At 50.9% G+C, this 60948-nt stretch overlaps 4 protein-coding genes across 4 annotated transcripts; 1 reads left to right on the top strand and 3 right to left on the bottom strand.

The window, feature by feature from the left end:
• Positions 1-221: 221 nt before the first annotated feature.
• b4galt7 (xylosylprotein beta 1,4-galactosyltransferase, polypeptide 7 (galactosyltransferase I)) lies at positions 222-4247 on the bottom strand. The gene is made up of 6 exons (XM_068740471.1): positions 4195-4247; positions 2688-3008; positions 2382-2607; positions 1505-1588; positions 1317-1421; positions 222-1053 (listed from the first exon to the last, which is right to left on the bottom strand). Exons 1-6 carry the CDS (start codon positions 4245-4247, stop codon positions 901-903), a joined length of 942 nt encoding a protein of 313 aa, XP_068596572.1. The 3' UTR covers positions 222-900.
• Positions 4248-5166: 919 nt separating this feature from the next.
• On the bottom strand, positions 5167-8275 carry LOC137894706 (transmembrane emp24 domain-containing protein 9-like). Its single transcript, XM_068740158.1, has 5 exons — positions 8099-8275; positions 7238-7338; positions 7032-7157; positions 6782-6928; positions 5167-6698 (listed from the first exon to the last, which is right to left on the bottom strand). Exons 1-5 carry the CDS (start codon positions 8259-8261, stop codon positions 6549-6551), a joined length of 687 nt encoding a protein of 228 aa, XP_068596259.1. The 5' UTR covers positions 8262-8275; the 3' UTR covers positions 5167-6548.
• Positions 8276-9340: 1065 nt separating this feature from the next.
• Positions 9341-10848, top strand: tmem216 (transmembrane protein 216). Its single transcript, XM_068740335.1, has 4 exons — positions 9341-9461; positions 10036-10128; positions 10407-10608; positions 10693-10848. The coding sequence occupies exons 1-4, from the start codon at positions 9341-9343 to the stop codon at positions 10706-10708; spliced, it is 432 nt and encodes a 143-aa protein (XP_068596436.1). The 3' UTR covers positions 10709-10848.
• Positions 10616-13604, bottom strand: LOC137894859 (transmembrane emp24 domain-containing protein 9-like). The gene is made up of 6 exons (XM_068740334.1): positions 13450-13604; positions 12797-12897; positions 12372-12497; positions 12155-12298; positions 11448-11563; positions 10616-10729 (listed from the first exon to the last, which is right to left on the bottom strand). The coding sequence occupies exons 1-6, from the start codon at positions 13589-13591 to the stop codon at positions 10726-10728; spliced, it is 633 nt and encodes a 210-aa protein (XP_068596435.1). The 5' UTR covers positions 13592-13604; the 3' UTR covers positions 10616-10725.
• Positions 13605-60948: the final 47344 nt, after the last annotated feature.

Raw genomic sequence — 60948 nt, 5'->3', positions numbered from 1 at the left:
TATTCATTCATGATGCAAAGCGTTTCCGGTTTGTTCTGTTCTGAGCGACACGAACTACAAATAACGGAACGCAGCGTTAGAAATGAGTGATTAAAAGCCGACGACGTTTCGGGTCAATAATCGGGTATTGATCCGCAGTAATCGGTGCTGACTAACCCGACGACGTTGAGGACGCTCTCCCTCCGGACGTGACGGCACCGCCGTGGTTTTGAGATCTTTCTTTTATTGATACGTTTTAAAATGTCGGACAGAAACAAGCCAGAAACTAATTCCACCAACATTTCTGCTGAATAAATCCTTTTCCAGAACCGCCGTCGCCCTTCATCACCCAGGATGCAAAGCTCAGAGCCGGCCGGCGGCGTCCTGTCATCAAAGGGTTAAGAGATGAGAGCAGATCGAGAGAATCAATCAGGGATCAATTCTGGAGGTTCTGTTCGTTTCCTGCTGAATTCCCTGGAGAGGAATTCCAAACAGAACCGGAATAAGATGATCCGAGATCCGAGTTCACTGTTAAACGCGCTCTCAGCAGCCGGTCCGTTTGCCGGTCCTTCTGCCGGCACCGGCCCGTTGAAGTCCGAACCTTCTGCCGGTCCTTCTGCCGGCACCGGCCCGTTAAAGTCCGAACCTTCTGCCGGTCCTTCTGCCGGCCCCGGCCCGTTAAAGTCAGACCCTTTTGCCGGTCCCCTTTGCCCCGCCCTCTCCCCGGGTCGGGCGGCGCTGACGGAGAGGAACCGGAACCAGGAGGCTCTGATCTTCCTGATTAAAACAGTCTAAAACGTCGTGAGGAACCAGAATCCTCCATTTGTCCCGGCCCGGCCGTTTCCATGGAAACCTTCCAGCGAGAGGACAGGAAAGGGAGGGGAGGGGGGCGGGGCCAGAGAAAGACGCAGAGATGGCCCCCTACAGGACGCACCAGGGCGTCTGCTCCTGGTCACACTCCAGCTTGGTGTTGATGACGGTGCAGGGGGCGCCGCTGATCAGAACCTCCTGTCTGGACTCCACCTGGTACAGGAGGTTGGAGAGCCCCCCCTCCACATCCACCTTGAACTGCTCCTACAGGGGGGGGGGGGGGGGGGGAGTCGTTAGCGGGCTGGGATTATCACCTGAAATCATTCCAGCATGAATAGAGGGGGGTCCGGGCCTCCAGAACCACAACGTCCCAGAAACGGACCTCAGGCTTTAACATCTTCACCGTAGCCTGGAAGCTAACCGTGCTAGCAGAGCTAGCATAACATAGTTACTACAACAGAACCTCTCTTTCCTCAGAACCGACTGGACTGTAAAGGTTCTGCCGGCGAGCCGGACCCGACTGGTACCTGCTTCTGAGCGGCGACTCTCTTGGTGTCCCTCTTCCTCCAGCTCGGGTCGTGGATGTGGAGGAACGTTTCATGGCCCGTCGTGATTCCGTGAGGTCTGAAGAGCTGCGGGGGGAACAGAACCGGGTCAGAGCGGACGGGTCCAATCGGCTCTCCCGAGGAAGCGCGGCTGGTTCCGAGCGGTTCACCTGCAGCTGGGCTTTATTCAGCCGTCGGTAGAACTCGTCGTCCTCGCGGCCCCAACCCCAGAACCGGTTGGACATCCCGTTGCACTGCGGGAGACGGGAAGCGGAACGTTAACGGAACCGGAAGGAGAACGGAAGCGGAACGGTAACGGAACCGGAACGTTAACGGAACCGGAAGGAGAACGGAACCGGAACGTTAACGGAACCGGAAGGAGAACGGAAGCGGAACGTTAACGGAAGCGGAACGTTAACGGAAGCGGAACGTTAACGGAAGCGGAACGTTAACGGAACCGGAAGGAGAACGGAACCGGAACGTTAACGGAAGCGGAACGTTAACGGAAGCGGAACGTTAACGGAACGTTAACGGAACCGGAACGTGAACGGAACCGGAACGTTAACGGAACCGGAACGTTAACGGAAGCGGAACGTTAACGGAACCGGAACGTTAACGGAACCGGAACGTGAACGGAACCGGAACGTTAACGGAACCGGAACGTGAACGGAACCGGAACGTTAACGGAAGCGGAACGTTAACGGAACCGGAACGTTAACGGAACCGGAACGTGAACGGAACCGGGCCCGAGACGTTTCAGGCAGAATCGCGTTTAAAGTGAGTCGTAGATTCAAATGATCAATAAAAACTTTGTTTCGGGTCCGTTTGTCTGAATGTGGGCGTCGTCCACACCTTCACCGTCACTCAAAGCGACCAATAGGACGCAGAGAAGCGGGCTCCGCCCACCTGCGTGGACTTTTTAAATAACTGAAATGCTTCTCTGGAGAATTGAACAAATCTAATTTGTCTTTTCGGGCCGTTTTGAGCAGCAGATTCAGAAAACGACGACCTCTGACCCAGCGCCCCCAGTCGGGCCGGGCCCGGTACCGTGCTGTAGTGCTGCTTGGTGAGCAGCAGGATCCCGCCCACGTAGGTCTTGTAGTGGTACAGCGGGTGCAGCTCCGGCGAGGCCACGTGGAAAGGCCCCGCCTCCGGGAAGCCGTAGTCCAGGTCCTGGTTCTGGGGCAGCAGGTCCACGTCGTGCATGGCCAGGTAGTCCGTGTCGTTCCCGCTCTCCAGGTGACCCACGTTGATCAGAGATGCCCGGTTGAACCTGAGACGCGAGCAGAGACAGACCCTCAAGCCGCCGCCCACCGGGACGGCTTCTGCGTGATCTGGGTCGGGACCGCTCACCTGTACCGGTCCACCTGGTTCACGATGAGGATCTTGTGGCGGATCTTCTTCTTGTTGAGGAAGGCGTGCAGAAACGGGACGAACACCAGCAGCTCCTCGAAGCGCTCCCTGAACGGGACGATGACGGCCATCTTGTGAGGGCCCCAGGACGGCTCGTCCGCCGCGGCGCAGGCCGGCTGCTGCTGGGGGGGGCGCCTGTCCTCGTGGGGGGGGGCGGACAGGTCGTCGGAGCAGTTGAGCTGCAGCCAGAGCAGCGAGACGAGCAGCAGCGCCATGCAGAGGCCGAACAGCTTGTAGACGGTGCAGCGGCCGGACAGGAACCTGGAAGACAGCGGGACACGCCCCCAGGGGTCACTCAGGGGGGGCTGAGCCAGCGGGACACGCCCCCCAGGGGTCACTCAGGGGGGGCTGAGCCAGCGGGACACGCCCCTCCCCCAGGGATCACTCAGGGGGGGCTGAGACAGCGGGACACGCCCCCAGGGGTCACTCAGGGGGGGCTGAGCCAGCGGGACACGCCCCCAGGGGTCACTCGGGGGGGGCTGAGACAGCGGGACACGCCCCCAGGGGTCACTCAGGGGGGGCTGAGACAGCGGGACACGCCCCTCCCCCAGGGATCACTCAGGGGGGGCTGAGCCAGCGGGACACGCCCCTCCCCCAGGGGTCACTCGGGGGGGGCTGAGACAGCGGGACACGCCCCCAGGGGTCACTCAGGGGGGGCTGAGCCAGCGGGACACGCCCCCAGGGGTCACTCGGGGGGGGCTGAGACAGCGGGACACGCCCCCCAGGGGTCACTCGGGGGGGGCTGAGACAGCGGGACACGCCCCCAGGGGTCACTCAGGGGGGGCTGAGCCAGCGGGACACGCCCCCCAGGGGGTCACTCGGGGGGGGCTGAGACAGCGGGACACGCCCCCCAGGGGTCACTCGGGGGGGGCTGAGACAGCGGGACACGCCCCCCAGGGGTCACTCAGGGGGGGCTGAGCCAGCGGGACACGCCCCCCAGGGGTCACTCAGGGGGGGCTGAGAAAGTGGGAGGAGCTACAGCTTGTCTTTAGCTGACCGACATTCATTTATCTGAGAAGCACGGAACGAGCTGAACGTTCTCGGGTCGGACGGTCGACCTGAGAGACGCCGGGGATTGTGGGTAAACGTGCAGCAACGAGGACGAGACGAGGGTCCAGGTCGAAGAGAACAAAAAGTTAAGACACTTCCTGAAGTCGTTTTGTTTCTCTGACACACGCGCACACACACGCACACGCACACACCCACCCACCCACACACACGCACGCCCGCGCGCGCACACACACGCTCTACCGGTCTGTCCACTGAGACAGGAATGCAGCCGTCCCGATGAAGACGAACCGGAATGAGCCGGCGTGAGCGTGGCGGAGCTCTGACGTCCCGGTCCCGGCTGGACACGCCTCCCTTCCCGATGCTTATTGATCACCATCCACCTTAGTCTTTGATGTCTCACCGTGTCTCTCACCGTGTCTCTCTCTCAGTGTCTTACCTCCTTTCCTCCCGGAAGTAGAGGACAGGCTTTCTCCTCGATGAATGCATCATCTTCACGGCACCGGGTCTCTGTCCGGTGTCACCGGCAGCGGCTTCGATCGCTCGAGCACGAAACGACAGAACGTTTAGCGCCGCTTCCGTTTTAGAAACGTTCATCCCGAGCCGGAGCCTCGCCGGCTGTTCCAGCGGCCATGCCCCCCCCCCCCCCCCCCCGGCAACTCAATCTAGCGGCGTCTTAAATAACTGTCCGAAGTTAAAAACCCTGTTCCGTGGACGGGTTGTCCCGGAGCGTGTCTGTGCGTGTGCGTGTGCGTGTGCGTGAGCCCCCGGTTCCTCCGGTGCCTCCGGTAGCGCAGGTGTCAGTGTCCACGTAGCATTCGGCGACTCCTCCTCAACGCTCGAAGATCGGTTCCTACCGGATTCTATCCGCGTCACGGGCCGCCAGAGTGTTTGAACTCACTAACGGGGAGAAAACCGACACGTTTACCGACCGGCGGGACGATCCGGGAGAATTTATCGGTGGAAAAGACCAAACAGAAGAACCCTTTGTAAAGCGGTCCGACCTGTAATTCCGTCCGAACGGCAACAGCGGGCGTTAGCGAAACGTTCCTACCGCTTTTCACTTTAACCGAACTTAAACGCAGAAAAGAGCATTTCTATCGCACATAAAAAAAAATTAACTTATAAAGAATAAAAATACACTGAAAACCATCATTGACAATATCCTAACCGTGTTTTTATGGTATAAAACAATACCGTGCTCCCGTTTCTGTTACCGTTCTACAGTATCGTCGTTTCATAGACGCTGAGCTTGGGTTGCTATGGCGACCCCTCACGGGACAGTAGCAGCAATATTCGTTCAGGACGCCCCACACGCAGCATTATTAAACAGTAATAAATAAATTACTGGTTCGTCATTTCAGAGAATTGATCTGAAAACCAGAGCAACTCAAGGAATAAGATTCATTCTCAGCTTATTTTTTTATTCTCATTACAATATTTTACAGGCTTTTGTTTGAAGTCTTTCTCGTGAAAATGCAGATTAAAGTATTTATGAAATCCATTCTCAGCTCCTGATATCAGGGAAACAGTAAGAGACGCTTCCAGTCATTCGTTTAAACTTTATTTCGAGTGCAACTCGGTCAAATTTCAAATGGACAGAATCTCTGAGAATAAATCCAAGCCGTCTTCAATCCGTCGCTTTAAATACCAACTACCGTCAACGCTAAACACGAAGCACCAGAGGAAAAAAGGGGCCGGCCCAGAGCGCTGATGTCATCAGAACGCCTGGCGGTCCAGGTGTCTGCGGTTCCGTTCGGTCCGAGCACTGAGGCGTGATAAATAGAAACCGCTCGGCCTCCGCCGGCAGCGAGAGGAAGGACGTTCGGCTTTCTGACTGACGAAGGAGAATAAATGTCTTCAGGAGGAAGCTAAACGCTCCGTCCTCCGCCCAGACGCAGGGAGGAGCCTGCAGCAACGCAAACATTCCCGGGCGAAGCTAATCCGGAGAAGCAACCGGCAGGAAGCAACTCAAAATATTCCTTTGATGACTCCACACCCACAGAATTCACTTTGGACGCAGACCGGCACACAAACGGCCCCCCCGAGAGCGACGACGCATTAATGGACCACAGTCCCTCAAAATGGCGTTTATTATGTTTGTGAAGGCGAGTAACATCTGGGCCAGGACCAGAACCAGGACCAGAACCAGGACCAGGACTGGTTCTGAGCTCTGCAGGTAGAGCCGGATGTTCTGAGTCGTTCAGAATCCACTGTCAGCAGATCCCGTACTCCAAGATAGAATATCTGCAGTTCATCTCCTGACCAGTGGGGGGCAGTGCTTCAGGATCAGCCTTCAACCAAACCTTCACAGTGACGGTTTACAGACGTAGACGTGGTGAAAGTAACGGCTCGGCTAAAACGCAGAACTCGGTCGTCGTTTACTCGCCGGTAGAAACCGACCTCAGCCGACGACCTTCGACCTCAAAGTCCGAACCGCCTCCACCGATACCTGACGGAAACCAAACTGCTGCTTTTTCACATTGGAGTGAGAGCGACACCTAGTGGTCAGTAACGTAACACACGGCGGGAAATCGAAGAGAAAAAGGTGGAAATAAAAATAAACACAAAGCGCATCCTGGGGGGGGGGGGGGGGGGGGGCAACAGGACCGTTAAAATAATCTGAAGGCCAAATTGAACAGACGGATTTCTTTGCGTCCCGTCTCCTTGGCAACGACAACCGCCGCCTAGTACTGCATCAATCAGTAGAGGGCACACACGCACGCGCACGCACGCGCACACACACACACACGCACGCACACGCGCACACACACACACACACACACACACTCGTTACACCAGTTTCTTGGCTTCAAAGAAGCTCTTCAGGTGTCTCATCTGCCAGATGCCGATGGCCACCAGGATGAGCGTCTGGACGATGGACCACCAGAGGACCCGCTGGTTGGTGCTCTCGCTGGTCTGACGGAAACGCTCCTCACGGTACTGGGGAGGGACAGACAGCAGGGGGCGCTCATTAACTCTGGGTACCCGGCACACGCCGTTCTTTCTGACCCCCCCGGACTGACCCTCTGGTAGTCCTGCTCCTTCTGGATCTGGTCCACCTGCTCCACCAGCTGCCGGACTCGGAGCTGCAGCTCGGTCAGCTTGTCTTTGGCGGCGATCTCGGCGTAGTTGTTGGCGTGTTCGCCCACCTGGATGTCCAGGTGAACCCTCTGCGGCACAAGAGGGTCAAATGAATACCGCTTTGAGCTACGTCGCTAGCAAACAGAGACACAAGCTCCTTGGCGGCCGGGTTACGGCGGGCCGCCTCCTCACCAGCATGCCTCCGGCGAACAAGGAGAACTTGGAGGAGTTGGAGTGCAGACAGATCTGATGCTCTCCGGGAGTGTGTGACGTGAAGGTGAACCGCCCCTCTGAGCCGTACTGCCGGGACAGGATGACCTGCGGGAAGCACAGAACGGGCTCCGTCAGCAGGGAGCCGCCGGCGTGGACCGAGGACGAGGAGCGGGGCTCCGCTTCACCTTGTCATCGGGATCTTTGACCTCCACGAACATCCCCAGACCCTGGGTGGCCGGCAGGTACTCCTCTTTCTGCCTGTCGTACAGCTGGGTCCGATAGTTCCCTGCAGGGACACACCTTTACGTCAACCGGCTTTACGGAGCGCGAAGACGGCGGCGGGTTCCAGTTCTAGCCGGGGGCTAAGCATGACTCGGCATCTTCTAAAGACACGCGTCGGTAAACAGTCGGCACAGCCCAACCCTAACCCACAGCGTAAAGGACAGAGGACGCCCCGGTCTGTCCACATCAAAGGCAGGACAGAGGACGCCCCGGTCTGTCCACATGAAAGGCAGGACAGAGGACGCCCCGGTCTGTCCACATGAAAGGCAGGACAGAGGACGTCCCGGTCTGTCCACATGAAAGGCAGGACAGAGGACGCCCCGGTCTGTCCACATGAAAGGCAGGACAGAGGACGTCCCGGTCTGTCCACATCAAAGGCAGGACAGAGGACGCCCCGGTCTGTCTCTACAGGTGTTTGATCAAAGGCAGGCTTTTCCACTTAATAATAATCTCAATTAAATTAAACATGACTCGGATATTCATATGTTTGTTGAACATGGCGAATTCTTTTGAGCAGGGAAAATGCCGCATCGTTAATGTGAGCAAATTATTGTATAAAATAAAACTGACCTCTGAGTGAAAATGAACAATATAAATACAGTATTTTGATGTGAAAAGCTTCACCGTCTGTTTCCCTACCGAACTCTGATTCGGCGCATCGGCGGGACAGAACTCGAAGACGAAAGACAACTTCAGACCAGTTAGCCGATTAGCCGACTAGCTAAAGTTAGTGCGCTAGCGCTTAGCCGCAGACTTCCGCTCACCGATGATCATCGTCTCGTCGGGGATCTCCTCTATGAAGCATTTCTTCTCGGTCTCGCCGATGTGAAAATACAGAGAGGAGACGACGTCGTAGAAACCGTGGAGGAGCAGCACGGACAGCACGCACGACCTCATCCCGAGCACGGACATCTTATCAGCCGCCATGTTCCTTCCTCCCGGAGAAAACCTGACTGAGTCTGCGCAGACAGCGCGATGCCACGTAACCCAACCAGCGAATCCGACCAATCAGCGCGTCGCGTGTCGGAAGGGGTAGGTTGTGGGTGTTGTAGTTTCTTTTAAGACTGTAAAGGTTCATTAGATTAGACATCTTACATTACTATACATTTGTTTAAAGGTGTTTCTGACTAGTTTTGCACAATATATATAGCATAACATGTATAAAATAACTGTAATTAAAAAAAAATAGTTTTTAACTTGACACCGACACCAGCAGTAACTGAGGAAGCGGCGGCGGCGGTCGCTCTTTATCGCAAGACGAAGAAGAAATACTTCCTCGCAGGCTGTTTCCATGGTAATCAGACATGGCGCCCAGTAAGTGTCTCTGTCTGTGTCTAATAAACACTTCAACATATAACGGACACGGTTTTTGTGGTCTACGCGTCGTAGCAGTTTGTAATTAATCGTTTTGCACATCGCGTTGAGATTAAAGTTAGTTTTGGACCCGCGGTATTTAGTAAAGTTAGCTCGATGCTAGCTCAGAATCCAAACGCCTTCTTCTGAATGTGTAGCTGAAAACGCTACTGCAAACGAAATGCAGTAGTTGTACACTTTAAGTAGACATACTTGTCCTTTACTTTATATTGTACTTTTTTACTGCACTAGTCTTCTTTTCGCACAATAACTGAGCGCTTCTAGCTAATAACACAATGTCGTCACTTCCGGCTGCTGTAACAAGAAATGTATTGACGAACAGCGCTTATTGTAGCCTTCTGTACAGCCACACAATTAATCAATAACTAATAGAAATCAGTCAGTTTGACTTTTGTAATGTTAGGTAGACTGAACGAGGTCTTGGTTTCATTTAATGTTTTTAAAATAGATCAAACAAACGAGGCGGTGTTTTACGACGCCGAGCTAAATGATGCGTTTGAGGAGAAGTCCTCTGACCGACATTGAAATGACGTATCCTCACCTCTCATTCTGGTATCTCTTACTCGCAGGGGGCCAGCCGATCGTATCCTTCCGGTGACACCGATGCAGCCCCTCGCCGCTCTGCCTCCGTGATGTTTTCCTTGACTCATCTTCTTCAGCTTTCATCTACGCCTCTGCAGGTCCTCCTCTACCTCAACAGCTGGTACTTTGCGGCCTTCTACCTGGCAGAGATCCTGATGTTCATCTATAAAGGTGTGTAATCTCAGCAGCACACAATCAGCCACGAAGATAATGAAGATTTGTCTTGAGGAAAATAAAATCATTTTGATCCAGTCTGGAGGTCACACTCATCTTTTTAAGGACCTCGTGACCTTGTATTCACCTCTAGAATCCATAGCAGTTAATTATTTATTAATTCACTATGATGATGGGCTCAGGGAAGTCAATAAAACATTTAGGTTCTTGTGTGTTTGTTACATGAACACGCGGTTTTGTAGATGTGGAAAAATACATTTATTCATTTCTTTCAGCAAACAGGCATCTACTGGAACACAAAGTGCATATCATGTACTCGTACACAAAGTGCATATCATGTACTCGTACACAAAGTGCATATCATGTACTCGGTACATTTAAAATGTAAGGCACATTAAAGTGTTTTAAGCGTATCAGTGCACAGAACCATCAAAACGCATAATAGACATTTCAGCAAACACATCAAGGACCTGATAAACAAACATGTTTTAAAATCAAACTTTTCATCTTTGGTGAGTAGAGATCATAGGGAAGGTCAAAGGTCATGCATCGTTCTGCTGCTTTTGCGCAGGCATCTTGCTGCCCTACCCACCGAGCAACCTGCTTTTGGACGTGGCGCTGCTGCTCCTCTTCCTCGGCCTGGAGCCGCTCAGGATCTTTTATGGTGAGCCAGTAAATCGACGTTTGCACAGGTAGAGCTCACCTGTTCAGATCTACGGAGCGGAACCGAGAGAGAGAAAAAGAATCGGACAATTTCAGAATCTAAATCTAAATGAAAGTGACGCTGCGTTTAACCATTTCAGAACCTGAGAGGTTCATCCGTGACTGGGGATAACAAAACAATACAGTCACCATGACAACAGTGTCCCGGTCCGTCCTCCTCCATCGGGTGTTCGTGTTGCTTGCGGCTGCGTTATTTTTCTAGGCCCCGCCTCCTTTCAGGCTGGAAGGGGAACCTGTGCGAGCGCACGCTGGCCTCCTGCGTGTCGCTCTCCACCCTGCTCCCCTGCGCCGCGCTGGCCGTTTACTTCCTGCTGCTGCAGACCTTCGTCCTGCGGCTGGAGGTCATCCTCGGCGCCGTCCTGCTCTGCTTCCACGGCCTGGAGCTGCTGCTCGGGATCGTCTCCGTCGCTGCCCTCTCCAGGTGACCGGAGGAACGACGGGTGGGGTTCAGATCAGTGGTTGCTCTTCGTCTGTTATCAGGTCGGTGTCCGTGTGTCTCCTGCAGGTCCAAAGCGTACTGAAGAAGAAACGTCCGGCTTCACCTGAAACAGAGCAGCAGCCGGGCGGAGCCACGTCAGCGGGACCCGTGCGCCGTAAACAAAGCCCGCCGGTATATTTTCATAATAAAAAGTAAACGTGTTTGACTGATCGTTTCCTTGTGTTTCTGCCTTATCACAGAAAAGCGGGTCCTTTGATCCGGTCAGCGTATTCTGAGACAGAAACGCGTATCCTGAGACAGAAACGCGTATCCTGAGACAGAAACGCGTATCCTGAGACAGAAACGAGTATCCTGAGATAGAAACAAGTATTCTGAGACAGAAACGCGTATCCTGAGACAGAAACGAGTATCCTGAGACAGAAACGCGTATCCTGAGACAGAAACGAGTATCCTGAGACAGAAACGCGTATCCCGAGACAGAAACGAGTATCCCGAGACAGAAACGCGTATCCTGAGACAGAAACGAGTATCCTGAGACAGAAACGAGTATCCTGAGACAGAAACGCGTATCCTCAGATATAAACGAGTATCCTGAGACAGAAACGCGTATCCCGAGACAGAAACGCGTATCCTGAGACAGAAACGAGTATCCTGAGACAGAAACGAGTATCCTGAGACAGAAACGCGTATCCCGAGACAGAAACGCGTATCCTGAGACGGAACTTGGACTTCGGTTTCTCCGATCTCCAGGAGGAGCTGAATGCAGCGATAAACTGATTGCATTTAACCCTTAAAGCTCGACCCTTCACGGGACGCCTCACCAGGAGCCGCTGAGCAGCATGACGACGGCCGCCACGTAGAGCGAGCGCAGCACGGGCCACCAGAACATCCAGCCGTTGGTGCTGCGGTCGATCTCACGGAAACGCTGCTCCCGGACCTGCGAGCCAAACAGAAGCAGAACCTCAACCCTGCAACTTTGACTGGACCTGTTGCCGTAGCAACCGGCTTGCCGTTGTGTTTATCAGCTTAAACTGTACATGAATTTGCGTTAATAAAGGCAGAAGTATCCAGCAGTAATAACGGGGGGGGGACGGCGGACTGGAAGCGTCATAACAACCGCCGCCTGTGTTTATAACACGTGTTATTACACTCCACCTGATCCTAACCGTGGACTGCCTGCATTTCCTTTCTTCTACTCGTATCCGGTCACGCCGTGTGTTCTGTTTGTGTACCGACCCACGTAATCCAGAACAAAGTCCAACACGCACACACACACACACACGCACACGTACACACACACACGTACACACGCACACACACACACACACACACACACACACACACACGCACGCACACACGCACGCACGCACACGCACGCACGCACACGCACGCACACACACACACGCGCGCACACACACACACACACACACACACACACGCACACACGCACACACGCGCACACACACACACACACACACACGCACACACGCACACACGCACACACACACGTACACACACACACACACACCCTGTGGTACGCCAGCTCCTGGAGGATTTGCTGCAGCTTGTCGCTCAGCTCTCGGACTCTCTGCACCCCCCTCAGTTCATCCCGGGCAGCGACCTCAGCGCCGTTCTTTCCGCCTTCGCCCACTTGGAAGTCCAAATCAACCCTCTGCAGCGACAAGACGAAGTTCACTAAAATAAAATGGAACAAGACAACCAGGAGAATAGAAACGCCATCGCACCAACATGCTCCCAGCAGACAGGGGGCGCCGCGAGGAGCTGGGCTGCAGGCAGAGTTCATAAGTTCCTGGTGCACGTGACGTGAAGGAGAAGCTTCCCTTTGAGCTGCGCCGCTGAGACAGAATCACCTGGAGGGAAGAGGAAATAAACCGGAGCCGATGGTCGCTGCATTTCTGGACTCGTTCGTGGAACAGGAAACAGAACTCGGTCCGGTTTAAGATCGCCAACGAAAGAGCCACGACTCGTAGCCAGTACCGGGCCCGGCACCGGCCCTTTGATCAGCAACCAGCTCTGGATTACAGCCGACGGGAAAGCCGAGTGCTCCGGGGTCTAGAAGGATCCGGATCCTTTGTTCTTTATTCACGTGGAAACCTTTACGGCGTTGCATTCCAGCGACAATGAAAGCGTTCTATTGGACGTGGCAAACCTGGCCATAAGGACTTCTGGCTTCCAGAAACATCCTGAGGTCCTGATTGGCTGGCGGGGACCCGGCTCTCTCGTGGCCAATCAGCTGAGCCTGAAAGTTTCCTGCAAAAGTAGAACGAGGTGGAAAAAAACCAGAATAAGGTTGTCGTTACATTTGTGATGTTCGGGAGGAGTCGGCGGCGAGTCTCAGTTTATCTGAACGTTAAAGCGCGTTCGACGAAAGGTTAACTAATCGCTCATCGGCGTTCGTATTAACTGCAAAATTATAATCAAATGTGTTAAAGTTGTGTACAAATACGATCCAAAATATGCCGGATCCAGATCAGTCTCTGATGCCTTTGATCCCATCGTGATGTCATCGTGGAGCTTCTGTCCAATCATATCTCAACATTTATTTTACTCCAATCCAACAAAAAAAAATATTTAATCAAAAAAATTCTGGTTCCGGATTATGATCCGGGTCAGCATCGAAATCATCGTTTCGATCGATCCGGTCAACATCCCGCCATACGCCCCTCCCCCCCCCCCCAGGAGGAAGTAAAACCAACAACAGGAAGTGACGACTATTAATCATTAACGCTTGAACGCGTACTTGTTTACGCTAACAGCGTTAGCTCAAGCGGCTATCAGGAAGTATAATTCCGTTGGACTCACCGGTAACGTTCGTGTCTTCCGGGACCTGCGCGGTGAAACATTTCCTCTCGGTGTCCCCGACGTGAAAGTAAACGGAAGACGCCACGTTAAAAACGTTTAGAAGCAAACCCGCAAGCACGAAGCGCCGCTTCCCGGAAGACATCGTCCTGCTTCCAGCTCTTCTTCTGCGGTTTCTATTTCTTCTTCTTCTGCGGTCGCCTTACTGGCGGCTTGTTAACGACTTCAGTCACTTACCGCCACCTGCCGTACAGGAGGATTCAACGCATCTAACTTCACCCTGTTTTCACACCCGGAAAGACTCGCGTGAAGTTTATTAGGATGCAAAACGTTTCAGGAGCTCCACAGGAAAGACAAAGTTGTTTCATATTCAATGAATACAAAATAGTATTTATAAATATCAGGAGTTGAGGATCAATATTTGATGATATATGTATCAAATATAGGCTGCTCCCACCGTCCCTTTAGGCAGCTCTACTGCAGACGACGCCCCAAATGTAGTGTCATTATCGATCACATGCACGGAACACTGGGCTGCCAGGGCACGCTGGAAAGGTAGAAATATTTATTACTAGTTTGAGATCTTGGTATTTTTACACCAACATGAAAAGTCAAAGTGAATCAGAGTTTATTTTTAACTGATTCTTGAATCCAGAAATGGGTTTAATGTTAAAATGTAATATTTGTTCCTGACCTCATTCTGGATCAGAACCAGAAGACACGTTTCATGATGGTTCATATTGGACCCCTTTATGACTGGGATGTTTGGAGAGCGAATTGAAGGCTTAATTTTGAAGATTTTTTTTTAAAGCCTCCATTATGTGAAAATCCAGATGTTTTTGTATCCAGACAGGAATTCAGATCGCTCTCAGAATTTAATGGATCTAAATTAGACCAAGACCCACCTTCAGATTTTATTATCAAGATCAATCCAGCAGTTTTTCCGTAATCCTGCTAACAAAAACAAACAGACAAACAAACACCATCAAAAACAGAACCTGCTGCTGGAGGCAAACCTATATTTATTCATGTCTCCTGTGCTAAGCTAACAGCAGCCTGAGAAATATGTTCTATTGGATTTATTCCACAATCCTAAATAATAAACTTTGCACCTGAACCTGAACAAACGGACACCGAGCCGCCCACAAACTAACTTCTCCACATTTTGTTTTTGCATAAACTTGTCGAGCTTTATCGACTCTGGAGGGAAACTTTTCTCCCTTAAGCCGCCCCTAATCTCAGATGACTAATTTAACAGTAAGCGAACAGGCAGAATGTGACTGCTGGCGTTGAAAAGAGGATAAAGAAAGTTGAATTCCGCCTCGACCATCAGCCCCCCCCCTGACCTGCGCGCGCAGGGCATTTGTTCTGCTTGTCAAAGTCAGCGTCCAATTGGGCGAAGGCCGTATTAGGAAGATCAGTGCATTTGCATGTCTCCACAATGGCTGCCTCGCTCGTTCCCCCTCCGTGAATATGAAGCAGACAGAAGTTTCATTACTGCGTCGGTCGCAGCCGCGTAAATTAAACGGTGCCACTTTGTTGAGCAGCGAGCTCGTTCCTAACTGCAGCCTCATCTCCAGCGCAGGACATTTACATTTCTGTTCAGACTTCAGAAAAGTTCGGAGATTAAACTTCAGAGTTTCAGGCCACGGAAGCCGAGCAGCGAACAGGAAGCTGTCTGAGAAGAAACGTCCATTTCTAGACTGGACCTTCTGGTTGGAAGTAAAGTCGCGTTGCTATAGAAACAGATCCGTCGCTACACCTTCATGCAGCGAGGCAAATATCTTTGATCGGTTTCATCCTTCTGTGTTTTACATCTTATTCTACTTGAATGAAAGCAACATGTGTCTGAAATGTTCGCTCAGGCAGCAGGAGAGGAGACTCGAACCCGCGTCTCGGGGACCCGAACCCGCGTCTCACAGAGGCCCGCATCAAGGAAAAGCTGCTTAAAATCCGTCGAGGATGTTGGAACGGAGCAGCAGGAAGCGTTTCCGTTCAACGATTCCCGTTAAGGATCAAATATATTCAACAAATAGCTAAAACATGATGACGTTTCCCATCAAACATGAGATCTTTTTAAATTAGAACCATTTCATTTGCCATTTAGCAGTGAAGTGAACAGATATCATGCTTGTGTCGGAGGAATAATGGTTCACATCTCGCCGGATGGTGTTATGATCATTAAATAAGACATTTAAAATCCTATTCCACGAGTCATAACTCGTGTCAATAATAATCCGATTGATCTGAAATCACTCGATTTCCATGTTGGAATGTTTTACATCAAACGCATCCGTCCTCAAAACACTTTATTATTTCTACATTCTATCTTACGAGGAATTTTGTTTTTAAGGGTTTCCATGATAAACAAAAACAACTGAACAAATTAGAATAAAACCTATTTTAATAACACACATGTGTGTTCCTCTGTTTGAATAATGTGGAAACAAAAACAAAATAAATGCATCTCGCTTCATGAGATCTGATCCAGGTCATTTAACGAGAAGATAATTCTGTTGCAGTTCTGGGTTTGACCGGCAGAGGTCAGTGACGCTCCATCAGCAGCTGCGGTTAACCCTTCAGACAGCAGGAGAGCGCAGAGAAGAAGACTGCAGAAAGGGATGCGTGTGAGAGGAGAGGGGGAAGAAGAAGGGAGACGTGAGGAGGAGGGAGCTGAAAGGGAGGGAGGGAGGGAGGAGTGAAAAGAAAAAGAGTTCAGGGAAAGGAGGAGGAAAGAGAGCAAAATAAGAAGAGGAAGAGGAGGATAGAGCTGAAAGAGAGGGAGGGAGGGATGGACGAGTGAAAAGAAGAAGAGTTCAGGGAAAGGAGGAGAAAAGAGAGCAAAATAAGAAGAGGAAGAGGAGGATAGAGCTGAAAGAGAGGGAGGGAGGGATGGGCGAGTGAAAAGAAGAAGAGTTCAGGGAAAGGAGGAGGAAAGAGAGCAAAATAAGAAGAGGAAGAGGAGGAGGAGCATTTAATAACGTTTGAAGTCCTATCATTTAAGCCAAAGCAGGGATGACATCACAATGAATGACAACCAGGGGGCGGGGCTTAGGCAGAGAGACCTTGATTTCCTGAGCTTTGATTCCCTCCAAGATCAAATTCGAGCTTTATGAGCTCGGCGGTCCGTCCCGACATTCATACGAGCTCTGGGCTCGGCTCGCCGTGACGAACGCGCTCCGTCAGCGACAGCACAGGTGCAGCGAGGGTCAGAGGTCAGAGGTCACGTCCAAACCAAACGTTTACTCCTCTTTAATCTGCAGCCCAAACTCAGCACGAAGGGTTAAAGGCGCTTCCTCATTGAATTCAAAATGTCACCAACACAAAGACAACATTTCACTTCTTCCTATCTGCATTTCAAAGGAAGCGACATTTCGGCGGGAGCGGCGAGGAATCGTCTCCGCTCGACGGCAGTGAAGCGTCGGGAGAAATGAGAAAAGAAAAGGAAATGAGAGAAAGGAGGAGGCGGAGTCCCAAAGAGGAAATGTGTGTGATCAGTCAGGAAGAAGGAAGAGGAAGGCGCGTAGCTACGCGGCCGCGATCCGAATGATGACGCGGAACTTCCTGTCCGTCATCCGGGAGGAAGAAACGCAGGAAGTCACCGGTTCCGGCAGAAACGAGATTCATTCACCCTCTTCTGTCGGAAAGGTGCGTCCGACGGGCATGCGACCTTCAAAACGACCGTACTAATTACTAAGTGGCGTAACGAGCTTTTAATTTAGTCGCCCGTGTTGGAAGACACGCCCCTTTTAACAGCTAATGCATTCTAAAATACTTCTGAGAGATTATTATAAAATCTATTTTCAAGGTTGGAATTCTAGAAATGATGGGACGCGATAAAGTCAAGTGATTTCTGATCCCTTTAAATTATATTTATTGGCAGGCAGACAGGAAAGGGGTCGGATGCCACCACTAACGGCATCGTCATGACAACCGCTCAAAAAAACTGAGCGAAAAGTTCACCGGAGACTTGAAAAAAATGTCTTCACGTAAAGTCAAACATCTCCAAGCCTTCATAGGCGACAGCGATGACATCACACATCCAGGTGTGAAGCGTCAGCTCAAGCCGCCTCCTACTTTTACATCTACAGCTGCGTTCAATTAGCCGCTAACTGCTAGCTGTTGTGTCAGAGTTTCATCTCAAGTGTTAAAAAAAATGAAATCTAATACGTGAGTATAAGTTGATTATGTACGTTTTTTAATTTATTAAATGTATTCTTTAAATAAAAGCGAATTTAAAGAAAATAAGCCTACATGGTGTGTGTGAGGAAATAAAATGACATCTTAAAGCATGTAATGGGCAAAATTAAAGAATTTAATAAACAAAAAGCAGAGTCTGAAAAATGGCATGAGAAAATAATCTTTAGGTGTGATGTCATAAAAAAAGGGCGAGGCTTAATCGCGCTCCGATTTTAAGGCAAAACAGATGATAAACGGTGAGATTTAAGGCGTGGCTGCCGCGTCTTCGCCCAATCAGCATTCTTCTGGCTCAAACATGTAAATTGACGATGGCGGCGCTGAATTCCCGCCGGGTCTCCAGAACCTTCTGGCGACTTTGATCCAATAAATGTGGACTAGAGCGTTTTCCTCTCACGCTTCATCGGTGAACATTCGATTCATCGTCTCCTCCCTGAGAGGACGTTTCTCTCGGGCGCGAGCGGGAGACGGACGCCCCCGTGTCAGCGGCGTGGAGATACGGCGGCGCTGACGCTCAGCCTCATTGGACCGGACCCGGCTCATAACTCCACGCCTCTCACGGACGTTTAATTCATCCGCCTCCACGTCCGACACGTCCGGCTTCATGTCAGCTCCGACAAGGAGCAGCGGCTAATGGAGGATTAAAATAAAACACGCCGCCGGCCGGGACGAGGGGGTAGGAGCCGGACGCCGTCGCAGGAGTATTAACTCTTTCATTGTGTTAAAGGCCTCCAGCCAGGACTCTCAAGACTGGGAGGGATTAGCGTGTTAGCATCGATCTCTGTTTGTTTTTAACCATCGAGCCAAAACACAATTTAAGCTCGCACCGTCACGCCGAACGTGAAACCGACAAGCAGAACGCGGCGCTCACAAGCGTGTCCTCCGACAGGAAAACAAACCCGAACAAGCGTCGGGCGGTTTTAGGAAAATTCTGCGTCTTAAAATCGACGTGACAGAGTAAGATTCTCTCGCTAACCCGTTTTTACGTTAGCCTTTTTAGCCTAAACACCAAAAGCAACAGACATTTACAGTCATGACATTTTTTTTTGTGTCATTAAAAAGAAAATGTTGTTAATTTTGTGCATCAAACTGAGTAAAGATCCACTTTATTTGGGTGAATTGTGCATCCGAGCCTTTTTTCAGTCGGCTGACGGACTCCTCCGAGGTTAAACGGGAAGAAGACAAGAGGGATGAAGAAGTGGAGAGGAAAACGGAGGAAGAGACACTCTGAGCAGAGAAGGTTTCAAAACTCATTTTTCCACCTGGTTTGCTCCCCCCCCCCCCCCCCCCCGGAGGATGTCGACCAACTCCTCCGTCACTCACACGGACGACGACGGCTCACAAACCTGCCAAAGTCTCCCAATCTCCCCGAAAGTTGATTATATTCTCTCCACACGGCAGCCGCCGGTTCGGTTCTCGGGCTGATGGACAGATCTCCCCGGGGATCTGAGAGGAGAGGAAGGAGAGGCGTTCCACGAATCCAACAAAAACCCAAAATGAGAAGAAGCTCAACTCGGGCGTGATTTACAGACGGATCCGACACCCAGTGTTGATTGTGGGAGGAGCAATTAGGGAATAATAAACACGCTGAAGCTGGATCCATCACATCGACCAACCCAGAGAAGCTCGTTGGAGGTAACGGTGCGCTTGGTTTCCTCACCTGCCGCTGCCTCTTCCAGGTGAGGAGTGAGGGAGGAGTCCTGAATAAAACACGGCCTCCCCTTCTGAAGCCGTCCTGCAGGCGTCGTGTCAGGCGGGTGTTGGATCAACTCCCACGATCCGGCACCGGAGCGTCTTACGGTCGGACCTCGGTTCTTCTCCAGCCCCGGATAAAAGCCATTCGTCAACACAAGCTGTTAAAAACACGAGAGAAACGACCCGCGTCCGTTTAGCGACTGCCGGAAGAGGCGGCGCCGGCGCCGTCCAGCACCCCGTCTCTCGTCTCCTCTCTGTCTCCGTCAATGAGGGACGTTTTCCATCACGGCGTTCCTCTTCCGACATTAAGTCATAAAACTCAAACGGCGCCGGATGAATGGGCGCCTCGAAGCGGCGGCTCCTCTCACATGAATTTTGCTGACATCTCGCCGAGGCGCTTCGGTTTTAAAGTTTAAACAGAGACGTGCGGCTTCGCTTTCTGAATATTTTAAAGAGCGACTTCACAGGAGACAGATGAAGGTGAGAGGCCGCCGCCGCCGCCAGATTAAACAGAACGCATTAAAACCGAGCTAACAAAGACGCCGCCGGATGCTTTTAATCCGACGGCCGGATTCCCAGGTAGCGCCGCCTTCGTCAGATCCGAGCACCTGTAGTCAGGAAGTGCACCCGAGGAAAGTTTTAATTAGGCCAGAACTTCCTTCATCAGGACGGAAACAGGAAGAGCAGCGTTTCCTCATGGCGGCGCGGCCACACGGCCGTCCGGGATTATTCCCTGCAGCTCCACGGACGCTGTGTTCGCCCGTCTGCGCGTTAGCTCGGATGCTATTGTTCCCGCGGCCGCGTTAGCCCACAGAACGGCGGCGGCGGCGGCGCCAGATGTCGTCGCCCTCCTAATGAGTGCGTTCATCCTCCGCCTCTTCAAAGGGGCCGCGAGCCAATGAGATGAGACGTCAACCACCTTTCTTTGGAAAACACGAAGACTCAAAACTTTCTTTACCTTTTCTGAAAAACCAAAGCGCTCCGTTTGGACGGATTCGGAGGCTCCGTCTCTGCGGCCGCACGTTCAGGGAACAGAAGCCGCTCCCCGTCTTTAAAGCGGTTTTTATTCGCCGCGGAGACGGAGCTGATCCGGAAAGCCCCGGAGCGGCTGGACATCTGTTCAGGATCCAATTCTACAGGCTGGCGTGGGATCAGTTCAGCCTCCACCTGGATGAAGGACGGGCTTCGGCGGCGCTGATCCGGAACACAAAGCTCCCGGGTTACCAGCGGATCTGAGATTTGAGCTCCCTCTGCTGGAGGAGGTCTTCCCGGCGCTCCCACCAGGGCGACGACTCCGGGTTCCCGTCCCGCCCTGCCTGCGTGGACGCCTGAATCCGGATCGGGGTCTCGTAGAAACGGGGGGGGGGGTCTCCTCCTTTAAAGTGGCGCCGGTGAATCGGGATCCAGGCCTGCAGCTCGCTCGCTCGCCCCGCTCTCCTCTCACTCTCCCCGTCATGAATAATAAAAATCGGAGCTGAATTATTCACGCAGATTTTTGCACACAATCTGCCGGGGCCATTATCCCGATCTGTGATGGATCTCATTGGATTCTGGCAGATTAGACGGCTCCGCCTCCATGAAGGGGCCGGACCTGCCGATCATCCCGAGTCGTCCTGATTAGCCGCGAGCTCAAAGGTTAGCGTCCATTTTCCCCGTTTGAAGGAGATTTGTTTTTCACGGGACGGTGGAAATGTCAGCTCCCCCGTCGGATGTATCTGGGAGGGGCTCCCCCGGAGCATCCCGCCCACCTCCATCTGGGAAAGGTCGGGGTTCAGACGGAGCAGCCGAACGAGCTCTCAGACATCCACTTATACTCTGAAAGCCCAGCGGCGAGCCAATCGGCGGCTCTGACACCTCGACCAGACGCTCATTACTCGCTCGGAAACTCGTGTCAAGACGAGTTTCTTCCTGTTTCATTTATACAAAATATGAAACGGAGCCGAGGAAAAACCTCAAAAAGACTCAGCAGCAACACAAAACAGCAAGAAAAAAACCCGGGCGGGGCTGAAAGTTAATCTGTCATCAGATTAGAGGAGGATTGGGACCGCCTCTAGAGCCGACGCCCTGCTTTATTATTATTATTATTATTTGTAACCACATCTTTGTGGGGCTGTAGTGAGTGGGCGGAGCTTGCGGCGCCGCTCTCTCAGATCCACCCAGGATGAAACGCCTCTTCTAAATGTTAAATGAAAGTACCACCCGGAGCCGGAGAGCAACCCCCGTCGAAACGTCGCCTGATCCCGTCAGTCCGGAACGCAAACCCGGAGCGTGTCCCGCTTTATCAGAGGGAATCATCAGCCTTTAATAGTTTTTTAATGAGTTTGTAGAATGCACTCTGGCGACAGTCTAATAAAGGACGAGGACTCGGGCTGAATAATGTATAAGGGCAGAGGTAGCACTAATGAAAAGATGATGAGAGGCATTCCTGCGAGAGGGAGAAAGCGGGAGAGAGGAAAGGTGCCAGGAAAAGTTGAAAGAGAGGCCCGATTAATCTTCATATGCTTGCAGAAGAAATTAAACAAAGGTGTGGGCAAAGAACGGCGGAAGAAGGAAAGGAAGCGAGGACCACAGAGCTGGAAGAGAGCATCAAGGAGAACAAAGAGACGCCGAGAACGCGCCGGGAGTTTGGATGAGAGGGAAGAATCCAAAAGGAATGTTGGGATGAAGCAAAGCAGGAAGCTTCCGGGCTGCGTCTGGTAGGAAAGGAAGTTTGTTCCGCGTGGCGGATGGAAGAACATGGAAAAAAGGAAGAGTGAGAACGTCAAGGTAAGGAGGGGAAGAAGAAGGGGTATGGTACAAGAGGACTGGGAAAAGAGGAAAGGAAATGAAATAACAAAGCAGAGATAAGGAAAAACAGAACAGGGGGGAAGTGGAAGGAGAAGCAAAGCAGGAAGGGAAAAGTTAGGTAGAGGCACAAGGGAAGGAAATGAAGGGATGAGAAAGAAAGGAAGAGAAGGAAAGGAAATAAGGGAGCAAATGATGGGTGAAAGGAGGAGGCGTGAAATCATAAAGGAAGCAAGAAGTTAGGGATAGAGGAAGTGCAGAAGGACGAGGAAAGGAAGGAAGAAAGATGAATAGGATGAATAAAGGAAGAGAGCATCAGGTGGAAATAAAGAGTCAGGAGAGAAATGAAGGAGAGAGAAAGAAGCAATAAAGGGAGGAAGGGAAATGATAGGGAAGTAAAGTAAGGGAGCAGTAAGGAGGAAATAAGGAATGAAATGATACAGCAGGGAAATTAGAAAGGAAAGGACTTTAGACTTTAAAAAAAGTTAAACTGGTCTCGGAATTCTAAAACAATCGTTATATTTTAAATTGTTAGAGTTTTAACAACAAGGAAGGAAAAGAAACGGGAAAAGAAAGAGAGCCGGAGGAAATGAGACAAATGAAAGTTGGTCCGGACGGGAGGAGGAAGTTAGACGTAGGAAAGACTCCAGGAAGTCGACAGGAAGTGTGTTTGCTGATGTTGCAGCTGACTTCCTGTCGTCTTGACATCAGCGTTTAGTTCAGCTCTCCTGGTTTTATCCATCAAGGCTTCCAACAATTAATCGCTCCTCATTAACTCCTCCTCCGCTGTCCGCTTGTTATCCGTCCGTTCCCACTGTCGAAGCCCGAGGAGGGGAGGTGCAAGAGGAGGAGGCGGAAGGGAAGGAGCAGCGAGGCAGAGGAGGAGTGAAGGAAGCAATAAATATAAGGAAAAGGTGTGGAAGTGAAGGAAACACCGGCAGGGAGGGAGGAGGTGGAAATGGATTCTGGAAAAGAAGCAGCCGGGAAAAAGCAAAAGGAAGTATGTTAGGAGAGAAGGAAAGGAGCGAAGGAAAGGGAAGAGAAGGGAAGGAAGCACAAACAAGAAAGGAGAAAAGCAATAAAAATAGGGAAGCAAAGAAACATTAGGAAAAAGATGGAAAAATAAAGGAAAAACTGGAGGAGCAAAGGAGAATAATGAACGGAGGAGCAGAGGAGGAGAGAAGGAATGGGAAGCAGTATGAGAAAACGAGGAAGCGAAAGGAGGAAAGGAAAATGTAAAATCGACATTTTCAGTGATCTGATATTTCTTGTGCCTGAGGGGAAATTCTTTTTCTGCATTTGACCAATCCCAGAAGAGCATGAGGCGTCCCTCAGGGAGTACGGAAGCCACAGCGAGGAGGTTTTCAGCATTCTGTGGTTAAACTCTAATGAGAGTTGAGCAGGAGGGCGGATTAAGGAAGAGGTTATCACACCAGGTGGAAAGACCAGCGCTCATTTCCATAAACCGCCGCCGCCGGCTGATGGGCCCGCTAACACCGGCTCATTTATTCAGCCACCAGGGGTCAGAGGTCACGCTCCGATAAGTCACCGCAACCTCGTTCTGGGTTCAACAGCCGCTGACCCCGAATTACTGGCGAGATGAAAACGCAGTTTCGTCCGACGTTCAAGGACTTCATTAGCACGTTTAACCGAAGAGCGGCGCCGCTGAGAAGTTCAGAAGCTTCACAGGATGTCTGCAAATTAATATCGACTGTTTCCTGTATTGATCATGATCAACAGCCCATAGAAGAAGAAATCCACCGATCCATGTAGGAGGAGCCAGGCGATGGTTGAAATGTTCAAGCCACACATCAGAACCTGCGTCCAACACGCCTAAAGGTTAACGCTGCTTTGACCTCGGGCTCTGGTCCCCGCCCCTCGGACACCCCAGCGCAGGTATTCCCTCCCAGGTGTGTGACGGTGAAGAGGCAGATCTCACTGCGTTCTCACATTTCACAGCTGACTTCTCTCGCCGCGTCTTAACATCACGCATTAGTTCAGCTCCCGTGGATTTAATCTATCCCGACAGTCAATCTCCGCTCATTAATTCCTCCCTCGACGCTCGGCGTCCGTCGGACCGGACCGTTCGCCGGGCCTCCATGTTTGTGATGAAACATCCATGTAACCTCATTATGCAAAAATGTAGAAGAAACCCAAGCGTGCGTGAAGAATCCGCCGTACGCCGCACCTGAGCCGGCCTGCGATGAACCGCAGTCAGGCAGCGCATCACGGGGCGCCGGATAGCGGCGTTGGTGAAGCCGAGCATGAATCGTATGTAAATGAGACGGAGGAGGCGGGGTTTAAGAGGTAGAGATGGTAGTCGAGGAAAGTTCGTTCACAAGGAGAGAAAACGATTTCAATTTCAACTCCGTGGCTTCAGCTGAAGCCACGGCGCGGCTAGCGCAAGGCAGGAAGTAAGCAGACACAGCTAGCCTAAGCGTAAAAAGGCAGGAAGTAAGCAGACCAGGGTTATAATAGTTTTGGATTTTTAATTATAGTTTAGTTTTAGTTAGTTTTGAATTTGTTTTCTCTAATTCAGTTAGTTTTAGTTAGTTTTTAGAGTGGATTTGTTAGTTTTTATTAGTTTTAGTTTTGTTTTTATTCGTTTAATTTAGTTTTTATTAGTTTTAGTTTTTCCTACTTTGTGTTATTTGTCAGACGCAGGATTAAAAAATAATAAAATAATACAACTCAACAAAAGATAACATAAAATAATTTATTCAGTAATTTTAAACAACCAACCGTAACAGTCCGCAGCATAGCTGCTATCGTGCTACAATCTCGCAGTTAGCTTTCTTGTTTCTCTCCGTCGTAATAAACACATGGGGCTGGAGCGCTCGGCGTTTCCTGCCGGCTTCCGTCACTAGTGACGTCACCAACCCGAGTCTCAACGAGCAGTGACGGGAACAGCCGGATGGAGCCGCTGGCTCACGTAAAACTCCTCGAACAAAATAAATCAATTTCAAAATCGATAAAGACGAAAACGAAGGGATTAGTGTCTTTAATTTTTATTAGTTTTAGTTAGTTTTGTGAAAGGACAATGCCGTTTTAGTTAGTTTTAGTTTTCTCTTTTAATTTTAGTTTTTATTTAGTTCAGTTAACGAAAATGTTTTTTCAATTCTAGTTTTCGTTTTTTTGTTAGTTTTCGTTAACTATAATAACCCTGAAGCAGACACAGCTAGCCTAAATGTAAAAAGGCAGGAAGTAAGCAGACACAGCTAGCCTAAACGTAAAAAGGCAGGAAGTAAGCAGACACAGCTAGCCTAAATGTAAAAAGGCAGGAAGTAAGCAGACACAGCTAGCCTAAACGTAAAAAGGCAGGAAGTAAGCAGACACAGCTAGCCTAAGCGTAAAAAGGCAGGAAGTAAGCAGACACAGCGAGCCTAAACGTAAAAAGGCAGGAAGTAAGCAGACACAGCTAGCCTAAACGTAAAAAGGCAGGAAGTAAGCAGACACAGCTAGCCTAAGCGTAATGGCCGGTTCGCCCCTGTTTCCAGTCTTTATGCTAAGCGAGGCTAACAGCATCTTGAATCAGTTACATTTTCTTTGAGTGCAATCAATCTATGGGTCTGGTCAGACTGTAGGATATTCACGCTGCGTTAGCCGCTGTCAGCTTATTAGCAACACATGCAAACCCCTGATTGGCGCTCCATTTGTTGAGCCGTGTTGTGAAGTAGAACCCGGCTTATTATTACCCATCTTTTGTTTATCAATTTCAGTGGTGTAGGCTAATATTTAGCTGCTAGCTCGTGCAGCAGTATTATTCAGTGTATTATCGGCGTCTGTTGAGGTGCGAATACCTCCGGCGTGCCGCAGAAGGCACCTGTGACAGAAGCGTTAGCAATCCTTTTCTCAGGTAGCAGGTTAGCGGCTTAAACCCACACAGCATTAGAGGGATTAGCCTCATGCTAATTTCATGTGCAGTCCCGAGCAGCAGGCGGAATATAAACCAGATGCGGTTTTAAAGACGTGGAGCCGCCGCCTCCTCGGGTGGACGGTAAGCAAAGCCAGCTGGCTCTGTGCTAATATTGTTCTCTCTGACTTATCCTCCATCATTTCTCATTTCTCTTTTCTGTGGTAGAAGCAGTGGCCCCGACGCCCAGGGCCCTCGCTGCCATCTTCTATTATTTATGAATCTGATTAATAATCTGCTGCCCGGCTGCAGAGGAGCCGAGATCCATAAAGACACCCAGACGAAAAGCAGCATCGGGGCGTAATTCCACTCCAGAGCGCTGCAGAAGAGAAGAAATCGTCATCTCCCGCACGCTTAATGAGAATAAAAGCTGAGACAATGCTGCTCGGAATCCCACATTCACCTTGTTAAACTCAACTTTTATTGAGGTTCAATCAGAGCGGCGGGGAGGTTAAACGCCGCGGGGGTTGGAGGCTCAGGAGGAGGCGAGGAGACAATGAAACAAAAGAGCCGGAGGCCCAGAGGCGGCTCCACCGCTGCTTCCTCACAGGAAGTCCCGGCATGCCGGCCCGGTTCCAGAGCGCCAATCCGTCAGACATGAGCACGCTAGCATGTTAGCATGTGATTTACATGCACGCTAGCAGAAACACAACATTGGTGACATCAAAGAGACGAGGACACGGCGGGATGTGGGCGGGTCTGACCTGCAGGGAGCTTCCCTACCCTCGGTACGGTCTTACAGGTGTCTCCTACGAGCCTGCTGGAGGGTTCTGCCTGTTAAAGTCCGGCTTATCGTGAGAATAGAGTCGGCTCGTCTCGGAACCGGCCCCCGTCGATGCACAAGAGCGTGGGAGGAGCCCAGAACCCGATGGAGCGATAGATTCCTATTCCCGACTCTTCCAGTTAAAGATGTTTTACTTCACCACGACTCACTTTTGATTCATCAGAAGTTCAACTCGTGATGTTCAAATGAGGCGGAGGAGGATTAGCTGCTTTTAGGCCGCATGCAGCTCAGCTTTTATTTCATTGAATGTAATCGTGGTGTCGGGCACAACATCTTTATTTACCGCGCTAACGATAAGCTTTAAGCGTATTTAAAAACTAACTGCAGGGACGATCGCTTGGACCGAACCGAACGATGTCATTTTAATTACTAGAGTAATAATGGTTCAATTCAAAAGCTAATAGGAACGTGAACTTCGCATTGCTATTCCGCTCCGGAGCTGGAGCTTGCAGACGCTGTTTGCACTTTGCATTTTAATTTCACAGCTTCAATCACCGACAGAAAAAAACGTGCAACGATCTGCGTTTCATTTCAACGCAGGCTTGCTGCCGACTGGTGACTTCATCAATGGGGCCAGAATCAGCAGGAGGGCGGGGCAGACGGCGTCAATCAATCGAACCTTTATTGATACAAGTGTTCACGCTGCATTCAAGGTGCTTCAGGAGTGATCGCTGGAGCGACAGGAATCCGATTGGACCCGCAGACCGATGCAGAACATTTAGGTTCCTCAACGGCGACAATAAAAGAAGTAAAGGGGCGAGTCGGGAACCCGACAAGCTCTTCTCTTCTGGATTTACTTTAGCTACGACGCCAGATCAGACGTCAGAGACGGGCAGGAAACTCCTCCTCCTCCTCCCCCTCCTCCTCCATCACGCAGCGTATGTGCACGGACCTAAACACACTCATATCTAGCCACGCTAAATAGTCTCATTTGCAATTAAAGTAACCAGCAGAAAGCGTAATCAGCGCAGTGACTGCCCCTGCTCGTCGTGTTTATTCTCCACCCAAGCGAACGCTGATGCCGTTTTAATTCGAGCGCAGAATGTTCAGCGGGTCTCCGAGGAGGACGCCGTCGGAAGTTTGAACGATGGATTTAACTGTTGAAATATGCATTTATTGATTCCTTTCACGGGTTCCTTTCTCTGGCCTGAGGTTTCTGCCTGTTAAAGGTAGTTTTCCATGCTGAGACCACTTTGGCTGCGGGAAGGAGAACAGAAGCGACGCCTCTCCTCTCCTCCTCTCCTTGACCCTCCTTCCCTCCTTCCCCCTGAACGACGGCTCGTCAGACTTTTTTCAGTTAAACTTTTCTTTTTTTTTTAAAAATGTTTGCTTAACATTTCGCTGAATGTTCTGGGCGCTAAAGCGTGGACGCTCGCTAATGGCCTTTTAACAGCCGGCGGAAACGCTCGGCGTGTCGCTGGGAAACAGATTCGCGGATGGGAGTAATTACTTAAGTTAATGGGGGGTGAAGTGGCGCCGAACCCGGACCGGCCGCGCTGACCTTTACATTAAGACTAATAAGCTAATTCTTTATTAAAATGAGGTCCAGGAGTGTTCAGGCTGGCGTGAACATTAGATCTGAATATTTCCTGCGAGCGGAGGAAGGTTCGCTCCGACGTAAAGGTCAGGAGAGAATGAAGGTCTCGGAACGTTCCATCAGGTTGAAGCAGGAAACAGGAACAAGACAAACAGCAGAAGAGCTGAAGCAGATTAAAAGATGTTCCTCTTAACTCACGCCCTCCCTTCCTCCCATTCCATCACTCTTCTTCTTCGCTCACTACCCTTTTCCTCCACATTCTGTTCTTCATCCTTTTAGTTAACTTCTTCCTCGGGTCTGGCTGCATGCTTGCTCTCTCTGGAAGCCTGCAGCAGCCGTTTCTTTTCTGAACTATTTGGATTTGTCCCATGTGAGCCACCGTAACATCGATAAAACACCGAACATTTACACGTCACCCTCCTGCGTTCTTTACTCGCTTGTATCTGCCGGCGCCGCTGGTTTTGGGCGCTCTCCTCTTCACGTTCGCCCTCTGTCTCATGAATTTTAAATGCCGGTCGTGATTCTCGGAGCTCCAGCATCATAACGGCTCTTCAACAAATAGGCCTTTAATTTACCTTTTGATAGCGCAGCAATGAAAAGTGATCTTTACGGCCCATTATCTGTAATCCTCGCCGCCAATCGCCGTCTCTACGGTATCGACTGGAAGAGGTCGCTTTGTGAATTCTTTTGTCCCGCCGGCGGCAGCAAAAGGTAAACACGCCGCCGTGACAAATGGAGGCTCCGAGGAGGCCGCGAGGCTCGGCGTGATTCTCAGCGCTGAGGGTTAGCAGCGCCGCTACGAACGCCGGGCCGCTCAGATTGAGGTCAGAGGGAGACAACTGGATTCAGAATCCTTTTATCGGCGGGAATCGGTTTGTTTTTCTTCTATTAGAGCACAAGGTAGAAATATCTCTGACAAATGGATGGTTTGTCCGCGGCGACTTTAGCCTAGCTTAGCGGCTGCTCGTGCTTCACCCGGGTGGAGACTGCAAGAAGGTCCTCGGTTCTAATCCTCCTGGGACTCTTCTGAGAGTAGTCTGGATGGTCTCCCCGTGGGTTCTGTCCGGGTTCTCCGGCCCCCTCCAGCCACCAAAACGTAGATTGTGATCGGCTCCTGTCCCTGTGCCGATTTAAACTCCGCCTCCCCTCAGCGTCACGTCAGAAGGCAGCAGAAACAACGCCTCTCTTTTTAACGGCGTCTTGTGTTTTGGGTCACGGGACAGGAAGCGGCGGCGCCACGTCTGTCGTGGCATCAGCGCTACGGGCCGCCGACGTGATCAGAAGTTGCTCCGCTTCATATCCAACAATTTAGAAGTTGATTTAACTGCACAGAAATGAAACGTTTGTCTCAGTGGCGGGGAGGAACAGAAGCAGCGTCCTCCGAGGCTTCGTATCAGCAGCCATCTGGATGGGAAGCGGCGATTCCCTGTAAAACTTTAATTAATGGGGAGGCGGTGGCCTCAGTGGCTGAACAATAACAACCTTCCTGCTGGGGGAGACGTTCCGCTGGCGGCGGGCTAGCAGAGGAAATATAAGAGAAACTCATTAAATCTGGGTCTCGGTTCAACCCGCCCCCCCCCCAGCAGCAACCGGGAGGATGGCAAGGGGAGACGGAGAATTAAACACCGCCGCTGTCAGGCCGGTCCGGAGCGCCTTCAGGATGGGGAGGGGAGGGGAGGGGGGGGGGGGGGGGCTCCGACGGTCCGTGCAAAAGACAGGACAGTAAACTCAGGTGGGACAAAGGTGATGAGATTGGAAATGAGATCCGGACTGGGGGTTATTTTAAGAGGTCTCCCTCCTCTGAGTCCGCCCCGGTTTGACTTGGGGGGGGGGGGGGGGGTTCGGAGTGTTTCTGCTGGCGGCTCGTCCAGGAGGGGCGGAACCGGACCGCTCCGACGTTCTCGGCTAATAATCCGAGCAGGAAGAAGCGAGCGAGCTGTAATTAGTTTATTTTAACGCAAAAGAAAGTCACACGACTCTGAAGGGCAGCAACTGAAGTGCGTCTTTAATGGCTGCCGAGACGCTCCCGGACTCCGGGAAGCCTCTTTCAGGTCCGGTCTGAAGTGAGCCGCTCCGTCGAGGAGCGTTTCTCTTTCTGCCGCGCCGCTGAGCATTTTTCGCTGCATTCATCGGAGACCAGCAGCGGAACGTAGGCGGCCTTTTCTCTGTCGAGAGGGGGGCCGGCGGGGTCAAGGCCGACCGCCGCGCCGCATCTTCACGCTTCATCCACGGAATAATGGGAACCAGACGCTCTGCCTGGATTCAAAGGGGCTGTTTACAGATGTTCGTAATGTAAATGTGATTAAATGTCACGTTGCTCAATCAGCTCTTACGTCTGCTTCACATCCAGGATCCTTCCAGGCGGCCGCCGAGCCCCCCCGTCGCGCGGGAAGCGCTCCGCCGGGCTACGCGTGCTAGCTTGCGTCGGTGGCGCTGTAACGAGCGTGGCGTGATTCCCAGCGCTCCGCTGCTCCCGCCGCCACAGGCCTCGAGGTCGGCTGTGATCAGCCGATACGGAGTCGGCATCGGATGCGTCGTTTGATCTCGGAGACGCGAGCGGCAGATTATCTGGCCTGAAGATCACAGCGGAAACGCTTTCACGCAGTTTCGTCATGAGTTCTGCTGGAGGAACGCTGGACTTTTTCATGCGCTCACATTTACATAGCGTGCTGGGACGGGAGCCAGAAGAAAAATAACGTCATCTTAAGTTCCTCCGTCGCACAGAGAAACGGCGTCCACCGCCGCCGCTTAAGTCTCCGTGTCGCGTTCAGCGGGAGCCGAGAGGGTGATGTCATCACCGGCGTTTGTTCGTCTCAGAAAGTCGTCAACATATTTTGCTGAAACTGAAGGAGGGGATGTTGTGTGACGGATGCGTCGGTTGGTTCCTGAGGCGGATTCAGACACCGACTCGGATTTTGGATCAGTTTTCTTCTCCTTTGATTTTGTGAGACGTTATAAACAACAACAACCAATCAGATACGAGCCGCTAGTGGACAACAGTTCTGTGGCATAGCTGCTGCTAGCTGGTATCTGCTGCTAGCTAGCTGCTGCTAGCTGCTATCTGCTACTACCTGCTAGCTGCTATAGCTTCTTTATGAATCTATAACTTCCTTTAACCGGCTGCTGATTTCCAGAGCCTCTAACCCTGCGCTTGTATATTGATGATGACTCTCTAACCTCCTCCAATCAGCTTTGGCTGGCCCCACCCACCAAATAGATGCACACTTAGCGTGTGTTAGCGAGCAGAGCGCTAGCAGATATTTTATATATTTGTTTTCCTTCCCTTTTGCCGACTTGAGTTCCAAAATGAGTAAAATAATACTGTTTACATGTAGTTTAAAGATATTTGATATTTTAACTAACGAATTCCTTTAAGTTAAAAGAGTGATTGTCATTCTTTGATCATTTCCTGAGCGGGTTTAGCCGTGTTATTTTTAAAGGCGCCCGCTCTCTCCTCGCTTTTCTTCTTTAATTTAAATAAAGCGAGCTGCCGCTGCGTCAGACGTCAGCCATTGTTTGTAATAGAAAAGCTGGTTTAGAGAGGAAATGATAGCGGCGTCCCGCTGCCACCACAATAAGACGTATTAATCCGCTAAACGGAGCAAAAAATAAACACAGCGACGCTAAAAGACAGATTAAAACACTTTGATATCAATGCTGAAGACGCCGGCCGTCCAAACGATCACACATAACGTTTCATATCGGAGCTTCAGACGGAGAGGAAGCGGATTTCTGAGCCCTCTGGGCTAAAGACGGCAGATTATTGATCCGAGTCTCATTGATGAGTTTAGCATCAACGCTGGAGTCGGATTTCTCAGCCAATTAGCATCATCTGGGTTTTGAAGATGATCTCATTGTGCTGGCAAATCTCACTTTTATTCAGGGAAATTGTCCTAAAAAGAGATTTAATACCGCTTAATAATAATAATTAAAAATAAATACGTCTGGCTGCCCTCTTCATGATTCTACACGTTAATTTAAACATTCATTTTGAGTGCCGTCGCGACATCACTTGGCTGACATCCCTGATGACATCATGAGCCACGCCCATTTTGTGTGACAGGTGATTCTTTCAGCATCACCTGATGTGGGTGTTTGTCCTGTTGCAACCGTTTACCCGCCGCCAAACAAACAATTAAACCCCGCCTCTCATGGACGCCAGCCAATGGCTTTGTGCGGATTTCAGTTTCCCAGGCAGCAGATCGCAGGTGAGAACCCAGACGGACGGACGGACGCTGCTGGGTTTTACACCTGCAGATATTTTCCTCTAAACTTACACGGCTGAGCTCAGGTGACTCGCCGATGGACAGCGGCGTGTTAAGCGAAGGCGGGGCGCGGTGGAGGTGCAGGAGCGAAGGGCAGCTCGCCGACGACAGCGCGAGGAGCTGCAGAAAAAGAAAAACACGCTTGAGGCGGCGGCCTGCTGCGATCCATCTGACATCTGTGAGGCTGCGAGCGCCGCGCCCTGCGAGCTGGATGAGTGGGCGGATCCCGGGACGCACCGGCGAAGCGTTCCACTCCATCATCGAAGTTCACTGAAGCAGAAGAGCCTCGGCGAGCCGGGCGGGGCAGCGGCTCCTCTGTTAATGCACTTTCCTTCACGCCGCTTTAGCCCCCGTTTGGAGCGACGCAGGGGTCTTTAAGAGACTTCAGCCGTCGAGTCTCAGGTCGGCGCCGTTTCGGCTAATATTCGCCACTAAAGTGTTTTTTAGCGCCGCTTCAGACAAACAATTCTTCACGGTTCTGCCGAGCTTTACGACCCAAAGTTTTGTGGAGAGCTGTTTTAGTGGAATCCTCGCGGGGGCCCGGGTCACCGAACACACAACCTGCTGGTGGAGGTAAATAATCCTACTTTACATTCAGATTACACCCCAACAGCTTCAGGTTGGAGCTCATCCCGGCTGTCCAGGCCGTGGGTCCGAACATCCTTCAGCTGTGAACGGAACCGCTGACATGTTTGGGATTCCTCAGACTGGGTTCAGAGGCGGTCCAGGATGATCGGATCGGATCGGTCGGGACACAAACACGAATCGTCCCTCCAGGTGAACTCTGGTCCGATCTGAAACTCCTCGTCCTGAAACTGTGATCAGGCGTCTCCTCACGTCCCCGAGCAGAGGAGGAGACGCGCCTCGGGCTGCGAGGCCTTTGATGATGAAAGCACGGAGGAGCTGCAGCGAGGCGAGGAAACAGGAGCAGAGGAGGAGGAGGAGGAGTTTCAGATCTTTCAAAAGTTGAAGCCCTCAGAGTCTGATAGAAGAATCATAAAACTGTAATAACGTCGGTCTTCAGCAGGTCTCCTAAAGGCTGAGCAGAACTGAAAGCTCTCATGGAACACTGCCAGGCCGCTGATTGGCTGGACGGAGTGTCTGATTGGTTGTTCTCAAAAGCTAAAGCTCATTAGCTTTGCTGTAAATCAGCAGCAGAGGAGGTTCAACACTTCCTGTTTGTGTCAGACGTCTCCTCCAATCAGAGCTGAGTCCGTTTGAGGATTGATATCATCCATTCAAACAGCATCGGGCCCGTTTCGTTCGGCCCGCACAGCAGGAGAGAGATTAGCTGATCGGTCCTCCGCTTCAGTCTTCATGCATATTTCATCCCCCCCCCCCCCCCCCCCCCCCCGACTCCATCAGTCCTCCATGAATAGAAAAGCAGCCCCATTTAAACCCAGAGCTCATTTTCATCCCCTCAATTCAGGAGCAGCAGCCCTCATCCTCGGCACCAGCTGACCTCCCCCAGTCCGGCTCCTCCGCAGGCTCCAGGAGGAGATCACCAAGAGGAGTCGACGGGAGGAGATCACCAAGAGGAGTCGACGGGACCACGGATAAACACGTTTCTGGGGGATTGTCAGTTTTACATCACACTGCTTTGAAACATGCAGATTCTTCCTCCACAAACTGAGTTTTCCCATCTTTGTTTTATTTTAACGGATGTCGTGGCAACAGCCAATGCAACAAATCAACAAATCAACGATGCAACAAATCAACAAATCAACAAATCAACAAATCAACGATGCAACTAGAAAGACAATCAGAGATTGCAGACCCCGCCTCCAACAAAAGTGCTCTCCGGACGCTTGCTGCAGCCCTCGTTCAGCCCCTCTTTGACTATGCTAGCACCTCCTGGTATTCAAACATCAAAATGTCCCTGAAAACCAGGCTCCAAACCTCCCAAAACAAACTGATTCGGCTACTCCTCAATCTGGGGCCCATGACCCACCTTCTTCCTGGACATTTTGCTAGCCTAAAATGGCTCAGGGTAGAAGACAGGGTTAAACAACTCAAAATGGGATTGGCATTTAAAATAGTCAATGCAGCTCTGCCCTCAGTCTCCTCAATCCCTGCATACCTGACGGAACACCTCCACAGATTTAGTGACACCCACAGCCACAACACTAGAGGGAGCTCAAACAACAACCTGATTACCCCCTCCTATAGGACTAACATGGGTAAATCATCTTTCTACAATACGGCCACCCAAGGGTGGAACGGATTGACTCCCGCCCTCAAAACATGCACCTCTTTGGCCTCCTTCAAAAAGGCCCTAAAAATACACCTTTCAGGGGGACAGAAACGGAGATAGTCATCACGACTCTCTCCGGGTCAAACCCCCCCTCCTTTTTTTTTTGTCCACCTATGTTGCACGTATTAATTGCTTTAGTAATTTATTGTAATTTATGTAAGTTATTTATTGTCATCTCGCATCAGTGGTGTAATTTATTTTAGATTAATTGTTAGTTTGCACTGGCGGTGTAATAACATTTTATTTTTGTCTTTCTAATGTTACGTTGCATCAATTGCGTAATTTAATATTGGATTTATTTTTATTTGTATTGTTATTTGTATTGTTTTTTGTGGATGATTTATGTACGAAGGACTTTCAACGGAAACAAGCCCGCAAGGGCTTTTTTGAAATGCTCCTCTTAGACAGGATGTTTGACGTTATTTGTACTGTAATACATGCTACTGTTTGACTGTACTTGTACTGTAATACATGCTACTGTGTGACTGTACTTGTACTGTAATACATGCTACTGTGTGACTGTACTTGTACTCTAACATTCTATCTAATAAATATATTCATCATCATCATCATCATAGACTATCTTGCGAGACAGTAAACAGGGATTCCGGATCAGAGGGGCCAAACCTGCGCTAGCTTGCTGCTCCGGAACGGGGAAAGATACAACTACAACTGTAACATACATGAAACTAGAATGAACTGTGAGTGTTCACACCAAATCTGAAGTCTCTAGCTCCAGAATTGAGGTCAGGATGGACTCCTGAAAAACTCTGATTTTAGAACGGAAATTAGCTCTCAGATCCGGATTGTGATCCGGATCAGCGCCATTCTCGGGGAGGACCGAGCCACAGACAGAACCTTGCTTGTGTAAAAATTTCAAGTCGATTGGTTTCCTAGTTTTTGAGTTATGCGCTCGGACAGACAAACAGACAAACAAACGGACCCAATTGCATTACCCTCGCCTCCCCATTCGGCGAGGCTAACAAAGCAACAATGCAACAAAGTTGCAGCGCTCCGGTGGGGAGGTTGGGTTTAAGTACTTAATGTGTTTTTTGGCAAATTCCCATAAATATATTCGGAACTTTATTCATTTGAATCTTAGACTTTCCACCTTCTTTAACGCCTTCACTTTGTCCCACCTTTCCATCCTTTATTCCTTTTCTTTTATTCCCTTCTTCCCTGTTGTTTTCCTGACGGCCTGTCCCCCCCCCCCCCCGTTGAACGCTGCCTTTACTTTACGCTGCTGTCACTCGGTGAATTTGGGTTTGATGACTTTAATATCGGATCTGACCCGCTTCCCGCAGGTAGACGACAAGGTTTCCTCTCATAAATTATCCGTCCTGCTGTCGGGAAATAATAAACATCAGACCGACGGCGGCGGAGGATTACTAATGGGCTGCGGCGCGGTAATCTGTCAGAAAAAGAAAAATAATAATAACACCGGCGGCGCCACAGTCGGACGGGGAAATGCGGCGCTGTGTGCGTTCCTGACGTGACTGACACCCAATAAATAACCCGTTTCAATTTTTGAAGCAGTCGTGATGATAAACTCGACGACGGGCTTCCACGCTCACCTGTGTTGATGCATTACGTCCCTCTCGCATGACAAAGTGGGCGCTTAATCACAGATCTGTCGCCGTCTTATTGCGGCGGGGCTTCTGGCGGCGGGCGGAGAGCGGCGCTTCCTGGCGGGATCAACAGAACAGCAGTCAGAATCTGAGCGCGTGAATCTCATCATTAGACAGTCCCATATTATTATAGACGAAATGAGGCTACTAGCTAATGCTAAGCAGGGGCCAAGAAGCCAGGAACAAAGTTGCGCTCGCGCTAACGGCTGCTAGCTACAGATGTCTGAGTTTTCTCTCTCCTGATTCCAGGAATTGTTGAACACAAAACAATCAGAGAACATAAACAACAACAACAACAACAACAACATGGACACCAAACTCTGTGAATGGGATGACATTAGGAAGACAAACACGACCACGTTTTAGCTTCTCGGAACATCCGGATGTCCGAAACAGCGGTGCAAAAAGTGTGGAATCTTTCCGTTCCTAATTTCCTGATGCGAGGAAGCCCATCCCTGCTTTCGGTAATCAGTCCGATGAACGGCGTCGTTACTCCGGGAGAAGTTCGATTCCAGCGGGGAAACCAGTTGGAAGCATCCAGAAAGTCTGGTCACAAATTAGGGAATCAATCAGCTCCAGCTGCAGCACAGACTCATCAGAGTTCCTGATTGATCATCAGCCGCTCAGCATCTGCAGCGCGTTCAGCTCATTACGGGAGCATCCAGACAGGCCGCCATTAGCGAGCCCGACGCCCCGCCCGACTTTACTTCTTCACAAGTTGCTGAACTCTCATTAGCATGACGGCGAGAAAAAACAAAACACAAGCTAACATTTAATAAACGCCACGGACGGGATGCGTGGAGAAGAGGACGACGTCTGTCAAAGGGAAACAGCCAATGGGAACGGCTCATCTCTTCTGTCCAGGGTTAGAGGTCGAAGGAAACGCCCATCGGGCGGGAGGAGAATCGTTTTCCTGCCCTAAAACTCGGCAAATCTGATTCCGGTTGGGAATATTTCCAGATGATTACGTTTTGGTGATCCAGAATCCAGAAGAGATCCTGGATCCTGGATTCTGGATCACTTGATCATTTTCCGTTTCACATTGCCGTGAATCCAAGGAGGAGGGGAACGAGCTGCTTGGAGGAGGTTCGTGCTCTTCTCGTTGGGGGTCGGTAGGATGTGAAACTCGCCGTGGATCGCATTCCGGGTTCAAGCGGAAGAAGACGGCGAGGTGAGCGGATTGGGGGGGGGCAGGGAGCTTCTCTCCCGTCGATGAAGCGGATCTTTTCCCAGCGCTGTCTGATGCTGTTTTGATGTGGGAGGGAGCGGCGTCCTCCGGCGGCCCGTTGACCCGCCTGACGCCGCTCTAATTGGACTTTTTAATTAGGCGGCGGCGTCTCCGTCCCTGCGCTCCTCAGTAAACAGAGAGGAACAGAAAGGTTTGGCAGGTGGGCTCGCCGCCGGGACCTCCTGATTGGCCCCTCCATCTAACCCCGTCCACCGTCCACCGGAGCGAGCTCGCCGCTCAGCATCACCTGGGGAGGCCGGAGGGGTTGGTGATGTTAGCAGGTAGCGTAGCATCTGAGCCGTGCTGTGTTGTTCCCTCCATAGCTCCTCCTCCTCCATCCTTTCTCGCTGGAATAAGACTAGCGCTCTCTAATCGAAGACTTATTTAGTTTAGCTGTGAATTAAACGTGCTCGATAGCGTCTTCCTGAAAACCGATCATTCCTCCCCGACTGCGCTCCCGTAACAACGTTTGCTCGGATTAGTGTCATAAAACGGCGGCGCGGCGGCGCTCGGCGGCGCCCGGCCTTTCGGTGAAACCTGAGCCGCTGATGGAAACACAGGAGAGGAAATAAAAGCAGGTCGGCGTCAGCCTGGTGGCTGTTTACGTAGCTGCGCCGAGGAGAAACCGAAACGCTGACCTTGAGTTTCTCTGCTGGGAAGCCGAAAACACAGACTGTCAGGAGGAGCAGAGAAAGACTCACCTGAGCAGGTGTGTGACCTGGATGTGACCCCCAGTGGGCGGGGCTGCAGCCACCGTGGGGGCTTTCCCTCATTTCACAAACATACTGAGTCGTTTTTATATTTTTAATTTTGGGTGCTCTTATTTTGAAAGAACAAAGTTAAAACAACCCCCTGTTGTTAATTTGGTGGAATAAAAGCATCATGTGATTAATGATTGGCAGGTGTGTGGGCGTGGCCTCCTGGTTCTGAGTGACATCACTGGCTGCACTTGTACGTGTCAGACTTTGGCCTCATTAGTGGAGACGTGTCGGCCATCTTGAGCTGCAGCTATAGAGGCTAATGCTACGAGCTAAATGCTAACACTAGCATGCTTGTTCAGTCGACCTTTTTATGTTCGTTCTATTAAATATTCAGGTGCAGCTTCTCCTTCATCTCCTCAGAGATTAGCTTCCTTCTTTAGCGCTCGCTCTGCTACTGAGGCATGCTGGGTGATGGGGGAGGGGCCTGTGGACGTGGATGGGCCCTGGCAGGCCCTAATGCAGCTGTCAGGCGTCCGCGATTCCCACCGCTTCGTCATCGCCAACCTTCTTTACAGTTTTTAAATGAGCTGCAGCCGCGGGGAACGACGCCAGGGGAATGGCTGTCGCCGCGGCAACATGAACCATGATTTGATGTGCCATTAATCTCGCCAGGGAGATCTCGGACAACAAATGAAGCTTTAAATCTTATTCTCTACCTGGAAGATTCTCTGAATGAACGTGGCTGACGGAACCGGACGCCGCACCTGAACCGGTAATCGGACGGTCGGCGGCGGGGGTCAGCTGATCACCCCCCCCGCTGAGCATCTTTTTGATTCGCTGAAAGTCTTCCCGCATATTCCGTGTTAATGTGCTTTGGGAAGAAGAAGAAGAAGAAGAGACGGAAAGTTTCAATGGAGACATGAAAGGGGGACGTTTCATTGATCTGGTCTCTGAACCCGCCCACCTCCACCCCTGCACGCAGCAAAGCATCATGGGAAGGACGTGCTGAGGGTGCTCGGCTCGTGGTGCTGCTTGGTTTTCCTCCGTCTCCTCTCCAATAATCAAATCCCCCGGCTGCTTGTTACGAACATCAGCTCTCTAAATTTAAAACCTCGCGGTGGAAAAGAAGAAGTCAAATTAGACGCAGGGGGGAAACGCGCATAAATAAAAACCTCCATCATAAAGTCATTTTGTTCCGTCTGTGTACACATTACGCTTCTTAAAATACCTCCTCGGAGCCGCGGCGCGGAAATTTAATCCTGATAAATTCTGGACGGAAGCTACAGAGGAGAGAAGCGGACCCGCCTTCACACCCAGCGCTCCTATTTTTAACAGGATGTAGAATTAGATAATCTATCAGCATAATGAGAAGAGGAAGAGATCCATACGAGGACAGAAATACGGGATTATCAACAATAATGTGAGATTATCACCAGGAGATTATCCGGATCACCTCCAGGACCCGGGGGATTGATCCCGCCATCGAGGTGACGTAGCAGAAAGGGGCGGGGCATATATTTTTCCTGCTTGAAATCAGTGCAAAAACCAAAGAAGCAGCATTTAGCACGTTTTGTAGCACAGCAGGCGGTGGTGGTGGCGGATGGATCGAGAAGACATCTGCTGCTTCTCGTTTTAAATTAAAAGTCAAAGGTTAATCATTCATCATCCTGGGTCACCAGAATCAACCCCCTAAAGGTCACGGTGTGTTCAGGACGCATCAGAACCCGGGGTTCCGTTCCTTCCTGCTGTGGATCATCCAGGAAGTGTTTGTGAAGCTGCTCCGGAGCGGGCCGAAGACGGAGCCCTGGAGGACCCCTGGAGGACCCCTGGAGGATCCCTGGAGGAGTTCAGCTTCAGACTGAAAGGAAATGGCTGAGGAGGAACGTGACATTTTCCTGCGTGATATTATCATCCGGGGGGCTGACGAGAGCGCCTCCTGCCTTAAAGAGGCGGAAATGCGGCTCTCGATTCCGGGTTTTCCTGTCAGGAATTGCGCTTTGAATGTTTGCGCCGGCGAGGTCGCCTCCATCTCCGCTTCGCTTTGCGTGTTCGGCGCCTGTAAGTCGCCGCCGACGTCTTTGTGGAGCATTTTGTTAAATTATACGGCGGCTGATAAAGGCCACTTTGAGTTTCTGCAGCTTTAAAGAAGAAACGGGAGCTGGACCGGCGAGGAGGAGGAGGAAGAGGAGGAAGAGGAGGCTCTGGAGCCGGAGCTCACTTTGAAGAGCAGCCGGAAGATTCGGCTAATCCACCCGACAGATTCGGCGGCACAAAGAGAGACGGGAAGGACGAATGGAGGCCGCCTTAAAGCCTCGCTCCTCTTCCTCCTGCTCTGCTCCCCTTTCTTCTCCCGGCTCAGAGGAGCGTCTGTCGCTGTGATGTCGCTCTTCTTAAAGACCCGAATTACTGAGGATTTTTATCCACTCAGGAAGCAGGAAGAAAACGCCTCCAACAAGTCGATGATTGAATCCCGAACTCTGACGATTGTCTTAAGACGAGTGAAACGAATCAGACGGAGAGTTTGAGTCTCCCGAAAACTTTTATCTTTAAAGCCCGTCATATCCGAAGCTCCAAAACTTCACGGATGAAGGAATAATGGCGGGAATAATGGCGGGATCACGGCGACAGTACACACGTAGCTGGGTATTTTTTAAAACCGAATATCTATCGGCCTCCGCTAATCCACACGACCTCGTTAAAAAGCACGTAATCGCATAAGCGTTGTTAAACACACACGCCAAACCAATCGGCGGCGTAGTTCCCCAAACCCCATCCAATCAGAACGCTCCGTCTCTCCGAGCCAGAAGGAGGTTCCAGAACGCTTCGTTTCTGGCCATGGCCTTAAACCAACCAACCAATGAGGACGCCACGCGATTCCGATTGGCTGTTGTGTTTTTAGATTGAGAAAAAAACAAATTCGAGATGTTTTTGATTTTCTTTCACAGAAACCCGATCCCTCCGAACTTTTGGAAGAAGTCTGGCGCCATGCTGGTTTCCCCTGGCAACCAATCTAGGGGTGGAGCTGGCAGGCGACATCACATGAGGAGGACTGTGATTGGGCAATGATCTGTAATCAATGTGTGTGTGTGTGTGTGTGTGTGTGTTCGCACACAATACCATTTTATATTGTTTTAAATTATTGATTATCTTCTTCTCTGGGTAATAAAACTTCAGGAGACTCACCTCCTCCTCCTCCTCCTCCTCCTCCTCCTGATCAAATTACTTTTTTGTTTTGCTTTCTTTTTGAATAATGTCATGATATAATTTGTTATTTTTGTAATCACATGATGAGAAATCTCAATAAAATCAATAAGATCTTCTCCTTCTCATTGCTGGATGTATCATCCCGGGGGTCGGCGCCCCCTTCAGCCTCCTGCAGTGATAAATTACAGCCATTGAATTATAAAAATGTCCATGTTTCTCAGCGGACAGACTTTCTTTTTCCCTCCAACACAATTAAAATGACGACTTTGAAATAGTAACCAGAGTCTGACTTTCTTCCTGGTTCATTTCTTTGAGTGTGATGTCATCGTCCCATTCGGGCGGAGTCCGGCCCGTTGGTGCTGGATTTAGCTGAAATATGAGGGAGGGACGAGCGAGTTAGATTGCCGTGCACGTGTAATTATTCCTGCATTTTTAAATTCACTTAAGGCGCCGTTCCCCTTCCCTCCTTCCATTTGTGAGGTTCCGGTCCGAGAGTGTCCGCTCATCATTCCACATTAGGCTCCGTGGAATTGTGTAAAGGACGGACAAACGGGTTTAAGGACGGAAGCTTTTCTTCATCACCAAACGAAGGAGGCTGACCGGACTGGATCTCACCCCTCTCCCGGCCCGGCCTGTCCCTGTCCCTGTCCCGGCCTGTCCCTGTCCCATCCAGGCCCGTCCCGTCCCGTTCTGGCCCTGTCCCAGCCCGACCCCCCCCCCCCACTGCCATTTGAACTCTCCCTGGAGCTCAGTCTCCATCCTTTCCTTTCCTTGAACCCCCCCACCCTTCCTCTCCTCCTCCTCTTCTCTTCCACACGACATTGTTTCCTCGTCTTCTCTTTCTAAATGCGTGAACAAACAGGAGGACGGATCTGGACTTCCTTACGTCTGTGATTTAGGAACTTCCTGCCCTCCGTCTGTCCTCCCAGATTGAAACTCCCAGCCAAGGATTCGGATCAATTTGCTTTCAGGCTCCGAGTTTATTTTATTTTATTTTCAAACCGACATCCAGAATTACAAACTGTCACATTCCCTTTGTTTCAAAGTGCCATTAAACTTTGTGAGACTGCCGAGTCATCGTTTCCGAAGCGCAGTTACAGGGAATGGTTGAATCCACTTACAGCCGGAGCCGCCGGAGCCGCCCTTCATCCGGATGCTTCCAACAAACACACGGGAAAAAACAACGAAGCGGGTGAAGCGGGTGATGCCACAAGAACATAATGAAGTCCTATAAAGGGGGGGGGGGGGGGGGGGAATGATACCTGAAAGGTAAGAAAAGCTTCCTGATGAAATAAAGCAACACAGCGGCGTTTGCCCGTTACACACGCGCTCGCCCGTTACACACGCGCTCGCCCGTTACACACGCGCTCGCCCGTTACACACGCGCTCATCCGTTACACACGCGCTCATCCGTTACACACGCGCTCGCCCGTTACACACGCGCTCATCCGTTACACACGCGCTCATCCGTTACACACGTGCTCCCCCGTTACACACGTGCTCCCCCGTTACACACGTGTTTGCCCGTTACACACGCGCTCGCCCGTTACACACACGCTCCCCCGTTACACACGCGCTCATCCGTTACACACGTGCTCCCCCGTTACACACGTGCTCCCCCGTTACACACGTGTTTGCCCGTTACACACGCGCTCGCCCGTTACACACGCGCTCGCCCGTTACACACGTGTTTGCCCGTTACACACGCGCTCGCCCGTTACACACGCGCTCGCCCGTTACACACGTGTTTGCCCGTTACACACGCGCTCCCCCGTTACACACGCGCTCGCCCGTTACACACGCGCTCCCCCGTTACACACGCGCTCGCCCGTTACACACGCGCTCCCCCGTTACACACGCGCTCGCCCGTTACACACGCGCTCCCCCGTTACACACGCGCTCGTCCGTTACACACGCGTTTACCCGTTACACACGCGTTTACCCGTTACACACGCGTTTACCCGTTACACACGTGCTCCCCCGTTACACACGTGTTTGCCCGTTACACACGCGCTCGCCCGTTACACATGTCGTGATGCGTGTGTGTCTGTATTGAATTCCAATACGGAACCCGTCTGATAATCCGCTTCAGCCGGGATCAGCCGACGTTCCGCCGCGGCGCTCCGGATGCTGAGGTCATCTCGGGTCGTCCCCTCCAGAGACGAGTTCAGTCAAGCAAGAACAACACGAGAAAATTCACAGGAAGTCTGTGAGGAAGACGAGGAGGAAGAGCAGCGGCGCCCGCCCCCACCGCGGCGTCACGCAGCTGGAAACCAAACTTCACTTCACGCCACCCTAAAAGTTTTCAGGCGCTTGAAAGGTAAATATTTCATGCTTTACTCGCTCGATGTCGCCCCGTCCCCCGACGACGTCTCCGGGGGGGCCGAGGACAATGACAACCGGCAGATGGTGGCGAAGACGGAGCGATGAGACGCCGCCGCCTTCCGAGCGGAACCGTCTGGGTTCAGGCTCATTTGTATGAATTCTCCGTCAGCAGGTAGCGGCAGGAAGGAAGCCGCTCACTGAGGCCCAACCCAGTTCCTCTTCCTGACCCCGCCCCCCCCTTCTGATTTGCCCTTAATCAAGTGAGGAGGGGCAACGCTGGGCCGCCGCCCATCATCAATCGATCCGTTCCGTCACTTCTTTAACTGCAACATCCATCTTTCTTCTGTTGGAGAGGGGCGGGGCTTCAGGATCTCTGCCATGATAAGACCAGCTCTTCCAATCGATGACCGCCATGCTGACCCCCCTGCCGAGGGGGCGGTTCAAAGGGCCGACCAGGCGCCGCCCTAAAGCAAACCGCCGTTATCGCCCGCGTGTCATCTTCCTCGCATCAAAAATCCGACGCCCGCGCTTCCACGCCTGCAACGTGAGCGTGTGCACGTGGAGCTGCAGCCTGACAGAAGGTGAGTGTGTTATTCTGCAGCAGATGAGGAGTCGACGCCTCCTCGCTGCGAGATGCGTTTTATCCAATCCTGCCATCGCCGCCAACAACAAATAATAGCCGAGCCTCGGCGGCGGCGGCGGCGGCGGCCAAATCTCATTAAATCAGAGATGGGAGAGGCAGCAATTGTTTTTTATGTTGTCCCTGTCCACACACACACACACACACACGCACACACACACACACACACAAACACACCTACACCTACACACACACACGCACACACACACACACACACACACACAAACATTTTGTCTCATTTTTCCCTTCTTGAGCATCAAAATGAGAGCCGGTTGAACCCCCCCCCCCCCCCCCTCCCCCTCCCCCGCCGCCTCCGGCTCTGCGATGGGATGTTCTCATCAAATCATTACTTTTATTAACGGTCAGATGTCTTTTTAATAGAATCGCTTTATTATGTCGTTTCTCATTTTGGTCCTCACGCTGAAATCTCATCCCGGTTCTGTTGATGTTGTTCTTTTCCCGGTCCACGTTTTCCCGGGGCTCCGGGGCTCCGGGGCGATGGCGCTGCCAACAGACGTTTTTACATTTCGGAGGAAGAGGCCAGAACAGGTTATTGGTTTCTATTTGTTTCTGATCATTTGTTTCCAGGGAACATCCAGTCCCTCTTTTCTCCCTTTGTTCACGCTGAAACGGAGGCGTGCCCCCCCCGGGCCCCCCCCCGGTGTTCCATCCTGATGCTGATATTATTTCTAAATTCCGAGTAAACATGTAACAGTTTTCAATATTTTCAAGGCTATCAGCTTGGCCGTTCACACATAATAGAAAACCCGGAGGAAGGAACCGCGGCTGCCGGATGAGGGGAAGTTCCGACGACGTTCCCTCCGGAGGCTCGTTCTGCTCCGACGCAAGACGAACCCTTAAAAGTCATTACACCTGTCACAGGTAGGAGGCGATGCGCCGTAATGTAAGGGAGCGTTTAATCTGCGAGCAGCATAAGACGAGATGACGGAGGGCCGGCTGTGAAAACGCTTTTTCTGCCAGAGAGAAAACGATCCGTCTGCCGGATCCGGGTCGCTTCAGCCCGTTAGAACCTCGGTTCCTCCGCCGTTAGTGAAGGAAGGTTCCCATCTCTCCTCCACAGAAACCCGCCGTTAAATCATCCAAATGTCCGTGAGCGAGGCTAAACGTTAAATTAAATAAAGGCTAAACTTTAAATTAAATAAAGGCTAAACGTTAAATTAAATAAAGGCTAAACGTTAAATTAAATAAAGGCTAAACGTTAAATTAAATAAAGGCTAAACGTTTCAGGGATCGGAGACAAAAAACTGAAATTCTGTGCCAAAAACTTTCATTTGAACACAATTAGTATTTTGACAATAAATCCACAAATATTTCAGGCTAGATAATCAATAAAAGCAATCAATAGAGGGAGGAAATAAAATCTTCTGAAGCAGATGAAGCTGTAGCCTCATTGAGGCACCACAGAAGAAGAGGAGGTGCCAGGTCGCCGTGTTGTCCCGCTACTCTGCCCCCCGGTGGTTCCTGGTGGTAAAACACGCTGGCGTTCGGAAGCAGCTGGTTAGAAGAACTCCCATCCCGCTCCTCAGTGAGGAGTCGGCGTTTGACGGCTCCACCAGGAGGCGCCGATGTTTGCCCGTCAGTCGTAGCGCCGCCCGCCAGAGTTAACTTCCACCGACGGCTCTGATTTGTTTCCGATCGCACGCCGGTCGATTTGACCGCCGCCGCCGCCATCCGAGACGCCGCGAGGTGACACCGGCGCGCTAATAGGCACCTGGGGGGGCGTAAATAAATGAAAGGTTTCCACCTGTCTTCATCTGGTCGACGGTTCGTGAACAGTCGGCGGCTCTGTCCTCGGCAGAGGAGCCGCGGGGCTAATTGGAGGCGGGGCGGAGGGCCGTTAGCCGTTAGCTGAACTGGCAGGTGGTAAAACAGCAATTATAAAACTAAACGTCGTGTTTGTAACGGCCGACGTGATAAAAGCGCTAAATAATTGGGTTCCTTTCCCTCCGTCAGCCTCGCCCTCCGAGTCTTAAATGTTTGGGGGGGGGGGGGTGTTTGAAGAAACTTTATTTCATCCTAACCTCTGATTAATGCGGCGCCCACTCGACGCCGTGCTGCGACGGAAGCAAAGGATTCTCGAGATCAGCCTTTTAGCCGCCTCATTATCCGTTCCCCGGCGCTCCTCCGGTTCTTCCCGCCTCTTCCCGGGCCGGAATGTCTGCCGTCTGTTAACGGTCTCCAGCCCGTCGCGTGTTTCCGTCGGTAACAATTAGAGGAGCTGACCGACTGCACAGACGGACCTGCCCTCCGTCTCCGTGCGTTTGATCCGGTTCGGGCTTTCAGAGGATCCTGCTGGGAGGGACTTGAACCCACGCAGCTCGGAGACGGAGGAAAGTTTCTGCTGGAGATCAGACATCAACCCGACGCCGCGACAGAAAAGTCTTAAATGCGGCTAAAATACTTTCTCTTTCTTCTGGCTCCACTTTTATTGTCTGTTTGGTGTCAAAGCCCCGCCCCCAGCCCCACCCCGCCCCGCCCCCCTCAGGCGGAGCCGGGAGCTCATTTTGGCCTGAGGAGGTTTTTATTTCCAGCTACGATCAAATGAGGGTGATCACGACTTCAGTATTCAGATACGGGAATCTGAAACTGTGCTAATTATGGGATGTCTTAAACCGGCGGTGCCCAAACCTTCTCCTGCTACAGACCGGTTTCACATGTAATAACTATTAAAGGATTATTACACCAGAATCTACTCACCAGGACAAAGTTGTGGTCTCAGTAATATATTCTGTCCTTCATATTATTGTTCTTTAACACAGGGTTCTTTAGTCCAGGGTTCTTGTTCTTTAACCCGGGGTTCTTTAACACAGGGTTCTTGTTCTTTAACACAGGGTTCTTTAATCCAGGGTTCTTTAGTCCAGGGTTCTTGTTCTTGTTCATTATTCTCACCTGCATTATTAACGCTACCTGCAGCAAGGTGCGCGCGCTCATGAATATTCAGCGCACCCCCAAACGCTCATTAATTAATCACATCGCCAGACGCAGAATTATGGATTTTCATACGGTGAATAATGAATGACGGGGCTTTATTTTAACCGGCTAGAAAACAGCCAATCAATACGAACGGACGATAAAAGTGTCTGTGAGAAAACAAGAAAACTTTTATTTGCTTGTTTTTATTTGTATCTCCGGCCACCGTTAGCTGGCGCTTCTCCGGTAATGAGCCTGGTGCCGCGACCTTCTGCCCGCGTAAACGCGCCACGCAGCCGCAGCGTGGACCCGGCCCGTGACCCGGCCCGTGACCCGAGCTAATTATGTTCCTCGCTCCAAAGCCGAGGAAACAGCATCCGGGTCGTGACCCACGGATCCGGAGACCAACACCAAGGGAAAGCGCCCCCCCGCCCCCCCAACTAAAGGTCAGCGTCTCTTCATCTCCGGCTGCAGGCGGAGCGTTCAGCTCCTCGGCGGCGGCAGAAAGCGAGTTATTGATCTGCGACTAATGGACGAGTTGAAACGCGTTAACTAGCGATGCGCTGGATGAAGCGAGGCGAGTCCCACGCCGGCACGGTGACGGCATTCTGCAGCAAGATGAAAAAGAAATGTCTGAAAGGATGCCAAACCGGAAGTAGCATTAGCAAGGAGTTAGCATGCACCTCCCCAGAGGAGGGCTCGGGGAGGGGGGGGGTCCTCATCAAGCCCAGACTGCGAGGATTAAAGGAGGCATTGATTATTTATTAGAGAGAATTAACTCATCATTTAGCCTCAGATCAATAGTAATAGTAACTACGGAGTAAAAAAAAAATTCAGTCCCGTACTCAGAACATAAAGTTTAATAAAACACATTGTTCTGTGCCGTTTGGCCCCGCCCACCTGAGAATTAACAGTTGACCGTTTGGCCCCGCCCACTCGAGGATTAACGTTTGGTCCCGCCCACTTGAAGATTAACGTCTGACTGTTTGGTCCCGCCCCTTGAGGATTAATGTCTGACCGTTTGGCCCCGCCCACTTGAGGATTAACGTCTGCCCGTTCGGCCCCGCCCACTTGAGGATTAGCGGTTAACCGTTCGGCCCCGCCCACTTGAGGATGAACGTCTGCCCGTTCGGCCCCGCCCACTTGAGGATGAACGTCTGCCCGTTTGGCCCCGCCCACTTGAGGATGAACGTCTGCCCGTTCGGCCCCGCCCACTTGAGGATGAACGTCTGCCCGTTTGGCCCCGCCCACCTGAGGATTTGTCATTTGTCGGCGAGCAGCTTGTGTGTGATTCCCCTTCCGGATGAAGATCTCCGTGCCGACGCGGCGCTGACGGCACCGCCCGCTCCGTCCTCCTACTGGGACAGGTTTGATGGAGTCGCTTTGGATTGTGGGTAATTTCTACCTCTCTGTAAGCAATCGGGGGCCACGAGGCCGGCGGCTTGGCGGCAGCGGCCCACGCATAATGGCACAAGCGAGGGCCCGGCGCCGGGTCGCGACCCGGCGATGACCCGCAGAGCTTCCCCGTCCGGCGCTGTAATGAGAATTCTCATTATTCCGGTATTCTGTCTCCGTTCGGTCTGAACGGGGGGGGAGGGGGGGGGGGCATGATTAAGATGCCCGGCGGCGCGGCGTCGACTCCGGCGAGCGTGACGCGCCTGAGAGTGAGATTAAAAGGCCGTTTGACTCGGAGGAGGCCGGCTGACCCCCCCAGGTGTGTTTTTAAGGTGAGGGGCTGTCGGCGAGGTTTCAGCTCGCTGTTTATCCCCCCCCCCCACGCGCCCGTCGAAGAGTCGCCTCGCTCCGAACCCGAACGCCTTCCTCTTCAAGCGAAGCCCAAAAGCATTTGTGTCTCTGCTGTCACCGTGACGACAGGGATCACCTGCACAATATGACATCATTTCCTGTCTGTGGGGGGAGTGCACGGCCCTGGGGTCCGGTCCCACCAGCCTCCTCCGCCTCCTCCTGCTCCGCCTCCTCCTCCTCCTCCCCCCCCCCCCCCCCCTCGTCTGATTACTGAAAGTGTCCTCTGGGTTTGGACGTAAAGCAATAACACACAAAAGTTAATTCAGTTAACCAACAACTCGTCGGCCTCCATACAAGACGAAGGGTCCAATCTAATTGTCAGGTGGCAATATCTGCGCCGCGGCGCCGCATTCGTTTTCATCAGCGTCCCCCCAGCGGGGGGGGGGGGGGGGGGGGGGCTGCAAAACACGGAATCACAAATCCAATTGTGGAAAACTGCATTAACTCCCGGATTGTTTGCACTTTGTTTTCTGCTTGCAGCAAAAGTGGAGGAGAAAAGGAGCGCGAGCTTCTGGAGGAGGTGCTGCATCCAGGTAAACAAACAAACAAGCAGCAACCATGGTAACAAACAAACAAACAAACAAACAATCTCACTGTCTGTTTATTAGAGGAGAGGGGCGGAGCCTCCTAATGGTGACGTCAGCCGTTTGTTTTCAGAGGATGGAAATCTGAAACAGAGAGGCCTGATTTTACCGTGGACTTGAACGCAGCACTGGCCGATGTCCCTCCTGTTATGCTAATGCTAATGCTAATGCTAATGCTGGTTCATAAACAGAACAGTCCAATTCCAGAGTGGAATGAACGGAGTATTAATTAATCAGAGACAAGGTCAAGAGGAAAAATACAGAAATACATGGTTCGGTTCTTCCAAAGACGTTTTGTGTTGTTTTTTAATTCTCAACACAAATATGAATAATAAAGGAGATAATTTAGAGCAGAAACAAAAATAACTTTTATGCTTTAAATCCCTCCTGGGGGGGGTTCTACCTCCAATATTCCAGTGGCCTTTTTTGTGAATAACACACCCACACACACACCTACACACCTACACACACACACACACACACACGGACCGGTCCTGAGTCATGGTTTGGGCCCAGAGGCGGGTCACTTGGTACCGCTCAGTTCAATAAGTTATTAATACTTGATGCTGGTGCATTATTTAGCAATAATGATAACGTCTGTTCCATTATAGATTAAAGGACCCCCCCCCTTTTTAATCAGGTCTGTCCAAAGACAAAAATACCCGTCCAGGCGAGGACGTCTGAGGAGCGGCCGACGCCGCCCAGAGGCTCCACCAGAAGATCCTCCTCCTCCTCCTCTTCCTCCTCCTCAGTGGCGAGGTGTTGCACATTGGTGGTTAAATCTCTTTCTTAAGGCCAGATTACACAACAGCTGGGAGGGAGGAGGAGGAGGAGGAGGAGGAGGAGACGGCCGGACCACAGACGTCTCTGCTCCGTGCCTTTGTGAAGGTAAAAACCGGCGCCCTCCTTTAACCTCTCATGAACAAACCAAGAGGAGGTGCGGGGAACCTCCGGCGGCCTCTGTGGGGGCGCAGTAATTGGCCTTCACGAGGAGCGGCATCCTGCTAGCGGGAGGTTAACGTCAGCCTGGACCTGATTTGTTGCCGTCCTCACCGCTAAAACCTTTTCTTTGAGGATGAAGCGCCGCCGATCGGATGCTTCACCCGGCAGCGGTGGGCTGGAGACGTTCGGAACGCTCCTTTAGAACCGACGAGACGGAAGTAGGGAAAAGAACGCCGGCTTTTTGAACGTTCCTGCTTCTGTAGCCGAGGACGGCAAAGCTGAAGCTTCTGAGTCATACGGCGGCGTTCTGGGAAGGCTAGACGCTTTGGAGACAAGGTCAGAGAGACATGTCCAGAGGAGAGACAGGGACTATATCGGTACCGGCGGCGTGGAGCTCGCTGTGCGTTCACCCAGCATTAGCGGCCACCTCGCTGCTTACAGAGCGCTCAGAACACGGGCCTGAACGGAGGCCCGGCCGCACTCGAGCTGAGTTAGCGCTCAGCGCCGCGGCGTCCAGGTGTTCAGGTGTTTTAGCCACTGGATGGTGGAACCATCGTCCATTATCAGCTGACAGCAGGCTAGAACAGCCCAGCGCTGCGTGGTTCTGTCTGGAGGCCCGGAACCGGACGATCCGTTAAGCTAACGGCGGTCAGGAAGTCTTTGACTTGTGAGGAATGAGATCACAAACACGAACTGGACCACCCGGCGCCGGTCGGTCAACGCGGCCCATTCGTGGCTGCCGTTTGATTCCACCTCTGCTGGATCTGAACTCCAATCCACCGGCTATGCTACGCTAACTAGCTAGCCTTCAGTGCGATAGCTGTAGCGTCATCCTCAGCATGAACGAAGACCATCGTGGAGCCTCCTTACCGATGAAGGTCATCTGGATGAAGGTCGTCTGTATGAAGGTCGTCTGTATGAAGGTCGTCTGTATGAAGGTCGTCTGTATGAAGGTCGTCTGTATGAAGGTCATCTGGATGAAGGTCATCTGGATGAAGGTCGTCTGTATGAAGGTCGTCTGGATGAAGGTCATCTGGATGAAGGTCATCTGGATGAAGGTCGTCTGTATGAAGGTCGTCTGGATGAAGGTCGTCTGGATGAAGGTTGTCTGGATGAAGGTCGTCTGGATGAAGGTCGTCTGGATGAAGGTCGTCTGTATGAAGGTCGTCTGTATGAAGGTTGTCTGTATGAAGGTCATCTGGATGAAGGTCGTCTGGATGAAGGTCGTCTGTAATGTTCCATTCTCCTCCATCTCCTCGCTTTTGTCATCAGCAATTAATGAAATGAATTGAATGAATGAAAAATAAAATCCTGACAATAAGCGCAGAACAGCTATTCAACCGGCGACAAAAGATGATTTAATCCGAGTGTTTATCCGACCTCGGCGTTTCTCCGCACTCCGACCGACCCCTGCAGCCGTTCCAGGGAAAATACAATCATAAACGGAAGGAAGACAAAAGGCCGAACGCGGTTTGATTAAATCAGCTGAGAACGGCTTCCAGAGAGCGGCCATTGTTGGAGGCTGTTTGGGTTGTGTGTGCGCTTCTAGGTGTGTAATGAGCCTGCTGTTTAATTCATTAGTGCAGCCACATGTGGCACACACACACACACACACAGTGTGAACTGTTTTCGGCTCTTTGTTTCTTGGAATGAAGGATAATCTGAAAAATAAAAGCACAAAAACAAAGATAATCTGTTTTTGGGGGGAAAATAAGGATTTTATGAAAACATTAAATATTCCAGAAATTCATCCCAGTGCGTTCAGGAACCCAAAATAAATTATTTATCCCTCACAGAAGCCAAAATGTTGACTATCTGCAGCAACCCAGCAATGAACCACGTCTTCTGGGCTTGACTTTTGGATCCAGAAATGGGAAGTAAGGAGGAGATTCTGAGTCCATGTTCACATCCTGGAAAGCTCTGGAGACACCTTACGCCCCTTGTGATGTCACAGTGGGCCTCGAATCTGAGCGGCGCTTCACAGGAAGTGTTTATGATGGGCGGAGCAAGGAAAAGAGAGAGGCTGTTGGTTCTCGTAGCTTCAGAGAGCATTTTTGGTGAAAAACAAAACAAAACATAAAAATGTTTTGTTTTAAACAAACAAATTAGTTTCCTGCTGAAACCAATTCTGCTTCCCGGCTTGGGGACGGAACCGGAATGATTACAATTGATGGTCCCGGCATAAAGTGTCCGGCGTGGCTAAATGATCCCGGAGACTCCCGCATCCCCGCGTTCGGGAACATTCATCATCCGAAGGAAGGCGTATTAAATGTTGATGCTTTCAGCGATAGAATTGACTCCGCCTCCCCGAAGAACACGAGAACTTTAACCGACCAACTTTTCTGAATGCTTTCAGCGGCGACGCACCAACCCCCCCCCCCCCCCAGCGGTAATCCACTTCCCATAATTGCGCCGCCTTCGCTGTTAAAACACGCCAGTATTTATTTCTCCTCATCCGCTGCTTTCTGCTTTTCGCCCCCACCGTCATAAACAAGGCACAAAAGGCAAAACGCCTGTTTCCATCGCGGCTGAATGAGAACGAAGGTCCTTAAACGGCAAAGACAAACAGGAAGTAAGCGCCAACACGGCGCTAACAGCTGCTCGTTAGCGCCTTCCTGCTTCTCAATCAGCGCTGTCGGGACTAATTGTTGTGTTTATGGCAAATCTTTCCCAATGAATTTATTCTTTAACCTCTGATTGGGCTTTCACTTCCTCTGACTCCGCCGATGATGAAAGGCGGAAGCCGGAGAGGCCTTTCTGCTCCCACTCAAGCGTTCCTTTTCATCCGGAACGCCGTCGTCTTCTCGCCTCTTTCTGTTCCGCCGCCGCTCGCAGACTCGCTGGTCTTTGTCTGCGCGGCGTTCAAAGACGCTTATTTCAAACCAACAACCAGCGTTGTTCCCTTCACAGAGAAACTCGTACTCAACTCGCTCCGTCACGGCTGTATGGATGCTGATTGGTCCGTTGGTCCGGCGCTTTGGTAAACACAGAAACAGCCGGAACCTCGACGGAGGATATTTTACCGGCAGCAATAATAAATGGACATAAAGAGACCTTGAAGTATTTCTTCCTTGTTTTTCTCACGGAGTCAAAACAGGAAAAAGAAACATGAGATGACCGGAATAAGAGCTTCAAGTTTTCCTCATTCCGATGTTTTTATTATTCCAACTCCTGAGTCAGCATCTCAGAACCTTCTGCTATTTATTCTTTATATATCAATGCAATACTGTAATATTTAAATATATTCATGGACGCTTGGCCTCATTTACAGGTTGTGTTTTATGTCATCTGAAAGCTGCGTAGTGCTGGACGTTTGCGCCGCTGCTAGGCTAGGCTAATCATTTAGCAGCTATGTGCTAACATTTATAGCTCACGCGTACTTTTCAGTGTCCAAAATGTCCCAAAATTTCAACATGATTGACGTCTGCCTTCATGATAGTGTGCTTAAAAAATTAGCATGTATCACATTAGCATAATAAAAATGGTTGCTTCCCGTCCGTTAAGCCTCCGTGCTAAGCTAACCTGTTAGCGTACACGTTGCTCGGTTTATATGCTCTGTCTCTAAACGTTGGCGTGAATCACGCGTGTCGTGATGCCGGCCCGTCGCTTTGTTGCCGCGTATCCGCGGCGACACTTTCTCATCCGACTGAATTTTAATTAGCACAACATTCTTCAGGATCCAGTTTAATGAACAAAACCTTTGCGCGTGTCGCTGCCAGCGCTATCGCTGCCGCCGATCGTACATTACAAAAGGAAACTTAATTAAAAAGATATCACAAAAGGCTGTCGGCTAAACTCGCCTTTTCAATTACACTTCCTTTGTAGGTTTAAAGCTCTCAATCAGCAAATATCCCAGCAGCCACCTCCTCCCGAACGCTCGCTGCCCGTGTTTGCTTCCCGATGGTGTCCGGGATGGACGACGGATGGACTGTGTGCGTCCAAGTGTCAATAAAGGTTGAAGTAATTCCAAAACATGTCCATTAGCGGTGACATAACGCCGCGCTGTAATAATTACGGCGGAAGATTCCGAGCAGAACTTCTCCAACTCAACTTTTACTATTTAAGAGTGTTAAACCAGTTGTTGTTTTCGTGCTACCATGGACATTTCAGATAGTTTGTGAACCTTTAATCTGTCTAACAGATTAAAGGTTGGTGTCCGACCCGGGTACCGGTCCGGTCCGGTCCGGTCCAGAGGTCGGATGAACGGGCCTCACACGACCGTCTTTTAACGGTCGTTAAAGTGATGTCCGACTTGTTTTACGCCGCATCTCTGATTGATGCCTCACGTCTGATTCATGAAACTCAGCCGCTCAGGACATAAAAGTCGGAATCATCCCTTATTTATCGGAGAGGTCATAAATAAATGCGGGCCTCCTGCTGGGGGGGGGTTCTGGATGCTTTAGGAGAAATCGAGCGTTAAAGAGGATAAACTTCTCCTCAATGCCGGAGCCACATTTCAGATGCTCACAGCTCGACATGGTTCACACGGACGTTCCCGACAAATCAAGACCTCCTCCAGACGACGGAGGCCACGCCTCTTTTTATTCCATGTATTTAGGGAGTCATAAAACACCTGCAGTGTGACATTAAAGTGATATTCTAATAAGAAGCCGAAGCGGCGTAGGGCAGAGGAGGATAGGAAGCTGTTTTGAGGAGGATGCCTCGCAGCGGTGCTCCTTCCTCCTCCTCCTCCTCCTCAGCTCGTCAGGGTTTGATGTGGCGTTCAGCCTCTCTGAGAGGAGCGAGGGAGAGAAGGGAGCTCATTTCAGGGCCGACTAATTTCTCCATTTTAGGTGCACGATTATCCCAGTGTGACTGCGAACACAGATAGGGGGGACATCAGAGAGGTGAGAAGAAGGGAGGGGCCGGGCCTCGTTACCGAGGGAGATGAAGATGAAGGGAGATGGAGGTGGGAAGCGCTTTAGAAGGTTCTCATCTCTTAATTACCATCAGTGAGGAGAGTTTAGCCGATTAGCCTGCTGAAGGACGCTAACGGTGGCGGCTTGTGAGGCTGAGACGGACTTTAAAGTCGGATCCTTCCATCAATCCGTCCTCGGCGGAGAAGAAACGGCGCTGCTCATTTCACACCGCGGATCAGCTGGCGAGTAAAGCTGCATGAAAAACAGCGGAGAAGAATAAACTGCTGCATCGACGCTTTTCACACAGGCACATCAGGAACAGCTGAATTACACCTGAACTAGGCAGGGGGCGGGGCCAGAGAGGCGCCACCCATCACTGAAATGTGATTGGCCCCCGAAGCATCCATCCTGTTTTTTTTGTAGGTGTCAGATTACACACCTGAACCTTCTGTTAGAAATGCCAGCGCAACTCTTATTTCCTGAAGGTTTATGAGAAATAAAATGAGACAAACAAGTAAACAAACAAATAAATGACGGTGCATTCAGGGGCTCGTTCTTCAAATTTAATTTAAAAAGCCCACCAAGCTAAACGCGCGAGGGTAACTACGGCAAGCAGCGCGGTTCAAGCCATGTTTTGCAACAAACCCTTGAACCCGGTTCCCACGGCCCAATCGGAGTCGCACCAGGTGCGACAGTGATGACGACGGTTGTGATGTCATCGATCCGGAAGGACCCCTTCAGGTACTCGGTGTCTCCGCCGCTGCTGAAACATTCGCAGACTTCCTCTCCTTCCGCTCCTATTAGAGAACTCTCCCAGGATGCAATGCAACATTTGTCTCCATTAGTAATGTAGGTTATGTGGAGAGAGCCGAGGATTGTGGGTAAAGCCCCGATGAAAAGTTCTTGGAATTCTCAAATAGGGATCCAATTAGGCGTCTGAGCGAGGGAAGCCGGAGAGAATCCCCTCGCCGCTCCCAGCAGCGTGTTCCGCTGATTTCAGCAAACACTATAAATCACGCCGTCCGACCATCGATTGGCTCCAGACGCCATTATTCTGGCGGGGCGGGGTCACATAATCAGCTCTGAGGAGGCGCAGCTCCCAGGAACGACTGATGTCCGTGGACTTGATTGTGAAAAACGTAAATAAAAACATGCAAAACAGAAATAGAATTATTAACCAGGAAAATGTAATTACTTCCGGAATGTTGAAAAAGAATAATGTTTCACTTCAACAAATAAGAATGGAGTGAATGAAATTGTTTTTGTTAGCCCAGTTAGCCGCTAACCGATAGATCGTTGACGTACTTACCGCCATCGTAGCGTTAGTGTGTAAATACAGACGTAAATATTAGGTTTACCACATTAAATCCGACACAGTGAATTAACACTAATTAATAAAACACAGAATAATAACTGTACTTAGATCGCTTTATTATTTTTGTTTGCCTTTGTAGACCACTGGCTGGTTTGTCTGGGGAAGCAAACATAAACAGACGCACGTGGAGCCAAGCTATGACGTGGAGCGTCATGATTGGTCTACGAAGTCATGTGGGTGTGTTAGACGGAAAGGTCGATTCAAGTTTTACGCCGGATGCCATTCCTGCTGCAACCCTCTGCATTTATCCGGGCTTGGGACCGGCTCAAGGGAGACACTACCGTGCTACCTCTGAGGCTGCATTATACTTGGACCTCCATTTTGGGACTGAAGTAGGTGCTTGGTTCACATTGTCATAAGCCAGATGTGCTGCCTCTTTCTGCACCTAGAAAGCCGGACCACCATCCGGTCCAGGTGCAGCAAGGGGAAGCAAATCTGTACCAGATTTGACACTGCTGGCAACGTGAACCAATCTCCTGCTTTGGTCATACAGGACCCGACAGCCCTTAAAAGGGCCTCGGACCCCATACTTCCGAGAAGCACTTCCTACATGATACCACAAGGGACACGGCCGTTTGCCTTCTCCAAATCCACAATACACATGTGGACTATTTTACATGAACTCCCAGAACCCTAATGCACCCTGAAGAACCGGTCCAGTGTTCCGCGACCGGGCCAAAAAGCTGCATTTCTCCTGAATCCAGGTTTCAACAATCTATCTTAATCTCCATTCCAGGACGCTGGAATAGACTTTCCTCGGGAGGCTGAGGAGTGTGATCTCCCTGTCGTTGGATCAAACCTTCCTGCCCCTTTTCCTAAGAAAGCCGGACCACCGCCCCGGTCTGCCAATCCAGAGGTACTGTTCCCAACCACCATCTGATATGACAGAGAAACATCAACTGAGACAGTCCCTACACATCCAGAAACTTAAGATACTCAGGGAACGTCTCATTCACCTCCGGTCCACCACCGGGGGTGAATGAGACGTTCCCTGAGTATCTTAAGTTTCTGGATGTGTAGGTACTGTCTCGGGGTTCATGGTCATATCGCATGGTGGTTGGGAACAGTACCTCTGGATTGGCAGACCGCGGGGCGGTGGTCCGGCTTTGTTAGGAAAAGGGGCAGGAAGGTTTGCTCCAACTACAGGGAGATCACACTCCACAGCCTCCCGAGGAAAGTCTATTCCAGCGTACTGGAAAGGACAATAAGATAGATTGTTGAAACCTGGATTCAGGAGGAACAAATGCGGCTTTGGTCGCGGCACACTAGACTGGTTCTACACGACATCACATTCTCGAGGGTTCATGGAGTTCACCCAAACTGTCCACATTTGTTTTGTGGATTTGGTAAAGGCGATCCGCCGCATCCCTTGTGGTTTCTTGTGGGAGTGCTTCGTTAGCATGGATTCAGTTGCCTTCGGGTCCTGTATGACAAAAACTTGGTTCACACTGCCAGCAGTGTCAAATCTGTTCAAGGTACATGTTGGCCTCCAACAGGGGTACTACCCTTAATCACAAATTCTGTTCATAATCTTTATGGTCAGATTTTCTAGATGCAGCCAGGGGCTGGATGGGGTCCAGTTTGCAGGTCCAAGGGGGATTTCATCTTTTTTGCAGACAATGTCCTCTTGGCCTCATTGAGCCTGGGACCTTCAGCATGCACTGGGATGTTTTGCAGCCAAGTAAAGCGAATGGGATGAGAATCATCACCTTGAAATTTGATTCCATCCTGTAGGATAAATGTAATCAGATTTGGAGGTGATGATTCTCACTCCATTCACTTTACTTTTCTGCAAACCATCCCAGTGCATGCTGAAGGTCCAGGCTCAATGAGGCCAAGAGGACATTGTCTGCAAAAAAAGCAGAGATGAAACCCTTTGGACCTGTAAACTGGACCCCCTCTGACCCCTGACTGGCACCAACAAAATCTGACCATAAAGATTATGAACAGAATTTGTGATTCAGGGTAGCCCTGCTGGAGGCCAACATGTACCTTGAACAGATTTGACACTGCTGGCAATGTGAACCAAGCTCCTGTTTTGGTCATACAGGACCCGATAGCCCTTAAAAGGGCCCCGGACCCCATACTTCCGAGAAGCACGTCCCACACGATACCACGAGGGCACGGTCGTTTGCCTTCTCCAAATCCACAACACACATGTGGACTATTTTACATGAACTCCCAGAACCCTACTGCACCCTGAAGAACCGGTCCAGTGTTCCGCGACCGGGACAAAAAGCTGCATTTCTCCTCCTGAATCCAGGTTTCAACAATCTATCTTAATCTCCATTCCAGGACGCTGGAATATACCTTCCTCGGGAGGCTGAGGAGTGTGATCTCCCTGTTGTTGGAGCAAACCTTCCTGCCCCTTTTCCTAAGAAAGCCGGACCACCGCCCTGGTCTGCCAATCCAGAGGTCCTGTAACAACCACCATCTGATATGACAGAGAAACATCATCCAGAAACTTCAGATACTCAGGGAATGTCTCATTCACCTCCGGTGGTGGACCGGAGGTGAATGAGACGTTCCCTGAATATCTGAAGTTTCTGGATGTGTAGGGACTGTCTCGGTTCATGGTCATATCGCATGGTGGTTGGGAACAGTACCTCTGGATTGGCAGACCGCGGGGCGGTGGTCCGGCTTTGTTAGGAAAAGGGGCAGGAAGGTTTGCTCCAACTACAGGGAGATCACACTCCACAGCCTCCCGAGGAAAGTCTATTCCAGCGTACTGGAAAGGACAATAATATAGATTGTTGAAACCTGGATTCAGGAGGAACAATGCGGCTTTGGTCGCGGCACACTAGACTGGTTCTACACTATATCGCATTCTCGAGGGTTTATGGAGTTCACCCAAACTGTCCACATTTGTTTTGTGGATTTGGTAAAGGCGATCCACCGCATCCCTTGTGGTTTCTTGTGGGAGTGCTTCGTTAGCATGGATTCAGTTGCCTTCGGGTCCTGTATGACAAAAACTTGTTTCACACTGCCAGCAGTGTCAAATCTGTTCAAGGTACATGTTGGCCTCCAACAGGGGTACTACCCTTAATCACAAACTCTGTTGATAATCTTTCTGGTCAGATTTTCTAGATGCAGCCAGGGGCTGGATGGGGTCCAGTTTGCAGGTCCAAGGGGGATTTCATCTTTTTTGCAGATGATGTCCTCTTGGCCTCATTGAGCCTGGGACCTTCAGCATGCACTGGGATGTTTTGCAGCCAAGTAAAGCGAATGGGATGAGAATCATCACCTTGAAATTTGATTCCATCCTGTAGGATAAATGTAATCAGATTTGGAGGTGATGATTCTCACTACATTCACTTTACTTTTCTGCAAACCATCCCAGTGCATGCTGAAGGTCCAGGCTCAATGAGGCCTAGAGGAAAAAAAGCAGAGATGAAACCCTTTGAACCTGCAAACTGGACCCCCTCCGACCCCTGACTGGCACCAACAAAATCTGACCATAAAGATTATGAACAGAATTTGTGATTCAGGGTAGCCCTGCTGGAGGCCAACATGTACCTTGAACAGATTTGACACTGCTGGCAATGTGAACCAAGCTCCTGTTTTGGTCATACAGGACCCGATAGCCCTTAAAAGGGCCCCGGACCCCATACTTCCGAGAAGCACGTCCCACACGATACCACGAGGGCACGGTCGTTTGCCTTCTCCAAATCCACAATACACATGTGGACTATTTTACATGAACTCCCAGAACCCTAATGCACCCTGAAGAACCGGTCCAGTGTTCCGCGACCGGGCCAAAAAGCTGCATTTCTCCTGAATCCAGGTTTCAACAATCTATCTTAATCTCCATTCCAGGACTCTGGAATATACCTTCCTCGGGAGGCTGAGG

This window comes from Brachionichthys hirsutus, chromosome 6 (assembly GCF_040956055.1).
Source record: "Brachionichthys hirsutus isolate HB-005 chromosome 6, CSIRO-AGI_Bhir_v1, whole genome shotgun sequence".
NCBI classification, from domain to species: domain Eukaryota; kingdom Metazoa; phylum Chordata; class Actinopteri; order Lophiiformes; family Brachionichthyidae; genus Brachionichthys; species Brachionichthys hirsutus.
Note: the sequence above shows the minus strand (reverse complement) of the source record. Positions and strands in the feature narration are given on the sequence as shown.

Coding starts and splice junctions, on each gene's coding strand:
- b4galt7 (XM_068740471.1), bottom strand. CDS start 4,247: ATGATGCATTCATCGAGGAGAAAGCCTGTCCTCTACTTCCGGGAGGAA. Junction 3,009..4,194: donor TACTTCCGGGAGGAAAGGAG/GTAAGACACTGA, acceptor GCTGTCTTCCAG/GTTCCTGTCCGGCCGCTGCA. Junction 1,589..2,381: donor CCAAGCAGCACTACAGCACG/GTACCGGGCCCG, acceptor CGTCTCCCGCAG/TGCAACGGGATGTCCAACCG.
- tmem216 (XM_068740335.1), top strand. CDS start 9,341: ATGTTTTCCTTGACTCATCTTCTTCAGCTTTCATCTACGCCTCTGCAG. Junction 9,462..10,035: donor CCTGATGTTCATCTATAAAG/GTGTGTAATCTC, acceptor GCTTTTGCGCAG/GCATCTTGCTGCCCTACCCA. Junction 10,129..10,406: donor GCCGCTCAGGATCTTTTATG/GTGAGCCAGTAA, acceptor GCCTCCTTTCAG/GCTGGAAGGGGAACCTGTGC.
- LOC137894859 (XM_068740334.1), bottom strand. CDS start 13,591: ATGTCTTCCGGGAAGCGGCGCTTCGTGCTTGCGGGTTTGCTTCTAAAC. Junction 12,898..13,449: donor GGAAGACACGAACGTTACCG/GTGAGTCCAACG, acceptor CTACTTTTGCAG/GAAACTTTCAGGCTCAGCTG. Junction 11,564..12,154: donor AGGAGCTGGCGTACCACAGG/GTGTGTGTGTGT, acceptor TTTGGCTCGCAG/GTCCGGGAGCAGCGTTTCCG.
- LOC137894706 (XM_068740158.1), bottom strand. CDS start 8,261: ATGGCGGCTGATAAGATGTCCGTGCTCGGGATGAGGTCGTGCGTGCTG. Junction 7,339..8,098: donor CGACGAGACGATGATCATCG/GTGAGCGGAAGT, acceptor GTGTCCCTGCAG/GGAACTATCGGACCCAGCTG. Junction 6,699..6,781: donor AGGAGCAGGACTACCAGAGG/GTCAGTCCGGGG, acceptor GTCCCTCCCCAG/TACCGTGAGGAGCGTTTCCG.